Source organism: Camelus bactrianus, chromosome 3 (genome assembly GCF_048773025.1).
Source record: "Camelus bactrianus isolate YW-2024 breed Bactrian camel chromosome 3, ASM4877302v1, whole genome shotgun sequence".
Classification (NCBI taxonomy): Eukaryota; Metazoa; Chordata; class Mammalia; order Artiodactyla; family Camelidae; genus Camelus; species Camelus bactrianus.
The window spans coordinates 143,964,745-144,025,692 of NC_133541.1; the positions used below are offsets into that span (position 1 = coordinate 143,964,745).

General features: G+C 38.0%; 1 protein-coding gene and 1 long non-coding RNA gene across 2 annotated transcripts in view; both read right to left on the reverse strand.

The window, feature by feature from the left end:
• LOC141577184 (uncharacterized) overlaps window positions 1-8,645 on the reverse strand; it is a 10,180-nt gene extending 1,535 nt beyond the window's left edge. Inside the window, exons 1-2 of the long non-coding RNA XR_012505883.1 lie at window positions 8,437-8,645; window positions 5,343-5,516 (exon numbers count right to left, since the gene is read on the reverse strand). This is a non-coding gene — a long non-coding RNA (uncharacterized LOC141577184). The remainder of the gene's footprint in view (window positions 1-5,342; window positions 5,517-8,436) is intronic.
• A 10,918-nt stretch (window positions 8,646-19,563) lies between these two features.
• Window positions 19,564-41,457, reverse strand: LOC141575649 (uncharacterized). The gene is made up of 4 exons (XM_074355358.1): window positions 40,840-41,457; window positions 24,954-25,785; window positions 23,834-23,985; window positions 19,564-23,146 (listed from the first exon to the last, which is right to left on the reverse strand). Exons 1-2 carry the CDS (start codon window positions 41,455-41,457, stop codon window positions 25,000-25,002), a joined length of 1,404 nt encoding a protein of 467 aa, XP_074211459.1. The 3' UTR covers window positions 19,564-23,146; window positions 23,834-23,985; window positions 24,954-24,999.
• Window positions 41,458-60,948: the final 19,491 nt, after the last annotated feature.

The window sequence follows — 60,948 nt, forward strand, 5'->3', positions numbered from 1 at the left end:
GCATATTTCATAGGCACAACTGTGATTTTTATTGGGTCCAAGGCAGAGGGTGTGGATATGCTCTGTGGTTGTCTTGGTGGTCCCATGCCACAAGGAAGAGAGAGCCAAGAGCAGAGATCTGGGTGCACAGAAGGGGAAGTTGAAGCCTTTCCATCAGCCTTGTCTACTACATGAAAATGTGACAATAGGGATGGCACTGACCTGATACTGCACTGAGGACCCAGCTGGGGGACTGAAGGATCATTACAGGAGGCCCTAGTGCATGACATCTTTAGATTTGTTTCCACTGGTGTTTCTGTGTAGAATTTGGACATTCCCATGGCAATAGAAAGGGCAAAGGAACTGTTATGAGTGTGTATTGGAAACATTCCAACACCACATACCACAGCCTGCACCCCAGAAATGGTTTGGAAGTCTCAATTCCAATAAAAGGAGAAGCCCTAGCCACTCTCCAATCTGTGATAAACACCTAATCAAAATGAGGCTCTGTTAAACAACAAAAGTAGATTGTGTTCACCACAACAAAAACCACATTGACAATCATAGAAATAACAGGCAATGCACTCACAAGAATGACATGGCACCACACCATACCAAAAACAGATCTCACAGCAATATCATGGAAATGTGCGCAGCCAACATAGGAAATCTTCCACTTAAAAAAGCCCTTCAAGTCTACAACAGATAACTGACAATCTTTAACCCATAAAGATAGAGAGCTATAATAAAATGAAAAAGAAGAACCATTCCCAGACCCAACCTCCAACACACTTGGAAACTGAACAAAAAATAAATTAAAAAAAAGGCAGCATGTGAACACCCTTATCTACAGAACAGACTGAAATAAAAATTAGATTATGACTACTTCTTAAAAAAAAGTTTTAGTTTTCTAAAATGTCTGAATTTTCAAAGCCACATTTTATATTCTCCACCACCTTTTTCTTGTCAATGAGCCTGAGTAAGGTGTTCACTCAGTGACCAAGAAGATCTCAGGTGTTGTCAGCAGGACCTAAAGCAAGCCTCCTCCTACTTGCTTCATCAAAAGAAAATCGACCTATAGTTCCTGCCACTGAGCCAAGAAAACAGGCAGTGAAAACACATTCAGTGTTGTTAATCATCAGAGAAATGCAAATTAAAACCACAGTGAGATATTACCTCGTGTCTACCAGGATGGCTATCATCAAAAAGACCACAAAACCACAAACATTCAGCAACAATGTGGAGAAAATTGAACCCATATACACTGTTGGTGTATAGTTTATACAGAGACTAGTGTGTGAGAGCTGAGTCCTGGAGGCCTGTGATTTATCCAGGAGGTCAAGTCACTGCAGGCAGCATGTGCTGCTTGAAGCCAGTTTTCAGCCCTGGCTGTCCATGAGCATCAGTCTCCTCAGGAGCTGAGTCCCCCAAAATCACAAACCCCCACCCAGAGATTCTGATATAATTGGCCCAGGCATCCTGATTTGAAAAGCTTCCCACTTGATTCAATGTGTAGTCACATTGAGAGACACTGTGAGCAACTAGTTCACTCTGGGTTTAGTCAGTATAATTTATACACCCAAACTAGGAAAAGAAGGAACAATAGAAATGCAAACTATTACAACCACAATGGAAAACAGGACGGTGGCTTCTCAAAAAACTAAAAATAGAACTAATACATGATCTAGCAACTCCACTTCTGGGTATTCATCCAAAGAAAATGAAAACATCAACCTAAAAATATATATGAACCCCAATGTTCATGGTAACCTTATTTACAATTGCCAAGATATGGAAGCAAACTAAGTGTCCGTCAACAGATGACTGGATAAAGAAGTTGTGGTATATATAAAATGGAATATTACTGAGCCATAAAAAAGAACGAAATGTTGCCATCTGCAACAATATAGATGGACTTGGGGAGTATTATGCTGAGTGAAATAAGTCAGACAGAAAAAACAAATACTGTAGAATATCACTTATATATGAACTCTGAAAAAGAAAACTAGTGAACATAACAACAACAACAACAACAAGAAAAAACAGACTCACAGGTATGGAGAGCAAACTAATGGGTATCCATGGAGACAGGGAAGAGGGGAGGGCAAGAGTGGGATAGGGAATTAAGAGGTACAAACTACTACTTATACAATAAATAAGCTACAAGGATATGTTATACAGCACAGGGAATATAGCTGATATCTTATAATAACTATAAATGGAGTATAACCTTTAAAAACTGCAACCTGGAACTTATATAATATTGTACATCAACCCTACCTCAATTAGAAAAACGTCGAAGACCAGTTTGCCCCATGTGACCCAGGTCCCTCCAGTTTTGCCTCCTTTTCCTATCTGTAGGGCTCAGTGTCATCATCTGTTAAATAAGGTACTCAGGCTAGAAGGCCAGCTCTACGTCAAGAATCCTGTAAATCTATTGAAAGCAAACTAAATGATCAAATGAGAAAACTCAACCCCAGCATGAGCAATCCTTACTGCTGGCAGAAGTTCCATCTCCACCATGTTGAAATGAGGACTAGATAGTGCACACTTGTTCCTTGCTTTCATGGACAGGAAGACACAGCTGATGTTATGTGAAATTTAAGAAGTAGGGAGAACAAGCCACATACTGCACTAAACTTAATACTCTCATCTGCCTTTGCTTTCCCTTCCTTGCACATTTACTGGAGGTGAGATGTGTTTAATTAAGGTTATATACCAATAAAAACCAAATTATTATTTGCTTTTACCCATCAAATTTGTCTATATAGAAAATGTTTTCCAATAATAAAAATAACATTTATTAACCATAAAATTTCAAATAATTTTAAAGCACAAAGAGTAGAAAGTAAGAGTTATCCATCTCTTGCCCAGATATATTTTATTTCCTTTAAGGAGTTTAACACATATCATTCAATACCTTTTCTTATATATATATATACATACATAAAGTATATTTTAAATAAAATGAAATAATACTATGTGTAAATTTTACAACTTGCTTTTTCATTTGACAATATATACTGTAGACATCTTTTCATTTGAATTTACATTGCTTTACCTCATTCTTTTTAAAGGCTGAATAGTATTCTACTGTCCAGATGAAATAAACTGTATTAAGCCCTCCCTACTGAGCCTGGTCCTCTCCCCCCTAAGGTGCAGGCCCCTGCATCTGTGAAGGGGAGACGTTGTCTTGGGGGAAGAGCAGGATGTGCAGACAGAGGTGAGCAGGCAGGGAAGCAGGGCCAGCTGACTGCCACTTTCTGCCCCTCCCCTCTGGCTTTCAGCAACATTTCTTTCATCCTACAGTTACATGAACTGCCTTTTTCTCCTTTCAAGTTTCAAAATTCCCTGCACTCAAAGAATTTTGGAGAAACATTACATGAGCATTTTCTGATTGTTCATTTCAGATTCCTCCTTCTCTCTGACAACAACACATCTGGCACTAATCTAAATACTCATGAAGCAAGACCAGCAAACTCACAGAAAGCAAGAGGGGAAGGACCCCCTTGATCTTTCAGTCAACATGGAAGGTTAAAATTGTCCAATTTAAAAATACAGCTGGGCAGATAAGAATAAGAGATACTAGAATATTTAAATCAAATACTTCTGGCTAACTGAGTTATATTGCCAAGCATTTAAGTCACCCTCACTCCAAGAAAAATATTTTACCAGGAATCAGGCCCTTAACAAATCCTATAAAACAGAAGTCAAATAGGGCTATCTGCAGACTGATGGTAAGGGTGTATTATTCTCAGAATGCTGGGCCTTTAATTTCAGAATGAAATCCAAGCATGTTACCCAAGCAGCTTATACCTTATATAGCAGATGGTGGACATCAATGGGACAGTTCTGTGTTACTTTGTCAACAACATCTGAGATGGATTGCATAAAATCCAGGTTGGTGAACAGAATTTTGTACAGATATAAAAGAAACAATACACATTTCTCTCAACAACTTTTTTAAAATGTAACTTTAACAAATACAGAATTCACTATGCCTTTTAAACCATCACATTGGAATGAATGTGTCAAATTAATCCAAGTGACTCTGTGCATGGAGTGATGGTGACATGTCCCTTCAAGAGATGAAATGTGTGGGTTTAGAGAGGGAAAAGAAATCAAACAGTAACAAAGACAGACCAGCCCTGCGTTAGAATACACAGTGACTCAAACTTTATATGAGATTGTAAAATGCAAGTGCTCAGTGTATGTGGCATGTAATGAAAAATATTGTAGATAATGAGCATGTGATGTATAGACACTAATGTCATGAAAAAGTTAGCCAGGATATAAGAAAAAACCTAGTCAGTGACTCACACTGTAAATCTGAGCTAGAAGACTGGGAATGGGGAATGGAGGTGGCTTCTAGGTGAAACAATCAATATGGTAATAACCATGTTATTAACTAAAAAATCTTACATTCAATTCCATAAGTGAAATAAGCTAAAGTATAAGTAATTCAATTACAAAATTCTTAAAAATGCTTTAAAAATCATGAAAAGTGTCAATGTGCTCGAGGGAAGAAGGTGCCATGCAGCTGTACACTGGACTTTGCTGGTTTATGTCTATTTTAACTGAAGACTCTCACGAGCGAATGAGTGCCGTGATATCAGGTACTGTCAGACATACATTGTGTGCCATTTCCCTGAACAGTCATACACATCGAAGAACAGGCAGTGGTTTGTATTTACCTATTAAATGTAAACTGAATGAGGCAGAAAAATATACCAAAATACAAATAAAGTCCATTTTACTTAAACCTTAAAATATTGCCTCTTAGTTACTGCTTTTACAAACGCAGTAATAATTCTTTGTGACTACTTGCTAAACTGATGATATCTTTAATTCTTCTTTCCAAGGGTGTCCTCAGACAGAAGCTTTATCTAACTTGCAGCAGGGAACACAGCAGGACCAGCTGTACTGGGTTAAATGTTGGACTGGGGATGGATCGTCATGTGTGATGGGAAGGTTATATGTACGCTATCGTACTCTTATACAGAGGCAAATTCCAATCAATCCTCGAGATTAACTAGTTTTCATATCAGTAGGAGATGAATTTCAAATCCATTCTCTTCTATTGCTCTTAAAGCTTCTTCCTAACCACTCTTGGTTTAACCAACCATTAACTGTTTAACAGATAGCCAGACCCAAAGTGGAGCATGATGAAACACCCAGTCAAGTGCGTGGGCCATGCAGGAGCCAGAGCAGCCACTGAAGCTGCAGCCTACACTCACAAGGTCCTCCCTGAAAGGTGGCCACCTCGCTTGGGAGCCCAACGGGGAGCCACTCTTGCACACACGAGGTTACAGCATTGCTCCACACACGTCATTCTCTGCACACTCAGAAAGCAAATGTCTTACCTCTGGGTGAAAGAAAATTTCAGGGCCTGGGAAACTTTCCTAGCCAACATCGATAATGAATTTCTTCTGGCTTATGGCATTGTTCCCTGTTTGCTGTTTGATCCACTTCCGCTGATCCACGTCATACTTGGCAAACTTCTTGACTATATTGGGGCAAATGTGACAGTACTTCTCCTGCAGACACACACACACAGATGTCACCCGGCATTAGCGGCCACCCAGTCTGCCCTCCGGCAAACACCCAGTAACTCCAGCACCACAAACCCCCGACATCAGTCCTGCCCAATGCCACAGCTCCAAGGGACACTTACTGGGCTCAGTGATGTCTAACAGCTATGCTCTGGCCAAGTACTCTGCTTTCTTTCCAGCTCTGCTATTAGTCCCAGCCTCACTGTGTCACATGTTGCTGCCTACTATCTGAGATGATGTCTGACGGTTCCTATCAAGTCCCTAGACTCCATCTCCTCTCTTCTTACTCCTTGTATGCCCCCACTTGGCACCTGCCCAGGCACTTGCTGCCACCCACTGGGACAAGCAGACCCGCCTCGCAGCCGAACCCAGATCTGAAGGCAGCAGATCTGGCCCTGTGGTCACCACATCCGATTGGCAGGTGGTTAACCTGCTCTGCGGTCTGACACAGCACACTCAGTGGCTCCATGACAGAGAGTTAGTGAGTGCATAGGCACGTGGGATGCACAAGTGAATAAAACACACACAGACCCCTGCCCACTGGCCCATACACTGGCTGAGAGTCAGAGTAACAAGTGACAGTGATAAATAAGTAAATTGCAGAGCACTTTATAAGGTGCTGGGACCATGAACCAAAGGAAAGCCCGACTTTGACAGGATGGAGCTGCCACACATTGGGGCATGAGAACCCGCTCAGTGCCAGCCCCAGCCTGTGCTGTGCAAAGTGTTTCCTCAGCTGGTGATGCCTGACTGGGGGCCTCTGGGTTGATCATCTGTCCTTAGAGCTAACCTCACAAGAACAGCAGTTGGCCCCTGGGTACCGGATTCTGAAAGTCAGCTTCCTGTGGGCCAGGTGGGCTTTGTTCAATGCCTGCACTTTGTCAGGCCCAAAGCTGGTGCTCAGGAGGACCTCTGAAGGCATTTTCATGATACTAAGTTCAAAATTTCTTAGAATCCCTGAAATGAAACCTAATACCATCCTTGGTATACTCTGCACAACTGTAAGACTGATGGGCCAGACTTGCTACACACCCCTGTGCTCACTGATAACTGAGTGAGTGGGTCACCCCATACAACTTCAAATCTACCAGGCTGAGGGCAGAAACAGTAAGTTGTCCTAAGACACCAGGTCAATGTCTCGCAGCAACTCAGAGGCTTAACTGAAGGCAGGAAGTGCCTCCACAGTGTTGATGGTGTGCAGTGTGTCAGCCCCAAGTCCTGGACCACCACTGTCCCCACCAACAGAATCCACGCATCCACAGGCCCACTCCTGCCCACAGGGGCAACAAGACACAGGGTAACTCTGACACACTCCCACAGAGGGAAGTGGGGCAAGAACTAACTGACAGCAGGGATGGGGTGGCTGACCTGCAGGGAACACAAGGAGCTCTTCCACTGCCTACCTTCATGGCTGAGTGATACCTTGTCACTGCCCAAATGGGCCAAACCTGGTTCAGGGTCAGAGATGGACCCCAGAGAGCCAGTGAAGAAGGTAAAGCCCACCACGAGGACTAGGAGAGCAGCCTCTGTCACAGTCAGCATACTCAGGGCCCTTCTCACCTGCATGGCCACCCCGACAGTCAGGAGCCAGAGGCTGTGAGACATATTGGTAACAGGAATGGGGAGGTGAGGGAACTTGGGTCAACTATCCAAATTTATTTCCTTGAAGAAACACAAGGTAAGGACTAGGGAAAGTTCTAGGAAATATTTTAACATAAAAAGAAAGTCTTATGCTACTTCTGTAAACCTTCCCCCAGAGGGAAAAGATTGACTCCCATGGGCTGCCCAGGACCACACACCCAAGCTGTGAATTGACCCATCCCTGGAAACTCTAGTCCTGGGCACACCCGGGCACCCAGCCACCCTACTCACATGGGCCCTGACTCGCACCTGTGCACCCTGTCCTAAAAATACCTCTCCGTCCACCAAGAGTGTCATGCAAAATGTGGGACTACCCCCAGGCACTAGTTTTCCTTCAACCAGCTTGTTACTGGGTGCAAAAGTGGGAGGGAAGGGGGGAGGCTAACCTCCCTTAAACTCCCCTGCAGCTCAGAAACTGTGTGTTCAAGGTCACATGTCACTTCCATGCTTAAATTTTTCTCCAAAAACAAAATCTTTGCTCTTTATATAATAATTATCCTTGTATTACTAAGAATCTCTTCATTTTGACTAAAACAAAACAAAAACAAAACAGTAATTTGTCCTGATTTTGCAACCTGAAGAGAAAATTGCTTTGAAAGGGGTCTGTCAACTGCTACCTACAGAGTGACACAAAGACCAAACCGATGGATCAGTCAAGTGGGCATTTTAAATAAGGACCAATGAGCCATTTTCCTCCGAATCTTACTGATTTAATTTTAGAGCTTCCTGTAACTCCTCCAGCATGGTAACGGAGTCTAGAAAACACAGGTGGACTCTGTTCAATGATTCACCCTAGAACAGCATCACTCTGAATGGTAATACTCAGGTTACAGAACCACACACAGCAAGAGCTGGAAATGAGTTTGAATTCTGGCTGACTGCACAGGATTCCTCACAGTCACTGCTGCTGCTGTCTGCTCCTTACTCGGGAAATGAAGCCTGGAGGGAGAGGTGCAAGACACATTGGCTAATTGAAGGTTCTGTCTAATCAGGCTCCAATTAAATGACATCGTACTAGGCAGGATGCTCAATACCAGTTATCAAGCTGCTCTCATTTACAGCTGGAGAACTTCACAAGCATCCATGTTCAGAGAAGAGGCTAAGTTTTCAGCCCCTTAATTCAAGTGGTAAACAGATGGAGACCCACATCCATGGGGAGGGGAGGGAAGGCACAGTGGGAGCAGGGGTGGTGGCCACAAGGGGAAGTGTGAAAACACTATTTCTCTCTCACCACCAAACTGGCCCATTTCCCATCTGTTTTTACCTTAATGGCCTTTGTGGTCTCCAGTGGTTGCTCAGGAGGGATTCCCACCTCCCTCTCACTTGGCAGCTGTTGAATGAAATACATATCTCTACCTGCAATAGGGATGTGTTTGAAGCAGCTTCCAATTACCTAACCTTCCACATGGGGAGACAGAGAGGCAAAACACCATGTGAGTAACTCCAGGAGGAACGCCCTCCCTGGACTGTAAGTTAGACTCCTGCCCCCACCTGCCCTGGCAATGCAAGCATTTACTGAATCTCCACTCTGTGCAAAGCTCAGGACTGGGGGAGGGGGAATAAAATGACCATGCATGCAATTCCATTAGGAGAACCTGAGATGCTCTGTAAGCAAACAAAGTGGCCTTTCCATTAGGAATGTGAAGAGAAAACCACAGAAAGCAGTTAATTTCCAAAATGCTGCTGTCTGTCCGAACAATGGGTCATTTTATTGTTCCTCTAACAAAAAGGAAAACGTTTTAACTATTAATTTTATAAACATTTTTATTGAGTTATAGGCATTTTAAAATGTTTTGTCAAATTCCAGTGTAGAGCACAATTTTTCAGTTATACATGAACATATATATATTCATTGTCACATTTTTTTTTTTGCTGTTTAACTATTAATTTTTAAACCAACTACAAATTGGCTTGCATTTAAAAGTCAACCACCTGGTTAGCATGCAGGACTTAGAGTGTGACAACCAGGACTCAGATCCTGGTTCCACATCTGTGGGCAGAGTAACCATGGCCACATCTGTTAACACATATGTTTCAGCCTTGGCACCTTCACCCATCATATGCGGTGAGTGGGTGCACAGAAGAGACCCAGTGACAGGCAGCGGGTCAATTACACAGCATGGTTTAGGCATGCATTAAAGACTCAATAACCGATCTGCTCACTCTAGTAAGAGCTGAACTTGGTAGGAAGGAACAGTCTGGCAGGTTCCCCTCAACCCTATGCTATGTGAGATCCATGCTGGGGGGAGTTTGGATCCGCTCACCCAGCTGCCCTCCCGGACCAGTGACCAGGCTGTCAGCCATCACCAGCAGTAGAGGGCCAGGAGCTGCTGTGTGGTCCCAGGTCCTCACCAGCCCCCTGGGGTGCCACTGAACATGCAGGCCACAGGCTGGGAAGGTCCAGCTCATGCTGGTGGGAGTAGCTGTGCAGAGTGAACAATGTCCCCACCTGCACCAGGTAGAGGAGGCACTCTGAGCTCCCTGATGGCACTGGCTGCTTGTCACACACTCATGGAGACAGAAGGCTGGAGCAAATCCTCATCCATCTGACAGATGGATCAGTTCCAATGTGTAGAAGCACAGTTACCACTGAAGTTGCAAGAACAGGTGACTGAATTCCTCTTATGTCTTCTGAGGTGCCCAACTTCTAGAAGTGAAAGAGTGTGTAGACTTTCTCAGGAGCCCAAGCCAATTGTAAAATATTTAAGATCAAGATAAAAGATATGTACACATTATTAAAATTAAAAAAATCATAAGAACAGTAGCTCTCGCAAACAGAAACTATTCACAATTTCTATACTCAATACATTACATATAACATTTTCTAAAATTAATTCAACCCATGTTGAGTATCAGCTTCATCACAGATTAAATATATTAAAACAACCCACAGCCAATGGTAGGAAAACAAGTAAGTGAGTTGTGCTACACCCACATGATGGGCTGTCAGGTAGTTACTAAATATCTTTCCACAGAGTATTTAACCATAAAGATACATCAGGGATAAGTCAATATGCAAAATACAACCTCAGGAGCACATTGTACATTTAGAACATAAAATCAGATGGAGGGTATCCCAACTGTGCTTAAAATGTGTATCGTGTGTCTAAGAAAAAGAGCTCAGTAGACTATACCAAAAAAGTGTGGCACAGTCCTCTGGGCAGGTTTGTGGGTCATTCTATTTTCTTCTTTACATTTCTCCATTTTACCTAAATTTTGTACAGTAAATGTAATTTTTATAAATAGGGGGAAAAAACTGCATTAAGAAACAGAGAAAATTTTGAACAACAACTTTCTCTGTGGGCCTGCACGTAGTGTGAAACTTGTTTCAGATGCACAGGGGAGGCCAGGAAGCAGACCCACAGGCACAGGCCCTGACCTTGGCCTGCACTGACCTCTGAGGACGTGACCTCAGAGAGGAGCCAGGCAGGACCACACAGCAAGTGGCACCTAAACACCTCACACCCAGGAGGGGGCAGTGTTCCGAGACTGGATGAAGGGGCTGCGAGCACAGAGCATGCTCTGCAGGCCTCCTGCCTCTCCTCACCCCCGGGCAAAGGGGACACTGGCAGGGTGCAATGACAGAGGGGAAAGATTTGGCTTTTTCCTCCTGACTGTAGAAACATCAGCCTCCCCCTGCAGTGATTTCTGAACTTTGAGGTATTAAAGCACCAGCATATTAGTACATCATCTCTGCAACGTCCTGAAATAAAACAGTGACTATTTTTTAAATGAAATAAATGAATTGTTTTTTTTAAAAAAAAACTAGTTTGCATTTTTTAAATTTGTCTTAGTTGATTTACAAAATTCTGTTAGTTTCCAGTGTATAGCATAGTGATTCATTTATTGCATTTTTAAAAGGAGCTTAGCACATACACACACAAACCTATATTTTCACAAAAGGTACTTGTAATACACAAAATAACAAACATTAGTATCATGGGTTGCCTCCAAGAAGGGACGTGGAGGAGGAAAGGCAGGTCTGAATTCCCAATGTAACCCCCTCCAGATAGCTTCAATTAATTAAAAAAAAAACTTTAAATAATTCATTTAACTAGTCCATTTTACCAAATATATATGTGTGTATATATACATATATACAGTCTCTTGAAGCCTGAATTAGAAATCACTTCTGTTATATTTTGAAAATTAAAACCAAAAAGTGACATTGCAGAGCATCCCGCAAGTCAAGGTGAACAATCTCTCCTTCTTGGCTCTTAAAAAATTTTTAAAAAGCAAGAAACAAATCCTCTCCAGAGGATTGTCACAGAACACAAAATCATCCTCCAAATGTTCATGTGCCGCACCCACTGATATCCAGATTACAGTTCAGAATGAAAGCCAGGAAAACCCTCCTGGCAAAGTGACACCGGGGCCAAGCAGAGCCCAGGGACATCAGACGACTGCTGACACCAGACTGCACAAATCTGCTACTGCAAATTTCCAACTGCCAGTGCCACAGACACTAGGCATCTTCCACTTTCTCACACAACTGTGTTTAAAGGCTCTTGTTACCTTTGCTAAGTACAGGTATGACTTCAAAAGTGGTGTTTTAATTAACAGAAGGGTGTTTTTTCTTTCACTGCTTCCTTCACCTCAAATCAGGTTAGGCCCACAGACAGAGCAGAACTCGCTGCCCTGCTGACCATTGGGATAGCGTGAGTGACCCCATCCCTTCTGTCAATGATGATTCCTGTTATTGTGTGTTCACCAACTTGTCATGATGTCCAGTAAACAGCTAAGGCCAGCACTGCCTTCACAAATACCACGGAGACCATCAGCATGGGGACTTTCTCAAGTGTTCCACAAGCCTATCTTTAGGTTGGAGCAATAAGCCCTTTCTTTCTTACTGAGTCTGAATGACCTTTCCCTTCCCTAACTTCCATCTTCCTCCCAAATCCAAATTCCAAAGTGGACAACTAACATGTAAATTCTGTGCACTTAATCTGGAGGAGTCAACTTCTCAGTAAGATAAATCAAAGCTTTTCAAAGAAAAGCCAGAGAGAAAGGAACTTTATTGTGGAATCAGGAGGTTTTAATTTCTAATCCACTGGTTCCCAGTGTGGGTCCAGAGATGGATTGCAATAAGACTACTTGTGGGGACTTTAGAAAGAAGAAATACTGGGCCTGGCACCCAGAAATTCTCATCTGGCAGAACCAGGATAGTGGTTCTCAACCAGGTGCAATTTTGCCCGCAAGGAGCACCTGGCAATATCTGGTGCCATTTCTCGCTGTCACACTTGAGGGAGGGGAGGCTGGTGGTGGTGCTTCCCCTGGTGGGTCAAGACCAGAGATGCTGCTAGACATCCCACAACACACAGCTCAGTAACCTCCACTCCCCTGAGGACTGCCCGATCCAAAATTTTGAGGCTGGAAACCCGTGGTCTGATATAAATTCTGAGAATATGTATTTTGGAAAAAAACACTTTTGAGGAGACCTTGCTGCATAGATCACTTTGAGAACCACTGGGCCAGTGTTTCCTGAAGTGTCTCCTAGTCCATGGAACAGAAACAGCTTAGGGGTGGGGGAATATTTCTGGTTAAATTTGGAAGTGGTGGAATAAACAGAGTTTTCTAATGTAGGCATTTTCACAGCCTTTAAGACATCACTGTCTACTGAGAATCACCACACAGAGGACACAGCATGTGGAATCTTCCAAGTTAATCATCTATGCAACTCCTCCTCTTTTTTCCTACAAGGGAATAGAATATGCAGGAAGCATTTTGGAAAACAATTTTATCATTTATTCCCCCAAATTTCAGTCAATTCCCTTATATAGAGGCAGATACATTACACCTAAAAACAACAAAACACCCCACGAAGAACAAGCAGCTTCAGGGGAAGTTCTGCAAACTCATGGAACCACAGGAGCTCAGATCCACAAAGGGAAACCCTTGAAAGACATTTATTTTGTTTCATTTTGTTTTGTTTTAACAGATTCTATAGTATATTTTCTTTTTTATGATCAGAAGTAAAAAAAGCCAAAGAACCACACCTACATTTTGATCTTGTCTTCCTGAGGTTACCTTAGATTTTAATGAACGTAAACAGACAAAAGCTGGACAAACTCTACACCAGCAGTAAAAACATAAATCACAGAAATTGCTCTGTACAGTGTTTGAGCTCGGACCTGAATGGGATGTGTTCATGTGCACTTGAGTGCATGGGAAAGGAAACCACACCACACAATCTTACAGAGGCCTCTAGAATCACCATTTCTTCCACATTAGACATCTAAGGTCACTTGGGAATCATGAAAGTCACTTGTCCTTACCTGAACTGCAATGTAGAGTCCTGGTACATTAAATAATTTGAACATAATTTCTGCAAGATATTCTCTATTTTCTGGTGTATTCAGAGGAGGTTCTGTCTGTAAGGAAATATCCACTATATTTAGTGTTCACCCAAATTTCATGTAATTACATGAGAATGGCAATAAGTTAATCTAAAAGCATGTTCATTAAGATGCTGTACAACTCCTTAATTTGACAGACAGAGTACACCCAGAGTGATTGATTAAACACATTTTGGCTGTGAGGTTTAAAATCTTTGAGAGAGCAAAGCCTCTCTAAACACTTCTGCTCTTACTAATCCACCCCAAAACAAAAACAAGCTACAGAAAAGGAAACTCCACCTCGGATACCAGAACACCCAAACACCGTGAATCTGAAGAGACGTACACTGAGCTGCCAAGGGCAATAACAGCCCCACTGAGACCAGATGAGTGAGGACATGGAAAGAGAACACCAGTGACTTCAGATACCAGGCAATATCCAGTTCTCCAGAGAAGAGCAAAAGCAGAGAGCCCTTGCTTGGAGTCAGAGCAGTCTGAGCAGCACAGCTGCAGGAGCCTCGCTCCCCAGGTCGCTCACCTCAGAGCACAGGCGGCAAGGTGAGAAGTTACACCTCCACCATCTGCTGTGAGAAAGACAAGCCTGGGACAGAAGCTGCTTCAGCCAGACACTGCCCACCACCCAGCCTAAACCCGACACACAGCCAGTTCAGAAAGATCTCCCCTCAAAGATGAAGAAATAACACAAAAAGACTAGCCAAACATCAAATAAAAACACTCATAGAAAAAGAGAGGGGAGAGAGAAAATAGGAAAAAACAAATGGCAGATAAAAAGCATGTACCCAGAAAAATATAAAAAAAAAGCAGATGAAAATCATGACATAGATATCCGAGTTTTTTGAAATGTCTATTTAAAATAATAACTATTATCTAATAGGAGGAAATTAACAGGATTACATAAAGATAAAAATAAATAAACCTCCTTTTTGTCATTCAGCAATATGTTGAACATTTTTCCATGTTAATAAATATGGATTTACATCACATATTTAAGCTAGGGAAAAAAAGAGAGAGAAAAGGAGAAAAAAAAAAAAACAAAGAAAGGAAAAAAAATCTAGGCCTTTTGGCAAAAAAATAAATAAATAAAAATCCACATTACCCTTTGTTATATACTGAGCTGTGTGTCCCAAAACTCTTATGCTGAAGCTGCAACCCTCAGGTGACTGTGTTTGGAGATGAAGCCCCTAGAGTGGTAATCCAGGATCAGTGAGGTCACAGGACAGCACTAACATCTCTGCAGGATTAGGCAGAGGGATCAGGGAGCTCTCTCTCACTCACACACAGAGGAAGAGCCACACAAGGACCTGGTGAGAAGGAGGCCATCTACAAGCAAGGAAGAGAGATCTCACCATAAACCAACCATGATGGCACCTTGATCTCAGACCTAAAGCCCCCAGAGCTGTGAGAAAACTACTGTCTGTTGTTGAAGCCACTAAGCCTATGGTGTTTTGTTAGGTTTATTCAGCAGAGCAACATACTCTTAAAGCAGGAAAAGGGCAGCCTGTCTTGGCCATTGGCACAGCTGCATGCAGGACACTGGGACACACAGGGCCACATTTACAGGCTTTTCTGGCAGGAAAATATGACCCCAGAATTCTATATCTGGCCACAGTGCCAATCAAGTCTGTTGCAAAAACAAAATATCTTTAAACATACAACAACTTGAGAGAATTTGGTTTCTATGAACCCTTCATGAATTAACCATCAGACAATAAGCTTTAGCCAAATAATAAGAATGCATAAAGTACAGTCAAAGACTTACAGTGAGCAAGTAGTCCATTTAAGATGTAGGGATAAATGCTTTTCTTTTCTGGGAGAATGTGTATCTATAGAACAGAATGTAAATACTATAAATTAAAACAACAGGAGTAGTATCAAGTTGACAGGCACAGATGGAAAGGAGGAAAATATAAAGACACTGATGCCCTTGTGTCATGGAATCAAAAGATATTGTTTTCTTGGTAGAGCAGCAGAGACACCAGTAAACATAAAGTCACAAACATAAATATCAGAGTAAGTACACTAACATAAACAATCAAAAGCAGGTGATAGAAGAAAGGAGGAGGAGGTAAGAAATGTGGCCATGTACCAACGTGGTCACTAAGCACAGTAGGAAGTAATCATCCCTAAACAAATACAGGTAAATATCTTACACAAAAGTACAGTTATGTTAAAATATATTTTACCAATTATCAGAACGAATATGCACCCAATAGAAACCAAAGAGAAAGCCAAGCCTGAGTTTTAAAATATCCATACATAAATAAAACACACTAAAACCAGAAAGCACAGCACCAGAAAAGTAGCTGTGACCACACAAACCTGCCACACAACCCAGGCCATTTCAGCACGGGCAACGGGAGAGCTCCAACTCCAATCAGCCCAGCTACAACCCACCTTCGATTTTACCAAGTTTGGAAAGTGATTTCCTCTCTCCATGCATAATTAGCACTGACTTCACAGGAGTCTAAACGAAGTGCTCATGGCAACACCTGGCATGGGGAACGTACTCAGTGAAAGTGCATTATTATCACTAAAATCATCAGCATGTACCAGTGAGAAACTCACCTACTGAAGAGAAAGTCTCTGAACAAAGACTATGAGACAAAATCAAATTCCATTGTCAAGCCAAGGGACATCTAAAACAAGGTGCCTCAGAGAGGTGCACAGTTGTCACAGCTTCCAAGATCAGAAACAACATAACTGCACATAACAAGGAACTGATTACACAGATTAGGTCACATCCATAAAATGTAACACTTTGCAGCAATTAAAAAGGATGGGCAGTGTGTCTGCAGATATGAAACAATATCTACTATAAATTTGCTACATGAAAATAGGCCTCTCCATACATACATATTCTTAAATATACTTCTGTATCTACAACATTTTTTTAAAAAGCAAGGTGTATGAGGGAGAGAAATGAGGAGCTGTTTATGGGCACAAAGTTTTGATCTTGCAACATGGAAAAGTTCTAGAGTTCTGTTACACCACAATATCAATGTAGGTAATGTTACCAAATGATATATTTAAAACTGTGTTTAGTGGGTAAATTTCATATATTTCAAATTATAATTTCTAAAATTTTTAAAGTAAAAATCAAAATGTACCATAGTATGTCAATTTTGTTACCATTTTATGAAGTAAGTTTATGTATAATCCATGTGCCTGCACATAATTATTGCTGGTTAAGCACCAGTAAAGTTGGTTTCCTCCAGGAAGGGGATCTGGAAGGCAACACAGAAGTGGGAAGGAGACACTCTTGCACTGGAAATCCTACTGCACCTTTTGAATTCTGTGCTGTGTGTATGCTAACTCTTCAAGCAAATAATCAAATCTGGCTATCAACTAGCTGGGGGCTTTAGTTTATACTCCTGTCTGATACAAAGCTCAAACATCATGCCCCAAGTAAGTTTTAATTACTCTGATTAGAATCAATACACTCCCTGAATGGGAGAGAGAAAGCAATCTTAAGACATAGACAAGAAATAATAAAGTCATCAAAAGCAGATTGTAAGTAAGTGATCTAAACTTTATTCAACAACACATTACTTATTTTAATGTGCCTACCTCAAGGGGCTGAGATCAAATTAGTTAATACCTTAATGTTCCCAGTACACATTTATCACTGTGTTAGTGATTACTATATCAGATTTTTTTTTTTTAGTTTTCTTTCATTTAAAGCACACGAAGAATAGCTGTGGATTCCAATATTTAGGTTACAATATATCTCCTTATGGCACCTCCTATCAACCTGAAAAACAGGCCTAATAACTACCTACCCCACAATTGTCTGTGGGATTAAATAAGTGAGTTAATTCATGCAAATGCTTGGTGGGGAGAGGGCTGGGCCTTTAGCAAGTGCTGAATATATCAACAATCAACTGTAATATCAAGAATATATCTCAGGCCAGAAGAAATTGAATGTATTAACTCCAGAGACCTAGAGTCTTCTCTTACCTTGAAGAGGAATCCAAGCACCTTAATAAGTTAATTTTATAAACATAACATTTAAACTGATTAGAGGGGGGAATAGGATGAAGAGAGGAAGGCTAGAAAGGTATGCAAAGTGAGAGCATAGTCATGCAATGTTTCCTTCCTGCCTGGTTTAAAAAAAAAAAATGTGAGCCTATAGAAGGCATTCCAACAAGAAGTAGATTAACCCTGGCTCTGGATTCTTCCTGGGTTTAATTTCAGTGTCAAGTGATGTTCCAAATAAATCCCAGATGAATGAAAAATATATATAAACATCAAAGGAAAGTAGGTTTACTTACATAAAAATTTACAATTATAGATGTTCAAAAACATAACCTACAAAAAATCAAGTGAGAAAAAGTATCTGCTTATGACAAAAAATTCGTATCTGTTATATGAAAGAGTTCACACCATAAACAGATTGTGGCCATACATACAACAGAATATTATTCAGCCCTAAAAAAGGAAGGAAATTCTGACACATGCTACAATGTGGCTGAACCCTGAAGACCTTATACCAAGTGAAATAAGCCAGTCATGAAAGGACTAATACTGGATGATTCCACTTATATGAGGACCCAGAATAGTTACAGTCATAGAGACAGAGGGGGGATGGTGGGGGCTAGGGCTGGGAGTGGGGGAAAGAGAGTTATTCTTTAATGTGGACAGAGTTTCAGTTTGGAAGATGAAGAAGTTCCTGAGATGGATGGTGGTGATGGTTGCACAACAATGTCAATGTACGCAACTCACCAAACTGTACATTCAGAAATGGTTAAAATGATAATTTTTATGGTATATGCATTTTATCACAAAAGAAAAATTTAAGTAGAATAAAGTTCAAAGAAATCATAGCAACAATAAAAGCAATAAAACACTGATATGTACAAAACCCAGGACATGAATAGGCAATTCACAAAGAAGAAAATACAACTAATAAGTACATGAAAAACTGTTTAAGATCAAAGGTATTCAAACTGCAAATTAAAAAGTCAAATAATCAAAAATGATATTAATCAATCCTAAGAGTTCAAATAATGTGGCTTCTTGTACATTGAAGATTTCAGTGTGAAATGGTATACCAGAGATTCAAAATTATTAACACATCTGGACCTCCAAATTATATATATATATAATTTTTATATTCTTAATATAAAAATGCTCTAAATATAGAAAAAAATGTGCAAATATTAATTTATGTTATGTCTTACAAAACCAAGAAACTGGAAACAAAAGTAAACATCTAAAAATAGTGGGGCTGCTAAACAGACAGGAAACAACCACTGGATACATGGTTGCATGACCATTAAAGCGAGGATTATGAAAACCGTGCAAGAAAATGGGGGAGAGGGATGGAGGACACAATATTGAATGCAAAATCATATAAAAACATGAGTGAAAAGATTAAGTATAGCTATACTGAATGTTAATATTTATGATAATGGGATAGGAGTGTGAAAAGCCCCACAAGAATCTTCCAAATTTTCTAAATCGCACTTATAGTTCTATAATAAGAAAAAAAAAATTCATTACAAGAGTTGTGAAACCCTGAGTTACAGCCCGTGTGCGAAGGCCACAGAAACTCCCAATACAATTTCCTGGTTTATTAGTCCACAGGCAGAGAAGCTAACAGAAGAAAGGCTTCACCCCAGGGCAGAAGCCACAGCACATCCTGGTGTGGCTTTTCCCTAGCCTGTTGGCTCTGTAACGTGGAAAACACTTTCCATATCCAACCACAGTTGTGAAGACAGCTGAATTCTTGATCTGCCACTGTCTTCATACCTGTAGTCACATCATTGTGGCAGGCACTGCAATTTCCCTACCCAGTATCTATTCTGCCTTCTGCCTTAATGACAGACCACTGATCAATCACAGGCCCAGAAAACAGCATTTCCCAGACTTCCTGGTGTACAGGGATGGCTAAGTAAGTTCTGGCCAATAAGAAGCAAAAGTTGTTGGATGTGTCTTCTGGGAAAGCTCCTTACAAGGTTGAAGGTAGACTCATGTAGTAGACCCACTTCTGCTCTTAACTTCTTCTTTCCTGGAATATGGAGGTGATGACTGGAGCTGCAGCAGCTAACTTGTGATCTAAGGCAATCTTAGAATGGAAGCCATATGCTAAATATACTAGAGAACACAGATCCCTAATGACACCAGAAACCTGACATACCAGCACTGCCCTCCCTGCTACAAATGAGTTTAAGAAAAATAAAACCTTTAACTTGCTTAAATCACTGATTTTTACACTTTAGTACTTGCTGCCAAACAATTCACCATCTGTGAAGAACTAACATTAAAATCTATACACTTCCATTAAGAGAATGTTTACAATAAAATTAGGTTCTCCTGGCTCCTGAATCAAATTCAGCATTATTAAAGACACATTCTTCTGGGTTCTCAGAACCATAATCATAAATCTATGTTTTCCTCAATCCTCCTTTTCTCCTATGTTTACCACCAGTAATTGTTCCTTTAGAGGACTAATTTAAATAAAACCTTTCAAAACCATTATTTATATATAACGAGATCTAAATTGGAGATATCAAGTTTTTCTTATTTTTTAAATACTGAAGTATATGATTAAAACTTCACATGAATGCAAGTTACATAAGCATTTTATTCATAATAATGGTAAAATATCATCAAGTATTAATTCAAAAATGAATAATTAGTCAGTACTATAAAAATCAATCCATATTTCTGGATAAAGAAAGCAAGCTGAACACATGCAACTAATATTGCTCCAGTCCCAAACCTCTCCATAACTGCAGTAAAGAAACATTTTTAAAAACATAAATCCTCAAGGAAGGGCAAGTAGGAGTGGAGATGACAATATACTGAAAATGGGAAGAACACGGGCCAGCAGTAACAGACTCAGCAGCGCCAAGGATGTCCAGCTCCACACCGGCCAGTGCTAGTGTACAGGACAGAGCAGGTCTGAGCCACCCTCATGAACCAGGAAGGGAGTTACTGCGGTAAGCCAGGACAAGCCACATGTCATGGTGATTATTATGTGTCAGCTTGACTGGGCTAAGGGGTACCCCGAGAGCTGGTAAACCATTCTTTCTGGGGTGTGTCTGAGAGGGTGTCTCTGGAAGAGCTTAGCATGCAGCAGACTGAGTAAGGAGACCTGCCCTTGCCAATGTGGGTGGGCAGCACACAGGCTACTGAGGACTTGATTGGAACAAAAGGATGAAGGAAGGATGATCCTCCATCCCTGAGCTGGGACACACATCTTTCCTGCTCTCAGGTGGATGGCAGAGCTCCTGGTTCCCAGCATCCTTGGGCAGCACTGCTGCTTGCTTTTTCTCCCCTGATTCATATTCAAAAAGGTTTGCAAATCTCCTCTACAGTTACAATTCAATTTCCCTTCAAGAGCACTGCAGTTCTTTAGAATATATGATTCTGTCTTGAACTCTGGGCAATTCAGTATTAGAGAAAAGAGTGTGGTTCCCATTTGCTATCTGTTTAGTCCACGTGACCAACATGAGTTGAGTCTCTGAAACTCCTTGAAAAACATGAGCCCTACTGAGCTCATTCCCACCATGGATGTGCAGATGTCTGTCATGGCAGTCAGAAGGGACAATTTCATAGGCTACTGAGGGAACTTTAATTTAAAACTTTTAGACTCTTTTACACCAAGAAGCCATTAGCTGATGTAGTGGTTCAGTAAATGTCTTCAATGAATTTCTGGACATGGCCACAAATCCCTGTACCTGCTTCACTCCCCTTCAATTATCCCATTAACTGATGAGGAAGGACATAAGCCTGAGATAAAACCACCCTTCTCATAACTTCCTCTGTCACATCATGCAGCAAACACACCTGCTAACTTCAAAGTACAATAAATGTAACACAATATTTTCTTATGTTTAATGTAATAAACAATTATTTTTGAACATTCACTTCAGATACTCATTTTTGGCAAAGGACTTAAGCTTTTCCATATTCATACCAAACACCTCCAGTTCGTTCCCAGCAATTGTTTTTATTGTACTGCGGTGTATATGCCAGCTAGAGCAGAAAAATTCCTGGTAGGAAAAATTTCCTGTGGGCTGTGTCCTGGTGATTGCATTTGCTCCACGGGCCTAAGACTCAGACTCCCTCTGAGCAGAGCGGGATGGGGCAGGCAGGGAGAGGAAGCTGGGCCCCAGGCCCATGCCTGGAGTCCTATCAACAGGTAGTTATGTGACGTACGAGAGAAGGGAACATGCCAAGCATTGCAGGTGGGAGTCTGTAATTTGTTTTGGCTGTAAAGACAAAGCCATTCAGACATACTGTCAGTTTCCTGGCTCCATGTATTTTACATAAACCATCATAGATACACAGGAGAGAAAATACACAGTGGCCTGTAAAACACAGTACTTGGAGGTGACAATTCCTAGTTGTGAAGATACAGCCAGGAAAAAGCTTAGAGCACTTTCAAGGACTTGATTTAATAGACACAAATTATATAGATTCCACTAACTACCATAACAGCCTTGTACTTAACATATTTTAAGCCAGATAATTCTAAAGAATATTCCATATTTAACATTAGAAAGAGTTATATAATTGGATCAGGGGCCATTTGACAATGCACTAGCATGGAAAAAATGCAAAGCTAAATTATGTAGGTTTTAATGTGCAGCTTATGTTACATGCAATTGCTCTCCTTAAAGTAAGTGTTTTATACATGTAATTAATTTTAACTTAAAAAGAACATAAAACAATGAAAACAGGCTCCACAACCAAGAGACACTTCTCTTCATTTCTCTGTATTGTTTTATTTCATCTGAACATGATCAATTACATCCACAATATCAGGGCCCATAACTCAGCTCAGTGTTAGAGTGAGATTTAACCTTGGCAAAACAGCACCTTGACTCAGCTCCCTCTGCTGTAAGAAGCAAAGGTCAGAGCCATCCAGTTATTTCAGGAGGACACCTAACTACACAGGTGGTTTCCTACCAAAACCCATTCCTCCCTCCTCATTCCTTGCTGCTGGAGGCCGGTTTAGGTACTTACCTCTTGGGGCCAGGTGATAAGATGTGGTCCCCTCACCAGCAACAGGAGAGAATCTTGACTCATCAAAATGTAACAAAGTAATTTTGTTCCCCTCTAGGGCCCACACTGGGCATGGACAGACAGGGCAAATCTGCTAGGAAGGTTTCTGAGGAAGAGAGTCTTAATTCTAAAACTCTGAAAGTAAATAGACCAAGAGTCAGCACAGGAACTTGGGCAGCCACCCTGGGGCCTGAGGGGAAGCAGCACAAGAGGCCAAACAGGTGAATTAGGCTGGGTTCTCACCTCCATCTCTGAGCTGCTCAAGTAACCAGTCCTGAGTGGCCTGACACTGGCATCCTGTTTTGTGGGATAATAAGCCCTCTTTGGTTTTGGACATTTTGGTTGAGCCTTCTGTTATTTGCCCAAAAAGCACTCCAACTCTTACAAAGAGCTTTAGTGGGAATTAAAAACTCCCCAGGGAAGAATATTCTGGGTTTAAAATCTAAGCAACCCAGAATCCACAGGGCTCTTCTCTCAGTCCCAGTTACTCACCATTAAAAAGTGATGGCCCTCAGGTTCAGCTCAGGGAAAATTAAAAATAACTTGTTCCATGAACCTCTCCATTAGATCCCAGTCTTCAATTATTCCATGTCTTATTGGCCACTAAAGCAAGAGAAATCAAACTATGTCAAGCTTCAGTCCATGTCAGTAAGAGCAACAGTTTTAAAAACACTGGCCCAGAAGAGACTGAGTTATTAGAGAAAACAGGTCCTTTGCACTGGGTGAATGTTAATTTATGTAAAGAAATAACAGGCACTTTACCAGAAATATTAAGTTATATTATCATTTATATTCTACTTCACATCTCTAAGTACAAAGTATCATCTTAACAGTGAAGTAATAGATGCAAAAGTACAGCTAATCCGCCATACCATTCCATTTGGAGTTTGGAGGTTTTTAGAACAAATACCTAGTTAAACAATTTTAGTGCTTCTTTTTAATTAATCAGTCTACAGCTCTTCTACATCGGACAGGTCAGTGAGTCAACCTGCAATTTTCCACAGAAGCAGATCTTGCTCTCACATGAAGCCCAGCATTCCCAGAGTCAATCCTGCATTCTGGGGTTTCTTAAATTCACTTGATTCCCCACATGAAAAATACCTTGTTCAACTAACACAACACTGTAAATCAACTATACTTCAATATTGAAAAATACCCCATTCAAAACCAACAACAACAAAACCTCTTTTCCAACACAAGAATAAAATACACAGCTCACAAGTACAATTGCTATGAAATCTACCATTTTGCATGATTCATCCTACTCTCTGTTCTTGATGATACACTTACAGAAGCAAATCCCGTTGGGGAGTTTAACTTTGTGGCATACGTGGGTTTATCTATGGCTTCATCCCTTATGAAAAAGTCCAGGTCATCAACTCCCCTCAGCACCCAACTTTGGGCTTGGTCAACCACTTTTGCTGACTCTCTGATGGCAATACCTTAGGGAGAACAACGCAAAGATTTCTGTCAGCATCCATACTCATTTCAAGGGTCAAGGAAGCATAATATAACCCCTGTGTATGTACAAGTAAATTTTCAATGTCAGGGTCTCATTGGAGTTGAGAGTGTTCACAGAAAAGATGCTATCACAGAGCACATAAAGTAATACAGAAACCTTTCTTATGTTCTGGTATTATTTTTAGTGTGGCACAAAGGAGCCTAGCTGGTCTGCTTTTAATACTGACAAAAGATGAATTACTAAATTTTTCAGTTTCATCTGAAAAAACATCCCTCATGATAGTGAAGTGAAAAGCACATATCAATCGGTTCCAAATTTTAGAATACAATGTAGAAGGACACAAAATTAAAAATATAATGTGAAAGAAGAAAATAAACTGATAAATGCTCATACACTCTCAAGTCATTTTAATAAAACTGTGTCACACAGATTTAAAATATATTTTTATTCTTGTTACAAAATCACTAAAAGAAAAAACTGAGGTTGCTGACTAATATCTGACGAGAAAAATTCAATAATCAAACAACTGTATTATGTAAAAATATTAATGGCTTTATGATATATTATTTTAATAACAGTTTAACCACGATATTTAGGAATATTCTTATAGTTAATAATCATATGAAACTTCACTGTAGAATTTAACATCTAATGAAATGTGGAAAGCTTCATGAAAATTCAATTTTCCACTTAAATTCCTAACCCCTGGTCACACTTTGCTTTCCCATAAACTCATCTTCATCAAATTTATTCCAAAACAAATGAGTAAACATATACAACAATTTTTAAAAGTAGAGTATTTGTAGTTCCCAATTTATTAGAAATGAAGAATAACAGCAAAGCTAAGGGAGTGAATTTTAACCCTTGCCCTCAGAAAGGCAACTTGAAATAATAGCTTGAAAAGGTAGGAAAAAAAAAGAGGTACAGGACAGAAATCACTTTGCTCACCTCCTCTTCTGACTCCATCTCACTGCCGCACTTGGTCCAGAAGCTTTCAACTTACAGAAGGTGGCACAAATCCAAAGCGCAGGATTTCTGCAGGACTAAGGCAGCAGGCGTGACGTGGACGTGCTGGGGGCTGAGCCCAGAGGAAGCATCCTGGGCAGAAGCAGCGGGCGTGCCAGGACCACGAGGCCGAGAGTGGGGCTGGGGAAGTCTGGAGGGCCGGGACGAACTGCGGCAACTGCAGCCACAAACACACCCGTCCCCGAACACAGACCCCGCCACCGGCGGCGCACTGACGGGCGGCGCACTGACGGGCACCGCGCAGCCACCTGTGCATACGCAGCACGTCAGAGGGCCCTGGCGGGACGGCCCGCAGCCGACCCCAAACGCCTCGCGCAGCCGAGGCGCTGCTGCAGGGCCGGCGGGAGCCCCTGCAGCCGTCTCCCCTCACCTCGAGCCCCGCTCCGCCCTGGGCGGCGGCAGCAGCTGCGGGAACCGGAGAGAGCGGGCGGCGGGCTCCGGGACTGACCGTTCGCGCCGCCCTGCGCCACGACTCGCCCTCGCCCCCGCGCCCCGGCGGGGTGGCGGCCTCCGCAGGGGCCGCGGCAGCGAGAGCCCACCTCTGCGATGAGGTCCAAGCCCCCCTAGGCCGCGGACCTAGGACAGCGAGGGCTTCAAGAAGCGGGCGGCGTCCCTGTCCTTCCGGAGTGAGCAGGAGGACGAGGTGCTGCAGGTGGGCAGGCTTCGGTCCCTGACCAGTGGACTGGCCCAGGAGGAGGACTGGAGCCCCAGGAGGAGCCTGCCAGTGCTGCCGTGAGGGAGGCTTACCAAGAGGCTGGAGTCAAAGGAAAGTCAGGCAGACTCCTGGGCATATATGAGAACCAAGACAGAAAGCACAGGACATATGTCTATGTCCTTACTGTCACTGAAATATTAGAAGACTGGGAAGATCCTGTTAATACAGGAAGGAAGACAGAGTGGTTAAAAGTAAAGGATGCCATCAATTTCTCCAGTGTCATAAGCCTGTACATGCAGAGTATCTGGAAAAATTAAAGCTGGGTTGCTCGCCAACCAGTGGAAATTCCACAGTCCCTTCCCTTCCAGAAAGTAACACCTTGTTTGTAGCTGCTGCACAGAGAACCTCTGGGCTGCCATCCAGCATAAGATAGACAGGGTTGGAAGGACCTCTTCCACCATGTGCAATCTCATGGGCAGAGGCTTCTTTATTTTCCTTGACAAATATCTGAATGACGCTTACAAACTGAATTTGCCATGCGGGATTTTTTTAACAATCTGCTTGATTTTTAGGTGCTTTCAAATCTTCTTTAAAAAGAAAAAAGATAGTGTAAAATATTTTAATAAGCCAAAGCCATGTGGAATTTTTTTTTTTTTAGATGCCTTAAATGTGCTCTCCCACCCAGCCCACCCACCTTGTTATTTTGGTTGGCATTTTCACTTTTTCCCCAGTATTTTTTTATCCATTTGATGTCAGTCTGTGGTTTTTGTCAGATCAACATACTTGTGGGTATATTATCCTGGTGAATTGTCTTCTCATTCACAATATTAACATATTCAATGAATCCATTTGTCAACTCATTTATCTCAATTTTCACAACTGGTACTATGTCACTAGCTACTTGATATGGCCAATTCCCCTGTAACTCAATAGTCCTTTAATACAGAGTTTAACTCTATAGAGCTGGTGAGTTTTAGGCAGTTACTGTAAGCAAAATGCATGTAGTAGATATCTTATCATGGAACCTGTATTCATGGAATTGAATTAGGGTGCTCAGTTGCCAATTCCCTTTATTCATAATCTCTCTTTACACAGAACACACAAGAACCATATTTCCCTCAATGTAAATTGCTGCTTTTAAATATATATTTTCAGTTTGAATTTAGTGACATCTCTTCAGTTAAACTTGCTGGTTACCAGTAAACACCTTAAATAGCAGTCAGTGGTGACTGCATCAGAATTGAGTAAAATGGCCTTCTTGTTCACCTGTTACAGACCTAGGTTTTTAGGGTGCCTCGGAATGTCTCATCTTTTATAGGTGGTCAGCAGGTAGGTACTATTTATCATGTAACTAATTACTGGGACACTGGAATGTACCTAAGAATTATTTTGTCTTATTTTTATATTCACATAAATCCAAGAATCCTATCTAAAACACATAAATACCTAATCTGAAATGCCTGTACTTCCTCAACCAAGTCAGAGATGAGATGGGGCAAGTAAAAGGTGGTTCTCTATGTAGATATTAGCTTTTTGTAAAGATCATAACTGTTGAGTATAAAGTAGGAAGAAGCATCGTTAGATATTTGTTGTACAAATTGTTAACCTTTAAAAATATAATTGCTGCTGAAAATAGTGCTGTTATAAGGAAAATCAGTGCCACCATTTTGAAACTGGGCTCTTGTGCCATAAAAGCAGCTGAGCTAAATACGAGTATTAGTTCACAAATTAAGGCTGCCAAAGGAATAAGACAGAAAAACTTTAAACCACTGACATTTCATTCTAAATTATGTAGTGTGATCAGACATGATCTTCCAGAATTTTTATATTTTTCTTTGTACAGAGGTTATGTTTTCTGGGTGTTTTTTTTTTTTTTAAGGAAATACTTAAAAATCCCACAGATTGACACTTGTTATCAATCTTCAGTGAACTAAGTTTTTCCTCAGTAATCTCTGAAGTTTCTTTAAATTATATACTTAACACAGAAGATAAATTGATTGTATTTGTACATAACACTGTGTCCACCTGAAATGTCACAATTACTGGGGGGCCTGGGTATGTTGTACATTGATATTCTTACAGGTAATAATGCATGAATTTCTTTTATAAACTCTTGGACTATGTATTTGATGTGTAAAATATGTACAGTATTAATGTCAACCATTTCTTAAAGGTGAGCCTATAAATATTTTTGTATCATTTTCTTTGGTCAGTAACATTTGGACCAAGTAGTGCCACTTGGGTCAGGATTTTCTTCAGTGCCATTTAGCAAAACATCTGTCTTTGGTCTATGCAACTAGCAAAATTTTGTATAATGCATCAGAATACTTCAGAGTTGTCACACTTTAAATTTCACATGAGGGGTTCTTCACTATTCTTGAACTCAGCCCACTGAAGCTAGAGGAAAGGCCCTGAGAATATTTATTTCTGTTAAGAGAAAAAAGCCTACATTTGCAGGCTCAACAATTGAATCTACTACAGATAAAAAATAGTGTCTACTCTCTCAGTCCCTCAAAGTTTACAGAGTGTTGGGACTTTCATTTGTGCTGCTTTCTGTTGGGTAGTTGGATAAAACTAGACAGCTAAAATTTTCAGTCCCAAGTGCCTACTAAATTAAATAAAAAGAGGTTGTAAATTGACTTGCAGACACAAAGTAGCAAGTATCCTACATGTTTGATTTTGAGTTTTCTTAATTTCTTTTTTTTTTTTTTTGTAAACGGGTGAAATTTTCCAACTAGGCACATGCCATTCAATTTTCTGTCTATCCCATAGTTGTATAAAGTAGCAAAACTGAAGGGGGGAATGATTGTTGTATACACTTTAAAATTGCTTTGTATGGTCTCATTTGAGATAACTGGTGTAAGAATCTTGATGTTTTATATATTTGGAAATATCAAATTAAAAAATTGAAATTAAAAAAAAATCCTCACACAGTCTGTCAGTGCAAGTTCCAGTCTATCAGTGCAAGTTCCAGACTCCATCCTCTGTGCAAGATCAAACTTAATTATGCATGGATTTAGCATTAAACTGCCAAGAGAACATGAAAGACTATCAAGAGACAAAGGCAAAAAGGTTCTTCAATTCATGACTTTACTCAAGTTCACCAAGAATTTGAGGGCAATATTTCTACTCAAAAGAAAAAAATCACCACCCTAAAGAAAAAGTGCTAATTTAGTGAGAATGAAACTACCATGCTCAAAAATTTAAATGATAACAAAATCAATCTCATCTTTCCCAAAAGGTAGATACAAGTACTCTGACCCCAAATCATAGTAGACCTGTGTTTTCATGCCCCTTAGAAATAACAACAACAAAGTGCATACATTCTGTTAACTGTTATGTGGAAGCACCTAAACCCATGAAAGTGAATAAGGGTATATAGAGCTTATACCCAAAATCTTTTGTTGACACCTATGAAAAGCAAGCTGTGGACCAAAGAGCCCTTGTGAACATGATGGAGAACCAAGTCTAGGACAGCAGCTGTAATGAGTATCTCCAAATACTTATGGAGTATACATATTACTTATCATAAAATGAAGACTTCAGTCACCAGCACCTGTCTCCAACACACTTCAGCTTACACAGGACCCTGACTCAGGTGTACACAGAAAACACAAGAAATGTGCAGAAGACACTAAGATGGAAGGGAAAATAAATATATCAGGTAACAGGACCAACACCTAAACAGTGCAAGTGGTTACATACACATGGCATCTCCATGCACTGGAACAGCATGAGGCCATGAAAAATGATAAAGAAGTTCTTCTTGTATGAATCCAGAAGGTTCACTAAATTGCAGTGTTATGAGAAAAAAAACAGGATACAGTGTATGCAGTATGCCACCACCTGGGTAACAACGCATCTGTGTATGTCTGCTGGTATCTGTAAAGTTACCTCAGAAGGAAACACAGTAACCAGAAGCACTGTTGCCATCTAAGAGGGGAAGTGGGTGGGAGAAAGTTAATTTCACTGTAACTTCTTTTTATATCACTCAACTTGTATGTCACATGAATGTATTACCCATTCAAAGTTAATTAAATTTGGACTTCTGCTTCTGGAAAGATGGATAAACATACTTTTCCCTGCTCTTCCCACTAAGCATGGCTAGACTCCCTAGGCTTTATATTTGAAAGAAACAAAAACATGCTGAGAGTTGAAGAGAATGTGGCAGACTGGCCAGGGATCAGGACCTGAGGAACTACACAGTGGTGACTTCCTGAGTTTTCTTTTTGTCTCATGCATCCCACACTAGGTGCCAGGGAAGCCAACAACCCAGAAACGCCAATGGGAGCAAATAAAAAGTGTCCCCAGAAAACCTGCTCTCTCCAGCCAAAGGAGATGAAGGGACAGTGGAAACACAGAAAACTTACACAGTTACTGCCTGACTCCAGCCAAATATTACAGGAAGACAAGCCCCCACCTGCAATGTAGACACCACATGCGGAACGAGGACCTCCATCCCCCTCACTGCCTCCATGTTTGGGTTATGACAGGAGGCCCAGTGGAACATCAGGAATTCCACCAATGACAGTAGGGCACCCCTTGCCATCCCAGAAAGAAGGTACCTGCAGAGGCCTTGGGGGGAAGCCCGAACTCTGGTCCACAATCAGCAGTAACATGGAGCCCCTCCCCAGATGAGTGTCAGCAAAGGCCAAGATTAAAATCTGAGCTTCAAATCCTAACTGGCATTATCCCCTTCTCCCTGCTGGAGCATTAACAGAAATGACTTACTAAAACATAATATTTAAATAAGATCTGGAACCTCATAATATAATACCCAAAATGTCCAGCACTGAATAACAAAAATTCTCTCAACATAGCAAGAACCAGGAACATCTCAAGTGAAAGGAGAAAAGATAATCAATAGATAAGAACACTGGCATGACACAGGTAACAGTTACCAAACAAGACTTTAAAAGCCATCACAGAATGCTTCAGTGAGCAACTACAAACACACCTGAAACAAATGAAAGACAAACAAACAAACAAAAAAGTCAGCAAAGAAACACAAAATCACAGCAAAGGTAAAAGGCCACATGGAAATTTAGAACCAAATAACCTAATACCTGAAATAAAAATCTCAATACATGGACTCAACAGCAGAAAAGAACAGATGAATCACTGAACTTGAAGACACGACAATAGAAATTACCCAAACTGAAAAACAAAGAGAAAATAGACTGAAAAATGAACAGGGCCTCAGGGACAGATGGGCGCAATATCAATGAATATGACATTTATGCATTGTGAGTCCCAGAGAGGATAAAGCTGTAGGGCTGGAAAAGTATTCAAAGAAATAATGGCTAAAATTTTGCCAAATTTGTCATGAATGAATGAATGAATGAATAAATAAATAAATATAAATAAATAAACAAAACTAAATATTTAAGACTGAACAAATTCCAAACAGGATCTTAACCCAAATAAATCCACTCTGACATATTATAGTTAAACACCTAAAAACTAAAGACCAAAGAAAAAATTCTGAATGCCTCCAGCAAATTTCTCATCAGAAATCAGGGAGCCCAAAAGGAAGTTACATATTTTTCAAGTGTTGAGAGAACTGCCCACTCAGAATTCTGTATTCTGCAAAAATAACCTTCAAAAATGAAGAGCAAATCAACTATTATCTATAAAATAGATAAACAACAAGGTCCTCCTGTCCAGCATGGGAATTCAGTACCTCATAATGGCCTATATATATAAAGTTGAATCACTCTGTGGTACACCAGAAAGTAACAACATTGTAGATGGACTGTACTTCAACAAAAGAAAATGTTTTTACTTTAAGTATGTATTTTTAACTGAAGTATAGTCAGCTTACAATGTTGTGTCAATAAAAAAAAACTTTTTAAATAGCAAAATAAGGCATTCTCAGATGAACAAAACTAACAGAATTTGTCAACCAACATATCTACTCTAAAAGAATGAACAAAACAAAGAGAAAATGAAAAAAGAAGGAATCCTGGAACATCAGGAAGGAAGGAAGAACAATAAAAATAGTAAAAATATAGACAATTACACTTTCTTACTCCTTTCTGTTTGCTAAATTTTGTTTGGTAGTTGAAGCAAAAATTATAATGCTGATGCACTTCTCAGTGTGTGAAGAGGAAACATACAAGACTATCATAACAAACTGGTAAGTGTTGACACCAGCAGACTAAGAAAAGTTATGTGTATATGATGTAATGGTTACAGTAACCACTTAAAAAGATACACAAAGAGCTGTAGCACAGGGAACTATATTCAATATCTTCTAGTAGCCTATAATGAAAAAGAGTATGAAAATGAATAAATCTGTATGACTGAACTACTATGCTGTTCACCAGAAACTGACACAACATTGTAAACTGACTCAACTTCAATTAAAAAAAAAAATGATACACAAAGAGAAGCACTCAAAAACACCACAGATAAGTCAAAATTAAGTTCTAAAACATTTTCAGGTAATCCACAAGAAGTCACGTAAAGCAAAACAGAGAAGTGAAAAGCAGAACAAACAGAAAAAGGACCAATCAATAACCACAATAAATCTAAGTGGTCTAAACACACCAGTTAAATAACAGTCAATTTAAAAACAATGACTGAGCTCTATGTTGTCTATAAGAAACACTTCAATTTAACAGTATAGAAACATACTTGTTTTACTACACTTCAGTTTATTGAGTTTTACAAATTGAAGGTTTGTGGCAATACAGAATCAAGCAAGTCTATCAGCATCACTTTTCCAACAGCATTTGCTCACTTTGTGTCTCTGGGTCACCATTTGGTAATTCTCAGACCACTTCAAACTGCTTTATTATTATTAATTTGTTTATGGAGATCTGTGATCAGAGATCTTTGATGTAACAACCACGACTCACTGAAGGCTCAGGTGATGGTTAGCATTTTTTAGCAATATTTTTAAACTAAGGTACATACATTGTTGTTTTAGACATAATGCTATTGCACACTTAACAGACTACAGCACAGTATACACATAACTTTTAAATGGACTGGGAAACCAAAATTTCATATGACTGGCTTTCTTGTGATATTTGCTTTATTACTGTGGTCTGGAACCAAAACCACCACATCTCCAAGGTATGCCTATATGTTGGTTAAAACTAGACAGATGAAAAAAGATATTCCACATAAACATTAATCAAAGAAAGTATGAGTGGACACATTGCTATCAGAAAAAGTAAAATTTATAGCAAAGAAAATTACCACTAACAGAGAGGGATACTAAATAATGATCAAAGGTCAATCCATCAAGAAGACATAGCAATTCTAAATGTGCATGTACCAAAGAAGAGTGCTGCACGATACATGAAGCAAAAACCGAAAGGAGAACTAGAAGAGTGCACAGTTACAGCTGCAGACTTCAATCCCTTCTCTCAGCAACTGATGGCACAAGTAGAGGGGAACTCAGCAAGGATACAGGACTCAGCAATACTATCAACATGCAGGGTCTAACCAACACGAAGAGAGTACTTCGCCCAGCAGGAGCAGAACGCACATTGTTTTCAAGTGCACAGGGGACCAAAGTAAACTTAATACTGATCATAATACAAACCTCAAAACTTTAAAAGAACTGAAACCATACAGACAATGCTTTCTGACTACAATGGAATTAACCCAGAAATCAGCAAGAGATGGGTAACGAGAAAATACCCCCAAACACTTGGAAACTAAACAACATGGTTCTAAATAATCTATGGATCAAAGAGGAAGGCTCAGGGAAACTAAAAACTATATGAACAGGATGAAAATAGAAAATACAAAATATTAAAATGCGTGGAACATAACTAAAGCAGTGCCGAAAGGAAAAATTTTAGAAAAGAGAAAAAGTCTCAAATCAATAATCTATGTTCTCACCTTAATAACCTAGAAGAAGATAAAAGTAAACCCAAAGCAAGCAAATGAAAGGAAATAAAAAGAGGAAATTAATGAAATGCAAAACAAAAAATAGAGAAAAATCAATGAATCAAGAAGACAATTCATCAAAAGTTAAAACATTTGCTCAGCAAATGACCCTGGGAAGAAGGTGAAAAGGCAAGCTATGTGATAGGAGAAAATACACACATCTGACAAAGGACTCATATCTAGTATATACCAAGAATCCTCAAAATAACAAAATTAGAGAGATGGAAACAGATGAGTGGTTGTCAGAGGTCAGGAATGGTGGAGGGGAGGGGGAGTGTGTAATTATAAAGAAATAGCGTAGGAAAGATCTTTGCGATTATGAGACAGTTCTGTATCTTGACTGTAGTGGTGATTACAGAAATCCACACACGGGATGAAATAACGGAGAACTGCACTTACATTGTACCAATGTCAAACCTCTGGTTATGATGTTGTACTATAGTTGTGTAAGATGTAACCTTTGGAGGAAACAGAAAGAAGAGTAAATACAACTTTCTAAACTCTCTTTACAACTCCCTGTGGCTCTAAAATTGTTTCAAAATAAAATATTTTAAAGACAAAAAATAGTTTTAAATGATTTAAACAAATTAAAAATTAAAACACCTCAGTTAGCTGTAATGATGAATCAAAACTAATGAGATTAAACTCAATAAAGAACAATGTAAACATTTTGAAGATTTTTTTTAAAAAAATAGAATGTGTGTAACCAGAAAAGACATGCTATTCTCCAAGTGCTAAAAAGTCATCTGAAGGCAATCTAAAGAAGATTATTAGGGACCATATATCTAAGGAAGATTTCATCTAAAGATTTAGATATAAATTCTGGATCTTAAGAACACCTGCTACAGCAGTTGACAATAGTAATTTTTAAAATAAAAATATCCAATATGTTTCCCAAAAAATGTCATATATTTTACTAAACCTTTACAGAATAAATAATTCCTATCTTATATAAACAGTTTCAAAGAATAGAAAAAGAAAGCTAAAAAATTAATTTTACAAAGCCAGTAAAATTCTGATATACAAACTGGATTAAACTAGTACAAGAAAGGAAAATTATCTCACTTTTGAATATTGATACAAAAATGCCAAATATATGCAAATACAATTTAGCATGTACTTGATATTTCATAACCAATTAGGGTTTACCTCAAGAATGAAATAAAAGACTGTTCAATATTTGAAAATGTATCAATGTAATTCACCATGTTAGGAGCTTAATTATAAAAGCTATATAATCATCTTTGCAGATATACAAAAAGCCTTAAATGTCAACATCTATTCATAATAAATTTTTTTTTAAAAAAACCTCTTGGTAAACTAGGAATGCAAAGGCACTGTATTAACCTGAAAAAGCATTTCTACAAAAACCTATAGTAATCACCAGTGAAACACTAAAATCGTTATTTTTTAAGTCAGAAATACAAAAGGGCCTGCTACTCCCAAGTTCTAGCATGTGCCGCCAGGCAAAAAAAAAAAAAAAAAAGTATTGGCATGAAAAGAGACACGATAACCATTATCTGCAGTACATCTTGGATGATTTTAATAGATATTGTTCAAAAAAAATTTACAGAGAGCACATAAAAAATAAGTACAGTAAAAAATGTCCAGCCTCATTAGTCATTAGGGAAATGAAAATAAAAATCACTATAAGATACAACTTCACACCTGCTAGGATGGCTAAAATGAAAAAAAAAGGACAATAACAACTTTTGGAAGGATGTGGAAAAGTTGGAACCTTCAGCTTTGCTAATGTGAATATTAAATTGTGTACCCACTCTAAATAACAGTTTGACACTTCCTCAAAATTTAAACAAAGTGTTATTCTGTGTGTAACAATTGCATTCCTAGGCATATATCCAAAAGAATAAAAACATGTCTACACACACACTATACACGAATGTTTATAGTAACCAAAAGTGAAAACAACTCAAAAAGCTATCAGTTGATGAATGGGCAAAAGCAAAATTGAATACATATATACAAGAGAATTTTTTTTTACCAATTAAAAGGAATAGAGTACTGATATATAATACAATATAAATGAATCTTGAAAACATTATAATGAAAACAGCCTCCAATTGTAGGGGTCAGTTTATATGAAAACGTCCAGAATGGCCAAATCTATTGAGACAGAAAATATGTTAGTCTTACCAGGAGCTGAGGGGGTGGGGTGCTAGAAATAACAACTAATAGCTATGGAATCCTATTATTCTAAAGTTTAATAGCTTTCATGACTGAATAATGTTGGGAATATACGAGGAATCACTAAATTGGACATTTATGGGGGTTAATTTTATCATATGAGAATTATATTTCAATAAAGTTGTTATTAAAAATAAGTTATGTATGGAGTACATAAAAATGAAAAATTAAGTTTATTAAAATAAAGCCATATATCACTTTGGCTAATGGAATCTTTATGAATTTTAAAAAATTAGAAATCTAGAAAGAATGATCAATATGTTTCTCTAAAGAAGAAACACTGAATTACAAAACACTGTAAGCTTGAAATATAATAACCCAAACTATGTATGCAAAATGAAAAAACAGATCATCAGTGCATTTGAATCCTACTTACATAGCAGCTATTATATGCCAGATAATCTAAGTAATCCATACATATTGACATATTTGATCTTATAACAAACCAATGACAAGAGACTACTACAATCCTCCCATTTTAGAGCGGGGGATACTGAGAAGTCAAGTCATCTTAGTTTCACTTGGCCCCTAGTTAGCAGAGCTAGGCTCAGACACCAGTAAGTTTCCTCCAGAGGCCGGGCTTTTAAGCCCCTACACACACTGCTGACCTTGTCAATCATGAACTGAAATAGGAATAAAGACAGGAAAGGAGAACAAAGAAGCAAGCAGAGAGAAAAATGCCCAAATCAAAGGAGGTCAAATATCCTGATAGGGCTGAAGACGAGAGGCTAGAAATACAGTGGAAATGCATGGGTAAAGGGAAGAAAAGTTGACAGATCTCCTGAGGTCAGGAAACAACAACCTGTAAACTAGAGTCAAAAGTGGTGTCTTCACTGTCTCAGCAGCAGAGAATGAGGATGACCAGGAGGGGATGATGCACCTGTCTTCTTAAGCTGTGATTTGCACATTTTCAGAATCTCTTACTATAGGTGTTATTTAAAGGGTTTTGTTCATATATTTGTTAATGATTAGGATGTACCCTCTAAGAATTCTTTATTATCTTTTCCAGTTTTTAAGTATTGAGTTTACTATTTTTCATGTTTGTTCTTCAATTTTACTTTTAATGTATTACTCATCTTTTAATTTTTGTGTAGAACATTTTTGATTGGGATTTTTTTCATTCTTTATGTCAACTTTATGATTAGAAAACCCTTTTTCATTCTAATTTAATACATTTCCCAATACATTTCACTCATTCCCTTATTGTTGTAACAATTCCATCAAACCCTTTAACATTTCCTTTCAAATTTTTTTTAAGGAAGTAAGTATCCATCTTTACTTCTTTTTCTAAACTGTAACTAATTGTGTCTGCATCATTTGTTTAAGAAAACTTTCCCTCATCTGTTATTTTTTATCCCTGTATCTTTAAAATATTGTAGTATTCAGGGACTTAGCAATATCCACAAAGCATGGCTCCAAAAATCTTCTCTATTGTGTTTCTGAATTTACCTGTATTCACAACATGTGCATTTCTGTTAAAAATGGCTTCCCTCCAACTGATAGACACAGATTGATGGCAATCAAGGAAAAAAATTATTATGGGGCTGTTGAATCTAGGTCTCGAATGATGAAAATATTCTCTCCATCAAGAAAGTCAAAGAGAGGGTGAAGAGGAGGAGGGGCTGAAGAGAAAGGGAAACATCCTGTGTGTTCTGGCTTCCGTATTTAGCTCAAGAAGAATACATTCTTAATAAATATCAAACAAAATAAAATTTCTCAATGTCATATTATAGATGATTATGCATATCATGTTTCTGCAGCTCCCAGGGGGAGCTTTTGTGGACTTACAGGAAAAGCCTCATGACCTGGACAATGGGAGAAGATCTGGGGCTTAGACCCTAACAAAGACATCGCCGTGTAACACTACTGTGTGATAACACCCCCAACACCACCGTAGGCTATCATGAAAAACAGGGTTCCTGGGCAAGCACTTAGGCAGTAGAACAGAGATTCCAAACAGAAAGGCCAGAGCCATCCCTCCAGTTAACACCAAGGCAGCTAGTGCACACATGGCTGGGTATCATAAGGAAGAGGTCAAACTTCTGCAGATACCAACTCAGGATGATTCAAGTTAAAAATATTTTGAAAAATCTCACAAGCCAAAAAGAATTCTCGATGACCTGAAGTGTAACAGTAAGATAACCAGTGTGTGTAAGATAGACAAGCACACAGGGATGCAAGTATGAGAAAGCTTTTTCAAAAACAGAACAGCTCAGGGGACCACATCAGAACAAAGATGAGCCCCTTTGCTGGATGGAAATAACTGGAAACGATCATCCAAACACAAAGTATATCTGATATTTGTAATTACATTTATATATTCTTTTATCTCAAACTGCATACATGTTTTTAAAGTCTATTTTCAAATAATCTTTTAAAAATAACCCTTAAAACCTGAAATAAACAAGTTTTCCACCGTTTTCCTATATGGCTATCTAGAAAACACAGCCCTTCGCTATCTGCTATAATCAAGATCCCTTCACCCAGTGAAGTGAAAATTATCCAAGAATATAACCTTGAGAATGTTTATTAAAGTATCTTAATTTGCTATCTGTGTCATTCTGCAACAGGAATTCCCTTTAATTTAGATATTGTCTCAATCAGAATATTGTATGATCACTTCTAACTTATATATCTTTCCATGTTTTTTCCTCTTTCTTCTAAGTGGAAGCAGAATCTTCCAGACTCAACTTTACAATCACCATTCCAGACAGCATTTCTGAATAAGTCATATTTTAATATTGCCTCCCCACTTTGAATAAAGCATGGATCTTTCCACTACACTTAAAGTAAAACTCGATAAATATTTATTGATCACTTAAATGTCAGGCACTGTGATTAAGAATTTAAATAAATAAACTTCATCCTTTAAACTATCTTTTTAAAATGCACTACTATTAGCCCCATGTTATATACAAGAAAACTGAAATATACTGATGTTAAATTAAGTTTGGGGGTCATCGACCGCTATGGGCTAAATGTGTGCCCCACCCCACAGTTCATCCGTTGAAATCCTGATGCCTGTGGGAGGTGATTAGGTTGTGAGGGTGAAGCCCCCAGGAATGGGTCAGTGCCCTTAGAAAAGAGACCCCACAGAGATCTCTTAACCATTCCATCATTTGAGAACACAGGAGAAGACTGGCTATGAGCCATAAGGTGAGGCCCTCACCCAGGACATTAACGTGCTCATACCTTGATCTTGGATTTAGCCTCAGATGTGTGAGAAAGACATTTTTGTTGTTTATGTCACTAATGTGGTAGGATTTTGTCACAGCAGCCCAGCAGAATAAGACATACGTCAAAGCAATGGTCTAAGATTGGCATCCAACCAGTCAGACTCTAGAACTGACCTGGTCTTGTGATATTACAATTACTAACCCATCTTCCTCTTTCCCAATTCTCCACTACTTTAGCGAAACATCAAAATCATCTGTTGAGTTTTTCTTTAACACAGATACATCAGTTCTACTCTTTACATCCATCTTGATTCAGCATTTCTGATCTTTTACTCTTTGATTTTCTTAGCATTCTCCCAATCTTAAACAGATGAAGTCAAATGTGTGATTGTGATGTTTAGTCACCTGGAAGAGCTACAGCCTTAGAATCGACACTTCTTATATTCAGGGACAAAATCTTGACTTATTCAGAACCCTTATTACGTCTCTATAGTCTTGCTGCTAATAGACACTCCATAAATATTTTCTCAGTGATTAAAACTTTATAGGCCTCAACACTATTAAACAGTTGCCTCAGGGTGCTAATATCTGGAAAGTCAATAGGAAATACCTAAAATAATGTATTATACTGAGTTGATTGCTAATTTTATTTTCAAGACAGCACAGAAGGGAACTGGTGGGGGGGAAGAAAATTTGTAGTACATTTCTAAAATTTTGAAAATTGTATGGCTAGTGCTAATTGACTGTAATATATTGTGTGAGAATTATAATCACAAGGTTTGACAACCTGTAGGTGATGAGCACTTTTCAGTCAGAATGTACAAGGCAGTGAACATCAGGTGTGATTACACCGGACTCCAGCAGCTGAATTTCAGACCTGTATTTAACCATAGGCGTTTGTTACTATGTAAAAGATAAATTCTGTCTGTTACAATGTGGTCAATTGTAAATTTAAGTTTATTTTCCCATTTCATATTAGGTTTGTACTCACGGTTCTAAATTACATGGTCTCCACATATTAGTACACTTTAAATGCAGTTTTCTATGTAACATGCATTGCTTTCATATACAGTGTCATTAAAGTCGTTTCCTTTCTAAGTTTCATTATTTCAGTATGCTTTTTACTTTGTAATATTGTGAAAACAATTTTCCTAGCTTTTAATGTGCACACAATATATGTTTATAAAATAGCAATAAAAGTAATTTAGGCAAGCTTCTAATTATTGAAGGTCACAGAAATACTATTATCTAAAAATTTATGTGATTTTCTAAAAATTATGGCAATTTCTTACTGGCCTATTTACTTAGATATTTAATCTTTCATCAATAAATAGCACAGTGAAATATAAATTAAATATATAAATTGAATTTGATAGATACATTACTCTTAACACCTTTCTTTCCTAAAGTAAAAAATTTCATGTATCAATTCAAAGAAACACAGCAGAAAACGAAATGTACAGGAATTAAAATTCTTATTTCAAATTGGTAGCAAACAAAAAGTGAAGCAACTGCGTTATCAGGTAGAAAAGCTACCACCAGGCGGCGCAGCTGAGCCCCCAGCCAGGATTGGCGGCGCGCTTCGCCTCGCGAGCGCCACGCTGGGTGACTGGGAGCGGGACCGCTGCCCTTTGCGCCTGGGCTGGCTGCCGTGGGGCGCCAGCTACCGGCTGGGGTGGGGGCTGGTTTTCTTTCCATCGGGGAAGGCCGCTGGAGAGAGGGGAGGGAGGACAGGGGGTGGGAGCGGCGGGAGGGCAGCCGGAGAGCAGGGCGAGGAGGCGGTAAGGGGAGGGGAGGGGCCGCGCGAAGCTGGGGCCAGGCCGGGAGGGGTGCGGGGAGGGTTGGGACCGAGAGAGAAAGTAACTCCAGGACGAGACCGGAGCGTCTCGCGCCGCGGGCACAGGCGGCGTGGCTGCGCCCGAGCCTGTGCCGCAGCTCCCGATCCAACGTAAGCCCGGCGCGGGCGCCACCGTTCATCGATGCGCACCCCTGTCCTTAACGTGGCTGCGACGCCCAGAAAGTCGCCCAGCCGTGATTCGTACCTGGGCAGGGGCGGCGGGACACGCGGAGCGGGGACATCCAGCGTCAAGGCCTGGTGTGGAAGAGGGGACTGCCCACGTGGCCGGCCCTGGCCCCGGTAGAACCTCTCCAGGCAGGTTGGGGGCTCAGGTCCTGGCACGCTGGCCTCAGTGCAGGGCTGGCGAGTATCCGGTGTCCAAGCCGGGCTCCCGGAGCTGGGGCTTTGGGCTGACTGGGCCCAGCTTGGTGTCCAAGTCAGAGAGAGAAAAGGTCTCCAGCGGGACAGATGTGCGTCCTCTGCCGCCCACCCGCGAGTCCGAATTGGAGCGGGAGGGGCTGGCGCGCTGCTGGTCGTGCCAAGCGTGCGGGATCTAGAGCCCCAGGGGGGCACCTGGGAGACGTGATCGCCCCTCGGGAACCCCGCTGCCCGCGGGCATCCCCGGATCTGGACCGCGCACCGCATACACTCGCAAACAGCCCCCTCCCCCGGAGCTGGAGCGTGCTTCCCTCCCTCGTCCCCAACCCCTGACTGCAGAAAGATAAGCTTCAAATTTTCACTCCGTGTCTCATATGTGCCTGAAGGTATTTAACTGCACGAGTGAATAACAGCATTAGTTTCAATTTCTTTTTAATCCCTGCAACAATAAACTTTGAGAACAACAACAAAAGAAAACTAAAACCAAAAGTATGAAAATTCTATGTGACAATATTATTTGATGGTACATGTAATTAGTTAGATTAATTTTATTTCACTTAAGGAAACAATACTGTTAAAAAATTTCTATTAACATGCATAATAAAAATACATAAAAATATCAGTCACTTTTACAGAATTATTATTCAGTGTTTTACATATGCGGAGTCAGACTTGCCATGAAGCTGATGGAATTTGTTTCCGAGCACCTCATTTGTACAAACCTTTCCAGGGACCTGAAAACAGTCCTAGAATGTGTTTATAAAGTCAGTTATTTTTGTTACAATTAGAAATATATTTATAATTGTGATTTTTTCTTATTGTAATTAATATTTTATTTTGTGACTGATAGTTATTTATAATTTGTCTTCTATTTCTTAAATAGAGCCGCTTCAAAATGGAGGGGCTTTAAAAGTTAAAGGGTCATATAGCCTTGAGCTGTATTAGTTAGCTATATGAATCGACTGCATTAATTTGTTTAATTAATATGACAATATGCTTTACACACAAAGAAACAGGACAGGAAAATTAAGGAACTTCTATATGAAGGCTGTTAAGTTAATGATATAATATTCAAAACAAGGCCTTCCGGCTCTTGAGTCCCTGTTCTGAAAGTCCACACTTATAGACATAGATATTAACACAGATGGAACTCCAGACTCAGTCATACATGTATGAGGTATGGCTCAATTTATGTAAAATTCCAAACAGGCAAAAATAAATGGCATGTTTTACAGATACATACATTTACAGTAAAAATACGAAGACTAGCAAAGAACTGGTTAACATAGGACTCATGGTAGGAGTTACCTCTAGAGAAAAAGGAGAATTTAGTGGGGAGGAGCCTCCAAGGGCTTCAAGTGTCTTTGCCATTGTATATTTTTAAATGATTATTAATTCTACAGTTATCAGAGTATTATTTTACTTTAAGTCGTATGTAGCTTATAGATACCCTCATGTGTGCAATACATATAAAAAATTCAATAAAAATTGTCACATATTTCAAAGTACATAGGTTCCCCTAAGTATACATAGAAAATCCCACATCTCTTTCTTATTGCTTTAAATAGACAGGAACTGTATTTTTTAATTTAATGGAATAAAAATAAAACATTTAGATTTTAAGCTATATTTTGGCATATTTCAAAGGAGAACACATCTTTATTTTGGTTTCATCATGAAATATTAATAACATAATAACCAAAAATACCTGGAATCTTGGTAACCATGAATAATTAGTGATTTAATCACATGTATTATAGAGACCTGGTTCCATCTAAGGATAGACACATGGAAAGAGTGTCATACTTATCAAACCATAAGAAGAAGCTGGGAAATCTGCAAAATCACACTGCTGCTGAACCCATCAGAGTGCTGACTTTGAATGGTTACCATCAGGGTAAAATTTGAGGAACGCTGGCATGAGCCTCCAGACAGACAAGACACTGGCAATCCCTCACCTGTCCCAGAGCACTGAAAGTGTTAGGTAGTTAGATAAGTGGGGGCACCAGGCAGACAGGTGGAGGAGAGAGAGGATGGTCTGGATGATGGTGGCATGCCTGCCTCCAGCATAAAGGGGCTTTACTTCTTCTAAGTGAGTGCCAGCAAGAAACCAGTTAGAACTAAAAGGCTGGAACTTCATGGTAGTGACAAGGACCTAACCGGAAATGACACAGTGCTCATTGTAATATAATTAGCATTGAGGTTCGGGCCCCTCCATGGGTTTTTCTGTGTTCATCATGGATAAGGGCATTCACAAAGGGGGACAAACATGACTAAGCACTCCAGGGGCAAGAGCCATCAATCAATCAAAAGACCACCTCTAAGTGAGGGTACAAGAGGAAGGAGCAAAGACCATTGCTGTGTGCACTTGGATCAGCCTGCCTCCTGTTCTTGGAGGGGTACCTCACCTTTCCTAATAAAATCTTTCACTGCACAATGCTTTCATCTCCCATGTGAATTCTTATCTTTTGAGTAAGTCAAGAACTGGGGACTTTTCCTTCCCTCTTTTAGGGTAACAGAAGGAGACAAGGTGGGGATGCAAACAGATACAAAAGTATCAACTAACTCCTTAATGAACTGCTCAAAGCTGAGCACTCCCAGTTGGGAGAGTATAGAGTCCTGGGAGCACAGATGGTCGCAGCCCCTTCTCCATGGACCTCACTGTTTGCTTGTGAAAAAGCCTGGGGGCAGGAAAGAGTGGAGAAAGCCTCCCACAGTTGGTGTGTTCCTGTTGCCCTGGGATGGCACTGCTGAGGGAGAAAACAATTCTTACCTGGATGCTTTCCCCAGTGGAATAATGTCTTAAGAAGCTGAAAATAAAGGGCAGTAAATCCTGTCACTTTCAGGGGGTTGAAAACTCAGAGTTTGGTTAATGGATACAGGCAGACATCCTCCTAGTTTCAGAAAATTTAAGATTTCTTTTTACCATGGAAAGCAGGGCAGGATCACCAAGGAAACTTGGCTCCAATGACTCAGAGACACGTGAGCTACCTAAGACTGATGCTAAATGAGGAAAATGTGGAAAGCCTCTTTGTTCCTCATCACCTGAAGTAACCAGGACTAAGAAACAAGCAACAGCAGACCAACCCCCAGCAGAGGGATAAGAGCACACAGGGACCAAGATGCAGGGTCACAGGGAACATCTCCAACTGAAGGTGGACCAAGCACATTCCAGAATAAAATTCAGATATTCTATCAGTCTAGCTCCCGCCCTAACCACAAGGTGACACTGAAGGAACCTGAGGTTGGCCATGCATGGCAGGTAATTGAAACTACCAGCAAAACAGAAACACAGCTCAGTTCCTCAATGAAAGCCTAGCAGGAAAAGAGGTGTGCCTATTTCCAGCCTTAAACATTATTTACTTAGGCTTCTGACCCCCTACATGGAATATGTAGATTTCAACTAAAAGTTATGAGACCTATGAAATGGAAAGAAAAAAGAATCCACTGTTGAAAGATAAAACAAATAATAGAAGTGAAAATCAGACAGGGAATATAAAATCACTATGATTAATACATCACACGCTCCAGTGAAAAGACTTGAAGACATTCATGAATAGATGGGTCATTTCAGCAGAGAAATGGAAACAATAAGAAAATGTCAAAGAGCAGGCTAGGAATAAATTTAAACACATGCCCAGCAAAGGGAATGAAGAATGTCTTTTACAGGCTCATTAGTAGGCCTGACACATTCAAGGAAAGCCTTGGTGGACTTGAATATAGGTCAACAGACATTACTCAAATGAAAACAAAAGAGGAAATTCTTGGAAAATTTTAATAATTTAAATTTAAAAGAACAGAGTATCCAAGAGATGTAAGCCAATCAGTCTGAAATATATTTAATTGAAGTCCCAGAAGGAAAAAGAAAGTAAAAGAATGAGGGAAAAAAATTGCAAAATGAATGGTCAAGAATTTTCAACAAATAATGAATTAAAAAACTATCTAGAAATAAATTCATACTGCTAAAGGCCAAAGATGAAGGGAAGCATTAAACTCTGTCAGAGAAAATTACATGATCATCTTTAGGAAATGGGGTGTCTCCCAGGTGTTTGAGACCAGGTGGAACCAGAATAAAGTTATCAACGTGCCTAAAAAAATGATGTAAAATTTAGAGGAGTGAATGATCCGCCAAAGGGGTTAAGAGAAATCAGAGAAGGGAGGTAACAAGGTCAGTTATCCCGTGTAAAGTATGCTTTTCCTGGCTAGAAGTTGGATCATCCTGTCATATATAGTGTACAAATCAATGAATCAATTAATTAACTGTATGAACATATATAAATAACTAATAAAGACAATTTAAAATTATATTCTGATGCTATTATATATTCAAATGATAAAACAAAATATGTCTCGGTATTTGTACTCAAATAATATACATTTCTGATGTTTTTTTTTAATGTAAGTATAGTCAGTTTACAATGTATCAATTTCTGGTGTACAGCATAATATTTCAATCAGACATATACATACATATATCCCTTTTCATATTCTTTATTACAGGTCACTGAAAAATACTGAACATAGTTCCCTGTGCTAAACAGTATAAGCTTGTTGTTTATCTATCTTATACACAGTAGTGTCAGCAAATCTCAAACTCCCAATTTATTCCTTCCCACTCCCTTTTGATTTGCTTTTCAATAACATTTGCTTCTTTCTTTCAATGTAATTTCAATAATTACCTTTCCAATATCTCAGGTTGACTTTAATATTCTACTAAGTTGAGCTTAATATTCATTGACAGATATTTTAAATTTCATAGATTCAACTGACAAATAATACTATGCAAAATGCACTCAACTTTACTACTGTGAATCATGTCTTGAATCAGAAGAGCTCTGGGACCCTGAAGAAAGCAAGCACATCAGTCAAGCACTAATCCAGAGGCAGGAACCATGTGGTACCTTGAATGTGGACATTTTAATTAAAAGTATTAACTATAACAGGGAAACATCTACTAGAATGTAAAGGGTCCTATAGAAAATCTAGAAATAACAGATAAAATAACAACCAGATCTCCTAGAGATGAGATCATGAACCACAGGGAGAGACTCATTTCCTGAAGTGTGGAGAACATCCAGACCTCTTTTTAGAGGGTGGGTATATCTATGGCTCATGAGAGAGTGGAGAAGTTCACCGAGGCCACAAGCCTCCCAGGGAGTACAGGAAGAAATTTTAAATAGGAGGTACCCTGCTGGAAAATCCCCACTAAGAAGCCACTGTGGAGTTGGTGGAGAAATCTACCCCCCAGGAATATCCTGAGCTGCTTATAAGTCAGGTACTTCTGGAGTCAAGGGACTGGAGGAGCTATGCCCTCTGCTGAGCTTGGAAGTTGACATGGTGCAGGAGCCTGCCTAGGAAAACACAGCAGACTTGGAAGAGAAACCCCTTTCTTACTCTAGTGTCTCTCTGGTACTCTCTACTAACAAAGCATGCCATCTGCCACAGAAGAAACATCTACAGGGTCCAAATATATTATTTCAGAGCAGTCATTTAAGGGTGGTTTGCAGCAGAGAGTCAATGCACTGATAACAAGTATATTACATTTTAATGTCTCTCAAGAAAAATGCATCTGGAAAAAAAAACATGGTCAGCTATCTGGTCTAGTTTGAGCCACAAATTTTTCACTACACGCACTTGCTATTCTAAGTATTTGCCAATAATAAGGGGAAAGAAAGAGACAACACAGAGAAAACATTCAAAAGCATCCCAGAGCTGCTTATGTCAGTGTTTTCAATTTGTGAAATCTCATCAAGCTTTAAAGTTAAGTTTTATGCACTTGTCTTATCATTTATGTATTTCAATAAAGACTTTTAGAGTAAACCATATATGTGGCAAAGTTTAGTTTTTGATTATGTAGCACTCCATAGAATTCATGTATTTAGCTCTATTGACACATGGATTTCTTTATATTTCAATTGTCAATTCAACTGCAAGGACTCTGAATTGAACATAACTGTATTTCCAGGCTCTCAATAAAGATTTTTTTTTTAAATTGAAGTATGAGTGTATTTTGGAAGGAAAGAAATGTCAATCATGCAAAATATGTGTTTTCTTTGACTTCTTAGAGGTTCCTAGTTTGCCTCTAACTGAAAGTTATAGTCATTATAAATGCCATCAGGAAGCTAGTAATTATTGTATGGTAATTATTTTATAGTAAAAAACCAAATGACCCTCATTTCATTCACTAAGTTCTTTTATTTTAAACTGAAGTATTTTTGACTTACAATATATTAGTTCTGGTGTACAGCATGGAAATTTTATATTTTTATAGATTATACTGCATACAAAGCTATTATAAAATAGTGACTATTTTCCTTGTGCTATCCATTAGGTCTTTTTGTATCTTGTTTTATGCATAGTAGCTTGTATTCCATAATCCTCTATAATAGCTTTGCCCCACCCCACACCCCTCTCTCCTGACAACCAGCAGTCCATTCTCTGTATATGTGAGTCTGTTTCTGCTTTGCTATATCTGTTCTAATTATTATTATTATTAATATTAATATTATTATTATTATTATTATTAATTATTATTACTACTGTCTTCACCCTTCATTGGAGAATCAGTCCCTGTCTTAGAAGACAGGTCTTCAACAGTGTTATTAACAAGCGAATCACCTTTTGTGGTAGGCTAATTTCATTCATGGTCTCTTTAATTCTTTTCTAAATCCTGTCATTTACTTTGTAATTTTCTGCTTTTCCCTTTGACAATGGACTTTTCTACATTGCAAGCTCTGGTCAAAGCAATGTTAACAATTTTGATATAAGCTGAAAATTAATTGAAGATAGAAGAGTGCACTTTTGATTGTCCTGTTCATGACATGACCTACTCTCTCTTGAATCCTCACCATCAACCTGAGAATGAGCTGAGACTAGCTTCCTGGCAGCTAAGAGACCCCATCAAGCTGGGTTAAGTCACCCCAGCTGAAGCCAGCCAAGTCTGGTCAGTTCACTACTGACTCATAAGTTTATTATACAGGAGAAAGAACCTTCAGCAATGTCATTCCAACTCAATTCAGATTAGCAAGACCTCCAAACTGAGTCAAAACCTTGCAAAAAAAAAAAAAACAGGTAGATGTGATTTTAAGTCACTATATTTTGATATGTCATGGGAAAATATCTACATAGCAAAACTTTTCACTTCTGGCAGAAGTTTTCTCTCTCACTCAATGTTTTAAAATTTAAAAACAATGTTTTTTGTTCCTTAGGAAATATTATTCATAGCACTCCTCTCGAGTTTTATGCATTGACAGGGAATTAAGAACCAGAAAAAGCACTGATATTCTTATATGAGATGGTCATGTGAATTTATTATAGTTCAAAAACATTTTTCTTCATCCCAGCAAGAGAAATTGTGAATCTAAATTTCACTATAACTAAGATACAAAATATTACATACTATGAACTTGTAGGGTTCCTTGGGAAGAGTTAAAATTTAAAGTTAAAATCTACAAGTGTTGAGTCCACCAAATGAGAGAATTGATTAGAAACTAAGAATGGTTTTTACTAATTATTTTTGGATCTAGAGATTATCATATTATCTGAAGTCAGAGAAAATCAAATATCGTATTATTTACATGCCGAATCTAAAAATGATACAAATGGACATATTTACAAAACTAAACCAGACTTACAGACATAGAAAACAAACTATGGTTACAAAAGGGGAAAAGGCAGTAGAGGGATAAATTAGGAGTCTGGGATCAACAGACGCACAAGGTATAGCACAGGGAACTATATTCAATCTCTTGTAATAACCAATAATGGGAAGGAGTCTGAAAAATAATATATATATACTAAATCACTATGCTGTACAGCTGAAATTAACACAAAATTGTAAATCAACTATACTTTAATTTAAAAAAATAAAATAAAGCCAGCAACCTCTTGGTGATGGTCATTGTGAAAACAAAAACAAGCAAACAAAAATAAAACAAAAAGACAATACTGGTGATCTGATTCCCTCATTAACAGATGTTGCAAGAGTTAAGTGAATTTCTTTTCAAAATTATTTAGAAATATTTTACAATAAAAAAGTGATAATTGAATAAGTGTAGGCTTAATCATTGTTACACCAAGTGTGTGTGAACCCATAGGTTATTAAAAAAACAGGGCAAATTTAATGACTGACAATCAGGCAATTATGAGAACAGCTGCCAAAACCAAACTGTCCCAAGTCCTGAATCATTGTGAAAACTCAGGGAAAGAACCTGTGACTTGACGAATAGCCAATAAATATAATTTATGTGAGAAATGTATTACTATATTTTATGAAGATTTGTATGTGTGTCACTTGGTGATGCCATGTGTTGGGCTCAGCTGTGATTCATGAGTCAAGAGAGAATGGGGAGCGTTGCTCTGCTAATTGCACACACCACAGCTAAAACATACATCATATTCCAAAAAAAGACTCTTTTTTTTTTTATTACTTTTAAAATGTCTGTCTGTTTTGGAGACAAGAATAAACAAGAATTTTAAAAATGAAGAGCACTAAAAACATTCTGTAAGACTATATTTTTGAGAAATGTTTATTGAGCACCTCATCTTTACCAGCTAATATGAGTCACAGGCAAAGACTGCCTAACTCTCCTTTCAGAAGTTGAATGGGAAGAAATAACTTCCTTTTAACTAATAACAAAGGAAAAGATATAATTGATGTTGAGGACCTGAAAAAAGCCATCTGATTCTTATTCTACTTCTAATCTTAAATAATTTCAACTCTCCAATTTTATGTTTGCTTATATAGCTAAGAAGATACTTACAGTATTCTTGGATGATGATTATTTATCATCTCTAAATGTTTTTTATTTTGACCTATCCTTTCTGCTTCTTTGAGCTACATTGGATGATATTATCTACCCACATGTGTGCAATAATTTTCCCATGAAAATTAAGCTTCTTAGAGAAAATCTATTGTTGCTTGGGTTAACTTTACAGCCCTTCAGATCCAATTATTTATTTAGGCCATTAAGTGTTTGAAAAATGAAGACTTAGATTTGAAACCCAATTTGGTCACTGACTGGTTTCAAGAAATTGGAGAAAATTATTTCCTTTATCTCTGTTTTGATTTCCATATGTACAAAATTGGAATTAAAACATTTGCTCACTTTATCTCACAGATAGGTGTAAGGGGAACATGAAATGCAGTTTCAGAAAGAACTTAGTAAATTACAATGAAACGTGAAGCATATTCTCTTAATGATAAGGAATTAAAAGTTCATAAATTGACATATTTGATTTCTCATGCACTGGAGATTTCTAAATGGGAGTAAACCTTTTAGGGTTGTAAGGATGAAAGTTTTATAATTACTTCTAGCCATTCATTCCAATATCACATCCCTGTATTCTTTGTGAGGTTGGTAAATTTAAGATGTTCTGGGTTCCCTTATAAGTGAAGCTGCATATTCTTGCTTTCTCAGGGAAGGACTACATTTCTAAGGGTCTCTTTCATTTTGGCTGTGAGGGATCAGACAGCTTCATTGTTCAGATGATAGTTTCACATTCAGAGAAAAATAGGAAGGAAAAGAATAACTGGAAATCAAGCTATTTTCACAATTTGGAAAATTTATACACATTTCTAAAATCATGAAAAATCATACAGTAAAAAGATATGACTATAAATCTTAAAAGAGCAATTCTAATGGGTTTCTAGACTGAATATATTATAATGCCTTTCTAGGAAATCATTAGTACATATCACTAAAAAATATTTCATATCTTAGGTTAACAGTTATAAGGGGGGAGACATATGGTACAATAAAAGAAAATGTCATGAGTGGTTTTTTTTTTTTTTTGAGAGTTTTAAATTTTATATCAGAAAAGAATATCTTATTGCCTCTCCAATTTTATCTCCTGCCATTAGACTTGGCCCAGGGAGGCCTCATTCAGACCCTCCAGCAGCCCAGGATCCTTGGTATCTTGTGGTCCACATATTTGTCACCTGGGATACACTTTTCAGAATATCTCCTACATATCCTTGAGACATTAAGTCTCTTCTGGGATAACATAAATTAGGTCCCCTTTGTAAAATCTATCACTTGGCATGTTGTCAAATAATTTAAAAAAAAAAAGTCCTGTGTTTGTGGTGAACATGAGGTTGTAATATTCTGCTGAATACAATCCTCACTGGTATATTTTTATAGTTGTATAATGGGTATATTTTTGCTGAATATCTTTCAGGTTAAGAAATATTATGTTGCTTTAATTTCCTTAAATCAAACCACTTGCATATTAACACCTCTTCCTTATGTGGTGAGAAATATTTATTCTATTCAGCCGTTACTCAATAGGGAGCTGTTTCCTCCTCACTGGCATTTTTACATTTGACCCTTGGGGACATTCACTGGCTGGTAAGTTAGACAATGCTCTCCCCTACACACAGACTCCCTCCCTGACATGATCTATTCAGCACATCAATCTTAGTTCTCTGCTCTTTTTGAAAGCATCCAAACTAGTTGGCTAATGTCCTATCACTACTATCATTCACATAGACAGAATTGAGTTTGTCAGGCTCCAGGACAAAAGCCTATGTCTAATTTAAGTCCAACTATAGGCAATTGCAAAGGATTTACTTGAAGAAATTCACAGGGGAAAGCTGCTCAGCCCACCCAGACTCAGTGCCCAGCCAATGAATTGCAGTCTCAGAACCCAGGGACCCTAGTCATGCATGTCTTTATGCTTACCTCATTTCCTGGCCCAGGCCCTCCTCTTGGAGGCTTCATCATCAGTGTCTCACTGCAGAGGAGGCTCTCAGGCACCTCTGCCCTGATAACCTTATCAGGGACCCTTGAAAATATTTTTCTCTGTGGTATCCTAGCCCTTACCCTTTGGCTCCCCACAGACCTCAGATCCAACATGACAGGAGCATTTGGTTTGGGGGCTCCCTGGAAAGTAAGACAAATATTTTCATTGATCCACCTGACCATTGTCTTGGGCAATATCCTGGGGGAAAGTGAACCACCATAGGTGCTGGCACTTTCTCCTGTTTAACCTCTAACTGTGTCATCTCAACAAGTGATAGAAAGCTTGACTGTTACATTCATCTTGTCTTTTGTCTTGATCAACTACTTCAACATCTGACAGCTTATCTCTCTTTAGCTCAGCAGGCTCTGGGCAAGACCCAGAGATGGTGCACAGCAACAAATGCAGCATGTAGTAATAGAGCCAGAGCTTAGGAAAATACTCTATGAAAATAATCATTTGGGGCCATGCAGCTGCCTTTCAGTTATACTCTTTTTGCGTTTACACATTTTGGAATACTCTAATTCTAAAATTTGAATATTCAAATTAGTTTCTCACCATTGTCCGTTTAAGTCCAGAATAGCCACAATTCCCAGGACACAATGCTTCTCTGACTTTGAGGAGGAGAGTTACCTTGGTCTCTCACTCTTTGCTGTGTAGGATACAGTTGTAAGAATAAAACAGGAATTAACATGTATTAAACAATCCTGTCAAATCTGTGACAGGAAAATCTTCTTTCTGTGTTATCCTTCCAAGGCTTAATTTCTCCTGTATCTTAAGTCAATTGCTCTCTTTCTGGGTCACACCTGCTACATTGCTTCTGTTTCCTGTGTGTTAAATATTTATGCTAGTGGGTTTTTGACAGCATTCTCTCTTATGATCTTCCCCTCCCCTCTACTCCTCTTCTCTTTCCTTATTTTTTGGGGTTTGTGTTTTACAATTGTACTTTGTTTGTTTGTTTGTTTGTTTATGCATGTATGCTTTCTGATGGAAAGGATAGTTCACCAACTTCTGGCCACTCTGCACTGTTACATAGTGTGAGAACTTAATGACAATACAATGGGGAAATGGAGAATGTGCACACAATCAGAAAAGTGAATCTTGTATCACTCTTGTTGTCATGCTTTATTCCTCTTGACACTATATTTTTTTATTCTGGAATTTGCCATGCATCAGTGTTTCATGCAGATTGATTGGGTGGGAGCGGTGCAGGGAAAAAGACACCATTTGTACCCTTGACTCATACAACATGGTTCCTTGACTCTGTTGAGAAATTCCAGATCACTTTTTAAAATATAAACATTTTTCCCTAAGGGAAAAACTAGATTTTGAAAGGAATAAAATCAGAAGAATATATGTCCTATGGAAAAACATGACTGGCAGCTTCAGGTTTAAAACAAGAAAGAAAAGAAAATAGTAGAACAAAATGTATGGTTAACCATATTTTTTTCTAAAACTGAGTTTCATACTTGTTTCTATTTATTTACAATCCCCAAGTTTGAAATGGAGAATATAACTAGTCTCTTAAAGTATTAATTCTCAAACAGTATTTTAATATTTTAAAGAAGAAAATATTTTGAGTTTATTCCTTTAATAATCTTACAACAATTAATTTTTGAATGTCCTAAAAATAGCTTTAAATGCATCTGAAACTATATACATCAGATATGTTATTAGGATCTGATAGACAGCATAATATCAATAGATGAGAAATATCATCTGCAACCCTTCTTGTCTTCCTTTATGAGTATGGAAATGAGATACTGTCAAATATCTCTTTTCAATTATCTATTTTCAAATATCCATTGTCAATTGCTCAATGTTTTGACATTGTCTGGGGTTTTTTTGACTTGTAATAAATCACAATTGCCACAGATCCAAATTTTTTAAAAAGCAACTTCCTTAGAAAAAAGTGTTCCGAAATTTGTATTATAACCAAATAAACTGACTTTTTTATTTTCTTTGATGTAGGGCAGCTCTCAGAGGGTATTATGCCCCTTTGGAGAATTACTGAGGAACAACACTGATAGAAAGTGAATACTGTTTGGAAGAAATCTGTGAGAATCAGATTTGTAAGAGGACAATAAAACATGTTTTACTATTGCATTATTCAGTAACCGTTTGGTTAAAAGTGACATTGATTCAAACTAGTTTAAGCCATAAAAAATTACTTATCTGTCCATACTTTGAGAAGGATAGATACTGTGATAAGGGAAATAAGAATTATCATGGTTCTTAGTGAACTGAAAAAAAATTAATGAGAGATAGAAAGTGTGATATAAGCAAGGTTTTTATTAGTAAAGTAAAAAGGTACTAAAAGAGAGTACACTCCTGAGAATCAGGAGCAGGCCAACCGAGGGGAAAAATGCTTATTTCAGATGAGAATGGATTCCAGGCTTCAAATATGTAACTAGCAACCTATATCATTTTCTGCATCTCATTTCTGACTTCTTTCTGAGACACCCTCTCTTCATCATTATGAATGCTGCTCAGAGTTCCAGTTTAACAAAGAACTTATTTTTCAGGACCTCACATGCAGAGATATCCTCCTTTCCAAATTCCACGTTGAAAACTCCACATATGTCTACTTCTACCACCCAGAAAAAAGAATCAATCAAGATAAATCAAATTAATCAAGCAATCAGGCAAGCAAGCAATCCCAATTCTGTCTTGCTTAGCTTAAACCACATAATCATCCTTAAACCAATTGCAATCTGTGGAAGATACATTCGAACTGAAATGTTGGTCTCTGTGTTTTGCAGTGACTGCTTCTTGACAAATTATCAAAACTTTTGTTGTGAAAATTCATTTTGCTGTTTGGTTCTGTGGGTCAGTGTTTCAGAAAGGGAATGGAAGGGAAGCCTTGTCTGCTTCACTTGACATCTGCCAGGGCATCTCAGAGTCAGGGGTCTGAAGTAATCTAAAGTCTCTCTCACTCATATGTCTGCAGGTTGAAGTTAGAGGGAGTTGGACAGCTTAGGGACAGAATAGACAGGAATCCTATGGCATCTCTTCCTTACTCCATGTGGTCTCATCACCTGACCTCAGCATGAAGCTTAGGGTAATCAGGCTTTTAATGTGTCAGCTCAAAAGTTCCAGAACAAGAGATCCAGGTGGAAGGAAGTTGCGTTTCCTTTTTCTTTGAGTCACAAGTTATACAATGTAACTTCTGACACATTATATTCATTAGAAATGAGTCAATAAACCAGTCCATATTCCAAAGTCTCATATATCTTGTGAGAATTTGAGAACATGTTTGAAACAACCTCAATGTGCCTAATTTTGGGAATGGTAAATGACACATTTTGGTAGAAATTTCCACAAAGTAGAAGAATAGATAACCAAAAAAAGGGGGTGTATGTGTTTGTTACAACCATGTAAGAAATAAATATATAATAATCACAATCAGTTTTAGTTTTAATGGTCCAATATGCTATAGATATTATCTTATTAATTATAATTTGCTGTTACAGTTGTAATAAAGTTAACAATTATTTATATCATCTCTGAATTATCATTAAGTCTTGTTCATTGTTAGACATTTTAATCAATCTTTCTATTTAAGAGTATTAATTTTCCTTTTTCTATCAATTGGTTAAAATAGATCTTTATTTATTTATTTTTTTTTAGGCAAAGTAAACAGGTTTAAATTATTCTTGAGTCCTGTTTAATTTAAGTGGATTTTATCTTGAAAAGGAATATCTGATCATGAGCTTTTATTTTCAATATTAAACTATGGATGATGCTGTGAGTTTATTTTTTCTTCTATCATTTTGTGTTTCAAAAGAAAATGTGAGGAATATGAGTTTGTTTATTTGCTATTTTTAGTATGAAGCTAACCTTTATCTTTGACTTTTCTGTTATATATTTTATGGGATGAATTTCCTTCCTCTCTCCTCTGTGTTTACATGTAGGTGTCTTAAGAATTATATTACATGTAACATAGGGAGCATTTCATTGCACATGCAATGATTTTTAAACATTTTTATTTGTCTAGAAAACATATCCACACTACAATTTTGGCTACCACTTCTTCCCTTTTTGTTCTGTTCTATCAGTAATCACCAGTAATCTGCATTTTAGAATCAACAGTTTACAGCTTCTATAGATACTTGCATATTTTTTCTGTTAATTTTCATCTTGTCCTGTGAATTCAGGGAAACCTTTTCAAATTGTTCCCCATGTCACTTAATCAATAACATTCTTCTGAGAATTCAAAACAATTTCCCAAACATTTTCCAAATTATGGAACAGATCATTTTCAGAATTAATACCCTCCTTTAAGTGTTTTGTATTTTGTTCAATATATTTGATTCTGCACTATACTTTCATGGCTCACAAGTTGTTAGTAACTATGTTTTTCTTTTAATATCATTTGAATTGTAATCCCTCCAAAATTGTTTATCAAGAGGTGGGTTATGTTAACTTGATCTCTATCCTTCTGACAGTGCCACACCATCTTGAATAATGTAACTTATAGAAAGTTTTGAAATTGGGAAATGTGAGTCTTCTACCTTTGTTTTTCTTTTCCATTTTTGTGGTATCCTGGACCCTTGAATTTCCATATAAATTTTACAGTCAGCTTATCAATTTCTGTGAAAAAGTTAGGTAGAATTTCAATAGGGAATTCACTGAATCTAAATCAGTCTGGGAACTACTGATCCCCCCAAAATATTGTTTGCCAATGTATGAATACAAGATTCCTTTCCACTTATGTAAGTTTATCTTAATTTCTTTAAAAGAGGTTTTAAAGTTTTCAGTGTACAAGTCTTATAGTTCTTTTGATAAATAGATTTTAAACATTTTATTCTTTTATATGCAAGATCATAAATGTATGAAATTTGTCCACTGCTATTGTATAGAATTACAACTAATATTTTATACAGATTTGATATCCAACAATCTTGCTAAACTCATTTGTTACTTGTAATTGTGTTTGAGTGTGTGTGAAATACTTTGTAATTTCTGTATCCACTCACATGTCATCTGTAAGTATATGGAAACATTTTTATATTTAGCAAGGCATAACTCTTATATTTTCCTTTAGTTCATTAAACATGATTTAATTTGATTCTTGGGAGATATTTGTAGAAGTTGATATAAAGTCTTTGTAAAGTGTATCCCACATCTAAGTTTTCTCAGGGACAGTTTCTTTACTCTTTTTTCCCTATTGTGTAGCATAGTTTCGTGATTCTTTGCATGTCTCATAAATTTGTTTGTTTTTTTTTTGTTGTTGAAAACTGAACATTTAAAGTAATATAATGTGGCAATTGTGGAAATAAGATTTTTGTTCTTACTGCTTTGTTTTTTTTTTTTTTGGTACATTTCCTGAACAAACCTGTAAAGTCTGTGTTCTATATCACTTGTCACCAGAACTACCTCTTTTATTAGCTTAGCGGTCACCTAATAAGTGCACATATTTTACTTAAATGCGATGTTCCAATAAGTCTCCTGGATATTGCTGAGGGGTTTTATGTGCATGTTAGACACATCTTTAATGCTCCTTCAGTTTACACTATGCTTCATCTCTCACTTTGAAGTTTCAATATCAGCCAGAAGTGAGATATTAAGACCTTCTTAGTTCCTCCTGGGCTTAAAAACTGCCCTATACATGAACTTCCACATTCTCAGGAATATATCAGAGCTATTTAAAAACCCCTATGGATGTCCTATTTTCCAATTTTTCCTTTTAAGTCTTTTGGTCATCTTCCCATTTGCTCCAGGTGTTGTTATTGGCTCAAGCAGTTGTGGTACTAAACAATTATGGCTGATGGTTTTTAACACGTGTCCTGGGGTAAAAATTTCCACTCTACATGCTGACTCGTATCAAATAAAAAGCAGCTGTTGAATTTGGGTTTACAGGGGGCTGCCATGCCAAATAATAATAAAAGATATCTGCAGGAATAAGGCTCTATGGGGTAGTCCAAATCTATTCTACCCTATTGGGACACCAACTTCAGGAAGTGCTTTATATTTGTTTATATTTAAATAGATACATAAAAGTACTTAAAGAATATTATCCTATTAATGCAATGAACAGAGGGTAGCTATTTTAAGATTGTAAATGATATATAACTTTCTGTAAAAGTTAAATGTACTAGAAAAATTTATATGGGTTTTTTTGGTATTAGTTTCAGGTATGCAGCATAGTGATTCAGTATTTTTGCAGATTTTATTCCAGTATGTGTTATTATAAGATATTAGGTGTAATTCTCCATGTTATACAGTAAATCCTTATTGCTCATCTATTTTATATATTGTAATTTGCATTTGCTCATTCCATATTTTCTTAAGATTGACAATAAGACCAGGTCACCCACTATCACTACCCAAACCATCATAACTTCAGTGAAGTTTAAATTATAATTCCTGACAAATTATTTTTAGTAAATACCCAACATACATACACAAGAGCATCTATTTAATAATAGTTCAATCATTTCAAAAAAAAAAAAAAAAGAACCTGGAAGACTTTTCCTACCTGAGAAGATGTCTTATTTTAAAGAAACAAAACAATGTAGTATAAACATCACAGTAAACAAATCAGCTTCTTGGAATAAATTGGAAATTTTTAAAATAGAAATAAAACACATATGAATGAATCTATTCTGTGGTAAAAGTATCGCAAAAATTGGACAAAGTGCAGCTTGTTTAAAGGAAGGTATTGGAAAAACTGAATCATGGAGAAGATTATAACTTTGGATCTCTACATATCAATATACACAAAGAACTATATGGGAATAGTAAAATTGTAAAGGTAATAGAATAAAACCAAGGAAACTATATTCACCATTGTGTTCAGTAAGGGATTTTAATAAAGCATTTGAAAGCACATATACAAGGCCAAAAATTAAAAATTCTGGTTCAGTATTGGCAAATTTAATATTGTTGTTCAATCAAAGGCACAACTAAAAAATAAGCTGAGATAATAGAGATATGAAGGTATTTGCAAAATTAGTATCTGAAAAATATTTCATATCTACACTATACAAGTTTATATCAACATAATAAAAAACAGTAGAGACCAAATGCGAAGAGGACAAAGCTCACTAATAAGCAAAGGAAAGAGGGGTCTCTGTACATGATATGTCCTTTAGTGTATATTTTCAAGATGTTTATTACAGCATTCTATGTGGAAGCAAACAATTGGAACCATCCTTGTTACTGATTACTAAAAATAACAATGTAAATGTAGGATATGTGTAATACATACGATGCCATACTAGGTAGCAAATGTAGGATATGTGTAATACATACGATGCCATAATAGGTAGCAAATGTAGGATATGTGTAATACATATGATGCCATAATAGGTAGCAAAACAAATATGTATAAACTAGAGGCCCTCAGAGCATTTTGATGGATCTTCAAACATGATGTTGAGCACAAACAAGAAGAAAAATAAAATGTCATTGTATTATCATTTCTCAATCACATTTATGCATGTAAACAATGAAGATATGCAAGAAAAATACATTATATTTAAAAGGATACATATATATTCAACATATGTGTGTAGACACATATATTCAATTATTCATGCCCAAAGCATTAGAATATCTCTGTTGGGGGAACTGGGGATATTGAAAGCATGTAGAAAGTAGAATGGGGAAATATGTACTTAATTCTTGTACTACAAGTCTGCAATAGTGAGAGGAAAAACAAAAATAGAGCTATTCTAACCTAATGGGTGAAACTTAAATCTTAACCTGTGATACACTGGTTTTATACTTTACCTCCTACAATCTCTTTTCACAATCAACCTATTATTTATATAATAAATAAATGTTAAGTTCCTGGATGCTGATGCCCAATATCTTGGATGTGTTTTCCTATAATATCAAGATAATACAGAAACCTAATTCATGGTGTTGTTTTAAAGATTACATGATTTAATATGTGAAAATATTTAGAACAATGTTTGAGACATATTAAATGCTCAGCAAAATTGCCTTCTTGAAATATTTGATTGTTTATATATATATAAAAAATTTTAAAATAAATAAAAATATATGTATGCTATAATATGTACAATTTTTAGAATAAATGATATTGCAATGTTATTTCTTCATTATTAAGTGATTAGAAATCTGAATTCAGCATTGTTTCACTTACTTCTAAGGCTTATTGGTAGTCTCAATTTTGAACTTGGTCTTTGAAAAATTTAAGAGTTTTATAGTTAAATATAACTATATACATAATATATTTAATATATGAAATATTTGTAAATAAATGTATATATACTCTTTTAAATAAAAAGGTAAGTGTTTAGATCACAGAGCAGAAAACTTAAAAAGAGCCCTGGATTCTTTTGAATGTTAATTTCCACATTCACACATCCTCAGAAATTTTGCTTTATTTCTGTGTATTCTGTGATGTTTTGGGCATTTTTTTCCTCTGTGAGTCACTTTCACCATTAGGACAGCTCATCTGATGAGTAAAATATATATAGGAGTTCCTAAAATCCCTATGCTACTCCAACCAGTCCAATATTCTGTTGTTCTCAAGGAGTTAGACAAAGCTTCTTTCCTTACTGCCTTAGCTAAGTGTTCTCAATGTCACATGACATGCATTAGGTCTTGTGGTCATCTCAGAACTGAATTCTGTGGCTAGGAGAATAGGAGTCCTTCACGGAGCTTAAGATTAATCATTCCCATCGAACTCAAGGAGAGAGTGGAATCGGAATGCCATTTCAGAAAAGAAAAATTGAGTGCTCTAGTTAGAATTCTAGGGAGTGAATCTTAAGTAAATAGCCAACAAATAGAACCTTTAAAATGAATACACAGTAGTTCCATGCATTCCCTCTAGTGTCTTTTTTTTTCTTTTTTTTTTTTCTTATTATAAAGGATTATTCAAGATGTGTGTCTCCATTTAATCTGTTTTCCTCATGTTTTTAAAGACTTTCCCAATATATCTAAGTTCTTGGCTTCTCCTTATGACAACATTTCAGATATTGACAAATCCATTGGTTTCATTTGTTCATATTGTTTGTGGAGTATTTAAATGCTCTGCTGTAA

Bases quoted from the DNA above. Each gene is read 5' to 3' on its own strand.
- LOC141575649 (XM_074355358.1), bottom strand. From the start codon at position 41,457: ATGCGGTGCGCGGTCCAGATCCGGGGATGCCCGCGGGCAGCGGGGTTC. The intron at 25,786-40,839 runs GTTACTTTCTCT...CTTTGACTCCAG, and splicing joins CGCTCCGGTCTCGTCCTGGA to CCTCTTGGTAAGCCTCCCTC.